This window comes from Castanea sativa, chromosome 10 (assembly GCF_040712315.1).
Source record: "Castanea sativa cultivar Marrone di Chiusa Pesio chromosome 10, ASM4071231v1".
NCBI lineage: Eukaryota > Viridiplantae > Streptophyta > Magnoliopsida > Fagales > Fagaceae > Castanea > Castanea sativa.
Genome location: NC_134022.1, coordinates 11,728,097 through 11,799,596, shown reverse-complemented (window position 1 = coordinate 11,799,596; position 71,500 = coordinate 11,728,097). Strand labels below are relative to the sequence as shown.

Here is a 71,500-nt window from a genome sequence, read left to right as displayed (position 1 = left end):
CACGGTAAGACTCTGGTTGAGCACGTCTGTTCTTGCTACTGGTATTGTACATTTGCACTCTCCAATCTTCATTTTCAGGACATCCACACTGAGCCGCAAGCCAATTGTTGTACTCAAACTGCAAAATTAGATCCAATGTATTTCTGAATATAATGTAATATACAAAACTAAACGTAATTAGGTTTGATTGCCTTCACTGGCCAAATACATTTATCATTGTCCAACTCAGCTGGTCTTCTACTATTAATCAAGAAAAATTATCCTAAACACATTGTCTTGTAAAGGTCAGTATTCAGACCCCCTTATCTTCTTTCATTGTGTTGGTGTGGCATCATTTAACAACATTTTGTATTGAAATGGTCATTAGCCACCGTACTTTACGCGTGCAGAAACCCATGGACAGCCCTAGCATGAATTGACTTGCCACATAATCATTTTGCATCCATTATATGACCGGAAGGGATTTTTTAAAACAATTTTTGAAAGTATAGGGACTAAAGTAAAACATTTTAAAGTATAATGATGATTTTGAAATAGATGCCAAAGGTTGATGACCAAATTTGCAATCTAACTGTAAATAAACAATAATTCTAGAGACATAACTTTCTCACAATTTTTTTTCATAATTGCTAAGGTGGCAAGTTATTAGTAGATAATAAAGTGATGTCAATATATGGTGGGCCATGTGAAAATCAATAACAACTTGCCACCTCAAAAAAGGTTGTGCTTGTATCATGACTTATAAATCAATAAATAAATCAAAATCCAACATATGGACCTGAGGAGGCCAAATTTACCTGACTGCTACCCATGTTATGAGTATATCTCTTAGGTACACCAGAAGCTTCAAGTGATGAGTAGAAAGCTTCAACATCTTCCATCATCTTCTCTTGTGTTGGAAGTGCAAATTGGTTAGACAAAACACCAGCTATCCACTTGCTTTGGAGTTCAAACATAGGGAAAGGAACAACCTGGCACAAACAACATATAAAGATCTACTTCCGCCATTTGATAAGATTAAATTAAAGATGCAACCAAAATAAGGGCATACTATTATAAGTAGGGATAAACCTTCCATGGTAACCCAACAAATGAAAGGCATGGGGCCAGTGCTGGTGGGAAAACATGCTTGTACAGTGGCCCCACACGGTTGTCATCCACATTCACAATGCCATTGGTTTCAAGAAAAGGAAAATGATACTTGTACCTTAAGAAAAATAAACAACTTATTGTTACTTTTATTTTCTGTATTGTGTTTGGTTCATTCACGAATTTTGTATTCAATAAGAAAATTTGTTTAAAAAAAATTTGGTCCTAAATCCAAGCTAAAGCCAAATTAATGGAGTATGCAGCATACCCTGTGCAGTGTAGAATGATGTCAGCATGGACAAATCTCCCATCTTGGAAAATCACAGTTCCATCTTTACGCACACTTTCTATCTGCATCAATCTCATTTAGATTAGAGCTTTATATTAAACTTTTCATAGAATCAAGTCAATTACTTGATGGACTTCTCATGATAGCCACCAAATTCTCACCAGGGGTAAGGACTATTACCATGGGATGAAGCCACATATTATCATACCCAGACTGCTCTCCAGATGTTTCATCTGCAACACTTCTAGCCGCTACATGGACTTCTTTGGCAACTCCTGCTATGTCCCGAGAAATGTCAACAGCACTTGCTGAACTCCCTATCAAGACTACGACCTGCATGATGCAAAACATAGGTAAGGTATGCGTGGGAGGTACAAGGACTTTATATAAATTGATGAGAAGTGAGTTGTTTTTGGTAATTACTTTATGATTTTGGTAATGAAAACTTTTTTTTTGGGGGGGGTGGGGGGGTGGGAGACTTCGCTGATTCCATTCAAATGTGTTGTTCAAGGCTTACTCAAGGAATGTTATGCCACCAAGATTGATTGATCTTAATCAATAAACCTTCTAAAAACCCGAACCATATAGTACTTACCAAAGAGAAATTTGTTTTTAGATCTCCCATATATTTTATATCATCCTTCTTCATTGTAATTTGTAATATATTAATGATCAGATGTATATTTAGTTAAATCACTCATATTTGTCTACAGAATCCCTAATTCAAATGTATAACAATTCAGTACAATATTCCTTTTCTTAAAAATAAAACCCTTTTTCTGTCCCACCATTCATGAAATATTATGCCATCACATTAGTAAAGTTTTTACGAGGTTTCAACACATTTGTAGGTTTCTCCAAATATCAAGTTAGTACAGTTTTCTCTGTTAAGTGAATTCACAGAATTTCTATAGCTAAATGTCTTATGTACTCGTGTGGTTATTGTCAGTCCAAACTCCGGTTTGTTGCAATATAGAACATCCCATTATACTTGGAATTTGGAGAGCTAAACAGGGGAGGCTTTTTTCTTCTATAAAGATGAATAGATACAAGCTCTGCAATTTATACAATGACATAAGATATGCCTCCAATGGAGACTAGCGAGGATGAAGGTGAATCAGATAATAAAATGTATCAATGCAGATGCAGTCCAACAAAGAATTATGGTCCCCCTAGAACAACCATAATAGCATTGTCATCAGGAATGTGAATCCTCATCCTAATCTAACTCTTGACATAAGTAACAATCTTGTTCCAATAATGTCTGCAAACTTAAAATAAGTCAAAACAATTCAGTGATTGCTGGACAAAACTTAATTTTATATGGCACAGTGCAAAAGAGAATAACCAGGCAATTGCTGATTAAAACATGATGAAGATGACGTTGATTAGTAATGTTCACATTTATGTCAAGTGAGCAATTGCTTTGCACGCATTTACTCATATAATGATCTCCCGGATAAAGACCTAAGCTGTAACGTGAAAAGCTCGTCACTATTAAAGGTCCTATAGGCTATAGGCTGTAGCTACTTGCTTAACTGTTGGCGATGGTAAATTGTAAAAGCTCGTCTTTTTTTTTTTTTTTTTTTTTGGGGGGGTTGGATAAGTGAATTGTGGACCCAAAATGGAGGGAGAATCAAGAATGAGAGATTAGCATGGTCCCCACTCTCTCCATCGATTGTGTAAATCTAAGTAATAATATGGAATATGCAGCATTGCAAGTAAAATTTTATTTCAATTCCAAACCTGTCACGTACTTGATCTCGAAAAGGCTCAGGAACACGATAGTTGTGGCTATGCATTTGCTTCCCCGGCCACTCATTTATTCCTGCCACAAACACACACAATAAATATTAAAACAACGACCTTGTCAATATATACTGAGTACTGACTAAACTCAATTTTTGATGTTACAAATTAAGTACCGGGAATTTGGGCCACACGAGGCTCGGTGTAGTGGCCGTTACATATTACAACGGCATCGAATATCTCCGTTTCATCTTTGCCTGACCTCTGTTTTGATTTTATTTTCCATTTCTCCTCCTCCTCCTCCAATCTCACGCGCACTACCTCCGTTTCAAACCTCACCAACTCATCAATCCCGAACTCGAGCGTGAAGTCCTGCAGATACAACAGAACCTCTCGGTGACCCGGGTACCGTCTCGGGTCTCTGTCCGGGTCGTCTTTGGTCACGAACGGGTAGCACCGGAAGCCCATGCACTCTCGGGGGAGGTTGGTGCGGAGGGACTTGTAGAGGCTGGAGTGGATCGTGGTCCGAGCCGGGTCGAATCCAACCGGGTCGGATTCGATTTTCGGGGTGTAGACCCAGGTGCCGCCAACCTGGTCGCCTCGTTCGAAGACAACTACGCTGTGGCCCTCGCGGCGGAGCTCTAGGGCAGTTACTAGGCCTGCGGCGCCGGCTCCGATCACGGCCACGTGGCGAGATGTGAGTGGTTGGGGCGCAGGTGGCTGTGGTATGGGCAGGTGGCATTGCATTTGAATTGTTGTTGTTGGCATGTTTTGTTTAGCCGTTTTATTTATGATAGTAAGAATAAGAAAGAAAGAAAGAAGAGAGGTACTGAGGTAGGGAGAGCTCGCTAACTGGGCAATGCTGTTGTTTTTAAATGAACGAGAATGACGGTTTTGGAGTCGTTAATTTGTTTGGGGAATACACGGTCGTCATGTGTATTATGTTACAGGCATGTAACTTGAGCAGGAAAAGAAAATTCACAATTCGCAACTGCTTTACCGACCATCCATGTTCATTCTTTTATTTTTTATTTTTTATTTTTTTTATTTTATTTTGCTATATATATATATAATTTTAATCCTACACTTGTTGGTTGTAAATTTGGACCGCATTATTTTTAATTTGTAGTCAATTTAGTAAATGTCTTGATATTGATTAGCAGAGTATAAGCAATTTACAATAATAGATCAGGAAAATATTTTTTTTTAAAAATTTAGATTTGGAATATTGTTTGATGGTCATAGATGATGTCTAAACGGGTGTCCTTGTTTGTCTGGTTGCCAAGAAACCCCATAAAAAGTTGGGGATTTTTTTATAAAATTTTTTATTTATAAATTCTCACCCATTCAATCTTTTTTTTTTTTACTTCGGGAGATGGCTTTTTTTTTTATATTATATTATATTTTTATTAAAATTGTTAATGTGACCATTTTAATAGTGTAAGGTCGTAATTTGTACCTAAATCCAACAAGAGGAAAGGTATAGGCCCAAAGAGCCCAATACAATAAATTTATAGAGAATTGGTCAGAAATTTTGTTTCTAATGAACTTAAACAATAATAACAATGGCCCAATATTGCAGAATAAAAGGGATGAATCAGTTTGTATGATGAAAGTTGTTCTCGAACTGAAGCCGAGGAACAAATTCTTATATTTCTTCTCTCTCACAGATGGATTACAGATATTCAGTCTACAGTGTTTTCTCTTTTCTTCCCTAATCCCCTTTGCTCTAGGACCTTCTTTCTTCCTATACTCCCTCCTCTCTCCCATTTTTACTCTCTATGTGTAGGTCTAGATTGCTAACATTGATACTTGCCCCATCAACACCTTTTAGAAGTCTTTAGGTAATAGTTGTAAGATTGAAAATCACTGTTTAAATATTACTTTCTCGTTAATGCGGCTAGAGACTTAGATACAGAGCATTCAATGCGGTGGTAGCAACTTTCTCTAAAATATTTTCCAACTGTTCCTGCTTCCTGTGCCCCTATGAAACATATCTTCATCCACAAGATCTCCTATAAAATCATTTTAGTCAATATGACATGTCATCTGACCCTTACTTCGCTTAGCCAAGGAGATACTCCTTCTTGGATTACTTCCATTGGCTTCTTCTGCCACAATTTGCTCGTGGGTCTCTAAGTCTGACATCCTTATCACTACCAATCCGTCCTCAGGCAGGTAAACATTCTCGGACAAAGCCCATGACCCAAAAACACATATTAGGCCTTTCATCCCTACAAATAGAAATAAATATTTTTTATTATTTTATTTTCCATGTGCAATATATACATACTGTTTGCCACATAAGTATTTTTCGTTAGTGATAGTGAACTAAATCTGACTATCTCCAATTCGTATATAATGTCGTCTAAAGGCAAAAATATTAACTCAACGTGAGAAGGTCGTCCACACTTAGGAGGTCGTCCGTGGGTATAAAGGTCGTCCATTAGGGAAGCACCTGATAGACGATCCCTCAACACTTAGAGATTTTTAGAATAAGTTTATATCTAGAAACTTATAACCTAGTCCGCATTCTACTATTCCAAATAATAAGCGAAATCTTTACTCATTGCTCTAACCTCCCACTATGTTCTTAACTTCCAATAACAGTTATAGAGGATAAGGTTGAGCCTTCTAACTTCTATAGCAGTTATAGAAAATAAGATTGAACTTCTTAACTTCTATAGCAGTTGTGGAAGTTAAATCTGAACTTTCTAACTTCCACGAATATTGGGGAAGTTACTAAATAAGTAACCACTTTAAAACTCACTATATAAGGACTCATCAATATCAAATGAAAGTAAGTTTTTCACTACTCCTAAAAAGTTGGAATTCTTGAGTTCTAGAAAAATAACTAATTTAAGCATCGAAGGGTTCTTGGCCAGTTCATTCTGGTCTCCTTTGATCTTGTTTTATTTTCTTTTCTGGCCTTCCAAGCAATCACTAGCCCATTGAAGCCCGGAGCATTTAGCCTACTGACATCATCAGCTAGTAAATTAACAGTAGAAACTAAATTGATTATAAGTTAAAAATAATAGAGTTCAAATAGACTATTACCAAAATGAATTGAAGGGATTAAATTCACTATATCCCTAAAATCTAAGGAGCAAAATAATATTTTCCTTTTTATGCTTATAATTTTTAATTTTTTTCACTTTAATAATTTTTATTATAAAAAACAACAACAACAACTTTTTGTATCATCCACTAATCTTTTTTAATTTTTATTTTATACAATGGAAATCTCTCAATGAGCCTAAAGAAGAGCCTAAAAGGAAATAAAGTTGATAAGTTAGGGTCCCAAGTCCTACAAACGGAGGCCCAATGAGCTAAATTATGGGCTAAACAATTGTTAGCACAAGGAAAAAAGAAAGAAAGAATAGTTAATAAAATTTCAAAGAAGAGATAATCCCAGCCTAGACAAAGTTCTGGATCATAAATTATGCTCAAGGCCCAAATTCATTGGGTCTTGAGTTTTATTCATTAACCCATGTCTTTGAGTACAAAATTCGGTGACAAGTACCATTAAAATTTTCAAAAATATCCAATTTAATTTTAATTCATACCCAAAAAGACTACGTACATCCCAAAATTATAGTTCAAGCTAATATTTCATTCCAATCTTTGGTTCCTTTCACAAAATTATAGTTCAAGCTAATATTTCATTTCAATATCACTGACTAAATCAAATAAATGTTTAATATATATATATATATATTTTTTCCATATGGAAGAAATTCTAGTTTTTTTCCCCTCTAAAATAGTCTTATAAATAACAATGTATAGCGAGTTGAGGGAGGTTTCTCTAAACTAACTTAAAAATAAACTTTGTTCTTTAATTAAAAACATCCAAAAAAATTTAATTAAAAACTCCAATTTAATTTTAATACATACCCAAAAAGACTATGTACATCCCAAAATTATAGTTCAAGCTAATATTTCATTTCAATATCACCGACTAAATCAAGTAAATGTTTAATATATATATTTTCCATATGGAAGAAATTCTAGTTTTTTCCCCTCTAAAATAGTGTTATAAATAACAATGTAAGCGAGTTGGGGGAGATTTCCCTAAACTAACTTAAAAGTAAACTTTGTTCTTTAATTAAAAACATTCAAAAAAATTTAATTAAAAACTCCAATCCCCTTCTTATTTTAAAAAATAGTTATAAAAAAAAAAGTAACAACACCATCCCTTTCCCTTCCCCTCCCCCTCTACCCAATCATAATTTAGAGATAAAGAATCACATCCATCGTATGAATATGTAAACTAAGATGCACTACAGATTTTTTTTTTCTTTTGAAGATTCTTTTTGTGAAGCCAGATAAATATCTGGAACAACATTTAAAACAAGGCACCAGCGATCTAGTGGTAGAATAGTAGCCTACCAGTTTGCCAAGGTACAAACCCAGGGTTCGAAAGGACACCTGGTCTGATCATCCACATTCCACAGGCATATACGGACATGGGTAACTCATGCAGCAACACATGAATTGTACTAGTGAGTGGCCTATAAACAAATGCATGGTTTTAAAATACTTAGAAGTTTGAGCATTTATGAGCAATCTCAATATTGGTTTATTCAGTTTCAATTCAGGGAATATAGAAGAATACACAGTATACACCCCTCACAAATACCTGATCACAATCTTTCTCATATTATTCTTTCATTTACAGTATATCTCAATCTTGGTTTATTCAGTTTCAATTCAGGGATGGTAGAAAACACCCTTAATTCACAAATACCTTGTCACGATCTTTCTCATTTTATTCTTCATTTACAGTTATTCAGAAGAATGAATAATTAGAGGAATGCAAGAGGGCACAAGGGTTATTGTTCCAGCAAGTCATATATACAAGGGAAGTCTCGAAACTTGATTACTGAGAAGCACACCTGTCACTAATAAGCTTGAAAAATCAAGTGATGATCGTATCATTCATCACGGTAAGAGTCACATCGAACACGTCTGTTCTCACGATTGGCATATATAGAACATTTGCACTCTCCAATCTTCACTTGTAGGACATCCACGCTGAGCCGCAAGCCAATCGTTGTAATGGAACTGCAAAATGAAATCCTAAGTATTTTCTGAACAAAATAAAATTAATATTAAGGTATAAGAACTAGAGGAATGAAGTTTGATTGCCATCACTAGCCGAATAAATTTCTCCTTGTCCAATTCAGCTAGTCTTCTAATATTAATCAAGGAGAAATTTCCTAAATGCATATTATTTAATTGGTGCAAGTCAGTGTAAAGACACCTTTATGGTCTTTTTTTAAATTTTTTTTAGATAAAAATATTATGCTACTCACAGCTTGAACATTTTCCATTCTAGATTCCAAAAATTTTGTACGTGTTAAGGTGCCAAACCCTTATGACCTTTCATTATGCAAGTGTGGCATCGTGTAACACTTACATTGACAATAGGTCATTTTACACCATACTTGGACACAATTTTTTTAAAAAAAATTGTAAATTTAGGAGTGAACACCTGTATATGTTTGCTTAGAGCAACACCAAGTAAGAGAAAACAAAACCTCCAAGAGTCAATACCGAGGGTTGGCCGGAGTCCAACACTAGACGGTTGAAAAAATTTAAAGAGATTTTGTTCATCAATCAAACTGTAGTTTATGTCCTAGTACAATATTGAGTATATAAAGAACTAGTGCTAAACCCTAGTTCTATTAACATAAGAAAACCTTTGGTTCTAATTCTAATTGACTAAGGAATCCTAATTTCAAATGACTTAAGAAATCCCAATTAGAGAATTACACTAAATACCTTGACTCTAGCTAGGAAATTAAGTAAAAAGAAGTAATAAATCTAATTAACATCTAATATCTAAAATAAAACACAATTGATTAATAAAAAATCAATCAACTCCAAAATTAATAAAACTAAATTAAAATAAAGACTTCTTTGCGATTCATCAGGTAGGCCCTTGACTAGGCCAAATTTACCTGAGTCCTCTCCATGTTAAGAGTGTATTGCTTAGACACATCTTCCATCATCTTCCCTTGTGATGGAAGCTTAATTTGGCTAGACAAAAGACCAGCTATCCACTTACTTTGGAGGTTGGAGTTCTGTTTCGACCTCCAACCTCTCAGTTCTTGGGGTCTTTAATGTTCCTGACCTTTCTTACAATTTATTTTCTGTGGGACAATTAGCTGAGTTAGGTTCTCGCATTATCTTTGATTATTCTGGGTGTATTGTGCAGATCTGAGGATGGGACAGGAGCTTGAGACTGGTTCCAGAGTTGGGCGTATGTTTCCCATGGACAACCTTTGTCTTCCACTTGTTGCTCCTGTTTTTGTTGTTGCAACTGCTACAATTTCTTCTATTCCTTCTCTTGCACTTTGGCATGCTTAACCTAGTCACGCATCTTCCTCTCGGGTACAACAATTGACTTCTAGAGGTTTTTTAGGTTCAGTGTCTATAGAAAATTTTGATTGTGTTTTATGTCAGTTAGGAAAACAACCAGCTTTGCCTTCCAATACTAGTGAATCAATATCTACTGATATCTTTGACATTATTCATTCAGATGTTTGGGGGTCTTCCACTGTCTCTAGTATTGGTGGATCTCGATATTTTGTTATTTTTGTTGATGATTACTCTCGCTATAGCTGGATTTTTAATATGAAACATTGTTCTGAATTATTGCAAGTATATTGTGATTTTGAAAAAATGGTTGAAACTCAGTATTCCAAACGCATCAAAATTTTTCAATTTGATAATGCTTTTGAATACACTCAATATGATTTCCAAGCTACTTTGCATTCCTATGGCACTGTTCATCAACTAACTTGTCCAGGTACCTCTCAGCAAAATGGTAGAGCCGAACGGAAATTTCGTCTTATTCTTGACATTGTTCATACTCTCCTTCTCTCTGCCAAAGTTCCTGCTCCTTTTTAGGGCGAAGCTGCACTTCATGCTGTTCATGCTATTAATCGCATTCTCAGTCTTGTCATCCAAAATCAAACTCTATATGAACGCCTTTTTAGGTCATCTCCAGATTATCATCACCTTCGCTCATTCAGTTCTGCCTGTTTCGTTCTTCTACAGCCACATGAGCATATCAAACTTAACTTGAGCCTCGGTCAAGGCTTTGTTGTTCTCTTGGCTATGGCGAAACTCAAAAGGGGTATTGGTGTTATGACCCTGTTTCTCATCGTCTTCGTATCTCCCGCAATGTTGTTTTTTGGGAACATCGCCTCTTTGTCGAGCTCTCTCACGTTCGTGCCTTTCTATCTTCCTCTTCTGTCTTAAATCTTTTTCTAGATGAGATACATATTCCTTCTATTGCTGCTCTTGATCCTCCTGCAGTTGCTCCTAATTCTCCTATAGACTTCTCTATCCAACCACCAGATATCATTGATCCCTTTCCTACTTCACCCTTTAATGAACAGGTGGAAGATGAACAGGTCGAAGATGAGCTACCTAACCCTAACCCTGAGCTTGGGTCCCCTGCTCCTGCTCCGCCTGAAGATCTTGCACACAAGATTATGTCACAACCCAAACCTGTACTTCAGAATTTGGATCACGACCAGCATGCTAATATCAAGTTTAAACCTAATATTAACAAGAACCAACTTAAGTTTTACAAAAGCTTCCCTCTTTCTTTTCATTCTTGTTTCTTTACTTAAGTGATATAGCCTTTCACTTGACATTTAGAGCATCTACACTATACTCAACCAATAACACAATTCACTAGTTATTCAAATTCTGAATTTCACATAATACATCTCTTAATACTTTAAGGTACACAACTTCCATTAGATCCTAAAATACACAATACTGCAAAACTAAATATCAAATCACTAATTTGGGATCTATTCTTTTAAAACTAAAACCAGCTCCTTCCAAAACTCAACTAAGGCTCCCTCTGCTCTAAAATAAAACCTGTTGACTGAAAGAGTGGAAGGGGTGAGCTAAACAGCTCAGTAAGGGTAAGATACATACAAATTTAATAAGAATGCATGTAAATTAAATCATTTCATTTTATAAATAATCAGATAGGATAACATCTTTTCATGCATAATATTTTATACTATTTATAATAATAACTTATACACTCTTCGTAGGAAAATAATTGTTCTCCCTTTTCTTATCAGAATAATATTACCAAAACCTTTCAAACTGAATTTCTTTCATTTCTTACAAAGTCACCAAATGTAATATTGATTGTTTAAAATCATATACATACATATATACATATACATATATATATATATATATATATATATATATATATATATATATATATATATATATATATTCTCATTATAAAATAATCATTTTAACTTAAATCAGATAATTGGTAACTTTGTCTTAAACTAGAAACATCTTGACGAATATGAAAACTTTTGTTTTCTCGTACAATATTATAACTTTCATAATCATAAAACTTAACGTTTCATAAAGAACAGATATCTGATAACTTTTTAACATAAACTTGTACTTTCATCAAAAACTTTATTTTTATAGAACACTAAAACCTTTTTATTAGATTCTTTATCTTTAAAACACAATAGAACTTCAAAAATGTTATCTTTAAAGAATAGCTTTTCTTTTTATCATAAACTTCCTTTCATGAGAGTTTTTAACTTTTCATAACATATTTAAACAATTCATTATCTCATAATCAATAAAATAATATAGTTGTTCATAACATATTGGTTAGTCCATATTTGATAAGTCTCTACTTATGAGCGCAGATGCACCACCCATCCTTAATACATACTTTAATCGAGCGCGGACAAACCGCCATCCTCAGTACATACTTTGATTGAGCGCGGACGAACCCCCATCCTCAACACATACTTTGATTGAGTTTAGATTACCAAAGGACATAACCTGAAAACATTTCGTACTTATACATCATATTAAAATTCATAGTTTGCATAACATTTCACAATAATAGCATTTCCATTATTTTCTTTAAACAACATGTTCGTGGAAACTAGTAATAACATTAATATGCTTAAATCATATACATAAGGTTTCGAAAGCTCACGAACATATCTTTGTCTGAAACATGATTATATGTCATATCTCTAATAAAAAACCTTTTTAATGCATAATACATTTAAAATAACCTCATGACTTCCTGAATGCTCATATAACTTATCCTTTACCTGAAAGCAGAGGAACTGAAAGCCTACAGTCGAAGGAGCTTAGACTTGGGTACTGGTAACACCTAAACCAAATATCAAAGCTTATTACTATCAATTAACTTACACATTCATCTCAAAGCTTATCTCTTAAAATCAAGGAAATCCTAATCCCACCTCAACGAGGTTCCCACAAACATACAATGCATGCATCAACAAATGATGTACCAACTAAAGAAAAACCATCATTCTCATTTTTATATCATATCTCTAGAAGACCCAACTTCATTTCAAAATGTGCTTTGAGATTAGGACAATAATGCATGCATAAACATGAAATCCTTTAAGCATCGTCATGTAACTATATACACTCACATGGCAACACATTGAACAAGACAGCTTCATAAAACTTCAGAGCAAACAATAGGATTATAGGAACAATATAGAAATACTAGTAGTGGTGTATTGACTGTATTTCATTTATGACATTAAGGTCATATTTTAAGATAGCAAATGGGAATCAATTTCACATTAGATTTTTATAATTTTTTTATTTTAATAATCAACTGCAAAAGGGGATATTAACTTTTTTGACCCTCAGATTCAGACATTTGGTACATAGACTTGGTCTTGAAAAGGCTCAAGAACATGATAACTGTGGCAATGCATTTGTTTCCCACGCCACTCATTTATTCCTGAAAGTGAAAAAAAAAAAAAAAAACGACCTTCCCGATATTATATACCTACCATATACAGTAATTATATATAAGTTTAGGAAAAAAATAATTTTTATAATTCTTTTTCATAAATTAATAATAAAAAATTTTAGATAGTAAAGTTTAGTATCTTAGCCTTGAGGAAAAAAAAAAATCATATCAGATGGTATAATATCAGATAGTACAGTATAAATTTACGATCTACAATTATTATTTTTCTAATTATTATTATTATTATATATTTTTTTACACAAGATAGAATTTCTAGTCCAGTTTAATCTAAGTGTATATGTATATAAAACTCCATTCTGAAAATTTGAATTCTAATACGTATATTTGTAGAGTGATGATCGAACCAATGATTAAACTCCTTTTTATGTTATAATATAATGACAAACATGTTTTACCAACTAAAATTGTGACTTAAAAGAAGGGGCCAAAGAATTACCGGGAATACAGGTGACTCGAGGGTGGGTATAGTGGCCGATGCATACAACAACAGCGTTGAATATCTCCTCCTCTTCAACAACCGTTTCATTTTCGTCTTTGCCTCTTAGTCTCTGTTTTCATTTTGTTTTCCATTTCCAATTGAAGCCTTCTTCCTCTGCTACTAATCTCACTTGTACTACCTTTGTTTCAAACCTAATCAACTCACCGATCTCAAACTTGCGTGTGAAGTCTTAAAGATACATGAGAACCTATCGGTAACTTGGGTACCATCTAACATCTCTGTCCAGGTCGTCTTTGGCAAGGAACGGGTAGTCCATGAAGCCCATGGACTCATAGGGGAGGTTAATGCGGAGGGAGTGGTAGAGGCTGGAGTGGACCATGGTCCGAGTCAGTTCGGGGTCGGAGTTGACCTTCAAAGTGTTGACCTAGGTACCACCAACCTTGCTCGAAGACAACCACGATGTGGCTCTCGTGGCGGAGCTCACGAGCAGTGACGAGACTGGAGGCTCAGGCGCCAATCACTGCCACATGACGTGATATGATTGGGTTGGGCGTGGCTCAGTGGCGGCGCCACGTGCAGCTTAAGGTGTTCCCAAGAACACCCTGACCTTGAAAAAAAAAATTATATATAATAATTAATTTTTTTTTTATTTGTTTAACCTTAAAAACAATTAAGAACACCTTCAATCAAAATTAGGAACACCCTCAAATTTTTTTAAAATATATATATATATATATATATATATATATATATATATATATATATTTGTTCTACTTTCAAGCAAAAAAAAAAAAAACCCAAAAAAATTTTTTGAACTAAAATCTGAAAAAAAAAAAAAAGAAAAAAAAATTGTAACAGAGCAAGCGGTAAGCCCACGGATTCTAAAAAAAAAAAAAAAAGACGGCAAGCCCAACATTAAGCCCACGACAAGCCCAACAAATTACAGAGGTAGCAAACCCTCAAATTCTTTATAAAAAAAAAAGCCAAACCCCAATACAGAGCAAATCACTAAATTAAAAACTTCAAATCACTAAATCAGAAATCACTAAAGCAAACCTAAAGATAGTGCAACTGTTGGGGTTTATGCCCTAAAATCCAATTTATTGGCATGTTATAAATAATTAAATTATTTAATTATATGAGACTATTTATAAATGAACTAATGAGACATTATCTTAGTCCATAAGATGCATTGTATGTGATTTAGTCACAGAAGATATAAATTACAAGTTCTTTGTAAACTCAGAAGTTTAGTTCGTAGTCGGTGATGAAATTGGGCATTTCATCTGCGAAGACTATAACATACCAACTAAGATGATTTGTCTTGATCATGGAAATGGAGATTTCTAGTTAGTATGTTGATATGTTTTAAGAGTTAAGACATATTGAACTGGACCGCTGTGAGATTTATTATTCTCTTAACGACTGTTAAATGAATAATAAATCTCACGACTTCTATTTACATCAACTCTTAATCCTGAGAGAATAATGGACTTGATCATGAGATGTAGGTTGTTTTGATATATCAAGATTGAGATCTATTAGTCACGGTCAAAACCTCACTATGTTGGGCAGCCACATTTAGTGTTGATGGAATATGTATTCTCAAGATGGAATTCATAGTCTCTTAACGGAGATACAAAATATTCTATTGCGATAAGTTTAATAGGTTTGGTTATTCAGAGAGTTGGGCCCAACCACTTTAATAAGGAGTTACTAAAGTATATATTTATGGAATTGGATTTCATAAATATATCATGAATAGCATAAATGATTAAATCGGGTACTCAAGAATTAAGATGTAGTAATCTTCAAAGTGGCGGTCTATTTCCATGACTTTGTATTATTATGAATATTTTATGAAGGAGTTGCATGTATAATAAAATCTTGGGATATAATTTATAGATAAGACCTAGAGTGTAACTATATTTATATAGTGGTATTAAATATAATTAATGGTAACTTTGAACTTGTCAAGAGTTGACAGAAAAGCCCAAGACCCATTGAAGCTAGTGTCTTATTGGTCCCGCTCCAAGCCACACACAAGAGCCCAATTGGAATGGTCCAAAAGGCTTAGCCCAATTAGATAATCAGTTATATATATAAGGAGAGAAACATACAGAATTTCATTAAGTTTTTCAAGGGGGTTTTCATGAAATCTTTTCATAAGTGTTTTCATACAAAGAATGAAATGGTTTGTATGTGAGTGTTGGACACTCTCTTATTCTTTCTTTGATGAAAATTGATTGAGAGACCACACATCTTGGGCATTAAGTGGAATTGGAGTGAAAATTAAAAGTATTCCCAAGTGCTACTGATCTTCGGTTTTGAATTTCACCGCTCCAAGGTACAGTTCTTGTTCTCTAATTCTGAAACTTACATAGTACATGTTATCAATTGCGAATGAAGTAGATCTGTTAATTTTTCCACTGCGCATGTTTTGTATAAGATACAAACAAGTATTTTCATGCATTTTTCCAACAAATGGTATCAGAGCGGTCTTCAATTCAAATTGTATAACATGTTTTGTGAGTTTTTGGAATTAGAAATAATAGTTTCATGTTGTGAGAAATTTAATTTTCTGCATGGTTGTTGAAACTATAATTTGATGAAAACTGATATTGATGTTATGATGTTGTTTAATTCTTGAGTTTAAGTATGTTAAACTAATTTTTAAGGCTATAGCATCAATGATATTCAGTTTAGATATCAATCTGTGTCCATTATGTTCATATGATGGTTGTTTTGTTCATGAAAACGTTGAAAAACTGTCTTAGAAAAATTCTGGGAAATTCAAAAATCGTGATGCTCGATTGATCGAGAATTTGTCAAGCATCGATCGAGCTGACAGAATTTTTCTCGATCGATCGAGGATCTGTCGAGCATCGATCGATCTTTGTGGAATTTTTCTCGATCGATTGAGAGTCTGTCGAGCATCAATCGAGCTTCGTAGAATTTTTCTTGATCGATCGAGAATCTGTCGAGGATCGATTGAGCATCCAGAACTTTTCTCGATCGATCGAGCATCTGTCGAGGATCGATCGAGAACTGGGTATTCATAATTTTGTCTAAGTGTTTTTCACGTATATAAAGAACAAAGATGTGCGTGATGAGATTACACATAGTTCTAACTAAAAGACCTAATGAAATCAAAGATATTAGTTAAATTGAACTCTTAGTCCTAAGTAGTTTGGGACTTGTCTTTTAACAAACATTCTAATGAGATTAGAATTGTTGTATGTTTAAAAGTCCTTAATTTATTTTAATTAGAGGTTTTTAATGAGATTAAAATTCTAATTAAAAGTTATATAGTATCTAATGAGATTAGAATACTTTATCTAGGAAATTAAGGATAGAGTTCTATATAACTAATTTTTGATTTATTAGTGTTTAAGGAATCCTAAATAGTTTAGGACTTCCATTTTAGTTAGTGATTCTAATAAGATTAGAGTTTTCATCAAGTGCAAGGTTATTAGTTGTGATGGGATCACAATTATTTAAGAAAAACCCAAATAACGAGTGGGAGTACTTAAATAACCCTTTTGTTAAGTTTATTGTAATGTGAATAGATACCTTGTCTTGACTTCGAGTTTTGCATTCCATGCGGAGAGTATTTATTTCATGAATTACAAGGTTAAACTTCTTTGTGATTGCGTGAATGTTCGTTACGCTATAGTGACGTAACTTAGTAACATCACATTGAATTTAAATAATTAAACACATTTGATGTGTAGGGTTAATATTGTGATGAGATCACAATGATTTCAAAACAATCCACTTGTTTTAAAATTTCTAGTGGGAGAGAGATTCAAGGGTTGATTCTCACGGCCTCCATTGCTGCTTTATAGTAGTGTGATTAGGCACCTCGCCGTAGCGTATATGCCTTGCTCCCTTTGGAGGGTGTTTAATTCATGGTACTATAGGTTAAACTTATTAATGATAGATAAAGTGTGTTTTCACATTAAGAATGACCATGCTTCCGTGGAGTTACTTGGTGACTCACATTGATTCTAGACAATGGTGTACACTAGACTAAGTGTAATGTTAACCTCCCTTCGGAGTTATGTCATTATTACTTAGAGGTTAAAGGAAAACGGAAAATTATTTTTGTTTGGTAAGAGTTACCATGATAGCATTAATAATGAGAATAATTCTCGCCTAATCATAGTGATTGGTATGACCTCGCTTCCGAAGAATATTAATTGCGGGATTAGGTTGTCGTTGCACCTAGTATAGTATGGTTTTCGGGTTCCATATTATATGGTTATGGATGCAAAATATAATGTCCTTGGTATTAAGTTCGTAGTCTCAAAATAAAGTTGTCATAATTTTGTCCTCTAGCTACTATTTTTATTGAATCACATTAATTAAGAAATAATTTTGGACATGGTGCTTAAAGGAGCTGAATTACATATATATGTTTTGATTCAGCATTGTCATAATTTCCTATACATGATGCATTGATGGAAGATAGCTTATGATATGATCATAGTTTCCATTGAAATGCTAATATGTTACATTGGCTTCTATCTCAATTGTACTACAGCATGAGATGCAAGAGTTAGTACTAGATTTAGACTTTATATTAAGTCTAAATGAGATGTTTTGGTATGAAATATCGTGCTATTAGACGATATTCAAAATAAATCATATTGAGTGCCAAGAAAAGCTTAAAGAGTTCCAATTCTATATCATTTTATGAAAATATTTTATTTTTAAAATGAATTGGAATTCTTGGATGTAGAGATTAAATGTTAATCTCATATGGATATGATCCACAAGCCCTTGTTAGAATCATTTGATTAATTTAGATTGTTTTGAAAATGTTTTTCTTATATACTATCTGAATTGTTGAATGAGTTCTATGCAAAGGAAGACATCCTAAAAGCTAAGGCTAGGATCAATATGATTTAATTTAAATTCTTAGTCTAGACTGAAAGGTAAGGGTGGTACGAAGAGGAATTAAAATACCAAACAGTTGGGCAAGCTATTTGCCCTAGTACTTGCCAAGAGGGAATTAGACTCAAAAGCATTACTAAAAGGAAAGAGTTTCCGGTTTTGGTAAAGCTAAGCTTTGTCCATGATTATTTTCTAGATGAAAATTTACATGTTTAATTTTAAAGAGAAAGTTTTCGTCCTTTAGCAATGTATGTTACACTTATGTCTAGTTCTTATTAATCTAAATTATATTCAAGATTGGTGAAAGATAGGCTTTTAGAACCATTATTTTGTTATATTCCCAATCTATGAATTCTATTTAGAGGATAATACAATCTAGGGTTCCTTTATTGTAAAGGAATATAGTTTCAATAACTTTTTTTAAGTGAGTGCATACATGAAGGAGGAATAAGACTCTTTTAGAAATAGTAAAGTACATAATTAGTATTTCCATTTGCTTATTTCTTTTGGGGATATACACTATGTATTATTATACATTTTCTAAAGTTGATTTCAAAAGTTTGTTCCTAGGACATTTGTCAAATTGTGAATTGGGTGAAAACCTAGTATATGATACTTCCACTTTTGGAAACGTCAAGCACTTGTGCAAGAAAGGAAGTCTAACAAGTTGAAATCAAAAGATAGAAAAATGTGTGATTTTGATCAAGTATTAAAAGGCCTTATGTGTGTAAATGCTATATAGAATAATAAATTTCTTAATGTATGTTGATGACATTCTAATCATTTAAAATGATGTAGAGCTATTGTCATCAATGGAGTTTTTAGTTGTCTAGTCCAGTTTGATATAAAGTACTTGGGAAAGACTAGTTATCCTAAGAATTTAACTTTGTTAAAATTCAGAAATTATGATGTTTGGTCTATCTCAAACTGCTTAAATAGATTAGATTCTAGCCAAGTATAGCATGTAATACTTCAAGAAATGATTCTTTCCTTTTAAGTTTGAAGTTCCTTTATATAAGATTATGGTCTTAAGACATATAAAAGGAAGAGCATATTAAGACAGTTCCTTATACTAATAGATAGGAAGTCTTTATGCTATGCTACATGCTAGGCTAAATATCTATTTTGCGGTGGGCATAGTAAGCAAATATCAATTGAATCAAAGATCACTTAATTTAGTGGGAGTAAAGCATGTACTCGAATATCTTAGGAATATGAGGGATTATATGCTTGTCCACAGAAGTGAGATTTTGATAGATATTGGATGTACAAATACTGACTTGTAGTTTGATTGTGATTCATGAAGTAGGACTTCAAGATATGTGTTCATCCTAGGTGGTGAAGATACACATTATGACGTTGAACTTCAAGATATCTGTTCATCCTAGATGGTGAAGATACACATTATGACGTTGGACTTCAAGATATGTGTTCACTATTGGTGGTGAAGATACACATTAAGTGTAAATAGTATCATCTTATTAGAGAGATATGAGTACATGAGAAATAGTAGTAGAAAAGACAATTTATGTAATAAATCTGACTGAAACTTGTTTCCAAACCTTGCCTTAAAGTGATTATGAATTACTCTAAAGGGAGATAGCAGTCGGATATATCATAAATTGTCTTTGAGGGTAAGTGGGAGATTGTTGGGGTTTATGCCCTAAAATCCAATTTATTGGCATGTTATAAATAATTAAATTATTTAATTATATGAGACTATTTATAAATGAACTAATGGGACATTATCTTAGTCCATAAGATGCATTGTATGTGATTTAGTCACAGAAGATGTAAATCACAAGTTCTTTGTAAACTCAGAAGTTTAGTTCGTAGTCGATGATGAAATTGAGCATTTCATCTGCGAAGACTATAACATATCAACTAAGATGATTTGTCTTGATCATGAAAATGGAGATTTCTAGTTGGTATGTTGATATGTTTTAAGAGTTAAGACATATTGAACTGGACCGCTGTGAGATTTATTATTCTCCTAACAACTGTTAAATGAATAATAAATCTCACGACTTCTATTTACATCAACTCTTAATCCTGAGAGAATAATGGACTTGATCATGAGATGTAGGTTGCTTTGATATAGGAGTGAGATCTATTAGTCACGGTCAAAACCTTAGTATGTTGGGCAGCCACATTTAGTGTTGATGGAACATGTATTCTCAAGATGAAATTTATAGTCTCTTAACGGAGATACAAAATATTCACTTGAGATAAGTTTAATAGGTTTGGTTATTCAAAGAGTTGGGCCCAACCACTTGAGTAAGGAGTTACTAAAGTATATATTTATGGAATTGGATTTCATAAATATATAATGAATAACATAAAGGATTAAACCGGGTACTTAAGGATTAAGATGTAGTAATCTTCAAAGTGGCAGTCTATTTCCATGACTTTGTATTACTACGAATATTTTATGAAGGGGTTATATGTATAATAAAGTCTTGGGATATAATTTATAGATAAGGCCTAGAGTGCAAATATATTTATATAGTGGTATTAAATATAGTTAATGGTAACTTTGAACTTGTCAAGAGTTGACAGAAAAGCCCAAGGCTCATTGGAGCTAGTGTCTTATTGGTCCCTTTTGGTCCCACTCCAAGCCACACATAAGAGCCCAATTGGAATGATCTAAAAGACTAGCCCAATTAGATAATCAGTTATATATATAAGGAGAGAAATATACAGAATTTCATTAAGTTTTTCAATGGGGTTTTCATGAGATTTTTTCATAAGTGGTTTCATACAAAGAATGAAATGGTTTGTATGTGAGTGTTGGACACTCTCTTATTCTCTCTTTGATGAAAATTGATTGAGAGACCACACATCTTGGGCATTAAGTGGAATTAGAGTGAAGATTAAAAGTATTCCCAAGTGCTACTGATCTTCGGTTTTGAATTTCACCGCTCCAAGGTACGCTTTCTTGTTCTTTAATTCTGAAACTTACATAGTATATGTTATCAATTGCGAATGAAGTAGATCCGTTAATTTTTTCGCTGCGCATGTTTTGTATGAGATACAAACAAGTATTTTCATGCATTTTTCCAACAGCAACGCCTCAGGCTCAAGCCAACAAACGGAGATCGGTCACGTCACTCGCTCGTCATCGGAGATCAGTCCAGTCTAGAGCACATCGCCGCATCGGAGATCGGTCACATCGCTCGCTCGCCCCTCATCAGAGATTGCTTGTTAGTTGTCACTGCCTCAGCCTCAGCCTCAGTCTTCAGGCCTCCCTGCTTCGGTGCTCCCTTAAGATATTTCATTTTATCAACTTGAACTTCTCTCTAACTCTCTCTCAATCTTTGACTCTCTCTCTCTCTTTATCTAAAATCACTAAAATAAAAAGCCTACCTTTATTATTAAAGGAATGAGACTCTATCTCTCTCTCTCTTTATTCTTTAAGACTAACTTTATCTGATTCTTTTGAACTGTGATTGGCTGAAGTTTTAACTTTATTAATATTTTGCTTGTTTTTTGACTTTTAGAATTTGGCTTTATCTTATCCGTTAGTGTTGGTGTGTGTTGGTGTTGGTATTGGTGTTGGTGAGATATTAATTGTCTTTTAGTGTAATGTGTATTGTGATTGTGAAATTTTCTGATTGGCAAATGGTTCTTGTGATTGGGGGCATCAGGCATGAGGCTTGTCTGTTGAGTGTGGTGGGGGGTGGATGGGCACATGGGGCTGGGTAAACAATAATTAAAGCAATGTAATGTGCACATGGGATGTGTACTAGTGCAACTAATAAACAATAATTAATTAACCAATAATTAATTGGAGAAAGCAACTAATAAACAATAATTAATAATTTAATTAACCAATACATTATAAAAGACAAACAAATTAAATTATGTTAGGCTAAACAATAATTAATAATTTTTGATAGGCTAAGAATGTATTGACCCATTGTGATGAATTAATTGATTCATTAATAAAATTAACATGCAATATACGTGGCAACACAAACAAATTACCAATTAAAAATAAAATGCAGCAGAAAATAAAGTTGATTAAGTGATTTGTTTATGAATAGGGAAAACCTCCATGACAAAAACTCCACTGGGTGATTTTAAGGTCACTACTCCTAAGAATTCATTATTATCACAACAAGCGGTTACAAGTAAAGGAATCCTAGTACTTTATACCAACCTACAGTTGAACCCTTACCCCAATACCCATTGGACTTATTATGTAGTGACAATTTCTCCTTTTAATACACGGCTCCCAGTATGTGACTAACCAATAAATGCGCGGATCTCAGTACGCGACTTAATCACTAACTTGAGAAGGATGTTAGCTGCAAAGTTCTTCAGTTCATCATATGATGAAAATCATGAAACTCCTTGTTCACAAAACCCTACGGTGTACAAACATAGTAGCTTCTTCAAGAGAAAGAAGAACTAGGGCAAATTAGGTTTCCCGTCACAATTTGCATGTACAACACTTTGCTTCACACTCGTGCAACTGTGCTCACTGTGACGGCCCTTAAAATAATCCTTATATATGTTTAGGGTAGTGAGAAAAGAAAGCCTAAACACATACTCACAAATTGGAATGAAATTAGAACTGAAAATCTGATTTTCATAAATCTCGATAAATACCTTATCTATCAAGCAACAGTCAAGTTTCGAGCTTAAACAGCTTTTTAAATCTCGATAGATATTAACTGTTGAGTTTTAAAAACCAGCACTTCATCACTTGATTCTTGGACAGACTTGCATGGATTTAACACTTGAACTTGAAACCTTTTTCCTTGAAGCATTAAATACATCCTAAATCTACCCAATTACAAGTAAAGTGCGTTTTGTCAAATGATTAGCCAATACATGATGACATATGATTCTAACATGAATCACATATATCGTAACAATTTTATAATTAATGAAACAACAATATAACAAATTATAGTTTATAAAAGACAAACAAATTAATGAAACAACTAAACAATAATAATTAATAATTTTATTAATATTTCAAATGAACTTATAGTTTATTATTTATTCTTTTGCTAGAATTATAGACAAATATTTGATAAGAAAACCACGTACCCAAGATTCATCTCTTGTGCAAGATTCATCTTCATCTTCATCTTCTAAGCGAATTCGTGTTGACTTTTACTTAAAAAATCTTCCTTTAGATCCTGGGCTACGAGAAAAGATATCATCTTATCGTCCTAATAATTATATGATGAAATAAGAAGATATTATTTACAAAAAGACCTTTGTCAACCTGTTTTCCACCATGATGATTACCCTCTATCATATTTTTCTGGAAAGCCCTGTCGATTTATATCTGAATGGTATGAAAATAGAAAGTGGTTGGAATATAGTATAGACAAGGATGCAGTATTTTGTTTCTATTGCTACTTATTTGAGCAAGATGTTGGTAAGTAAGGTGGAGGTGAGATTTTTGTAACGAAGGGATTCAAACTTTGGAATCAGAAATAGAAGTTAAATTCACATGTTGGAGGAGTTAATAGTGCTCATAACTAAGTTGTCAAGAAGATTGAAGATCTGCTGAAGGAAAAGCAATACATTCAAAGTGTTTTGGTTAAGCAATCAAATCAAGATAAAATTGAATATCGGGTTCAATTAAATGCAATAGTTGATTGCATGAGATTCCTTTTATACCGGGGATTAGCTTTTCGTGGTTACCATGAATCTCAAGGTTCAAGTGATAAATGAAATTTCCTTGAGCTTCTACAATTTTTGGGGAATCACAATGAATCTATCAATGAAGTGTTGCAAAAAGTTTCGAAAAATTGCAAGCTTACCCACCATGATATTCAAAAAGACATTGTGAATGCAATTGCACGTGAAACATCCAAAGCCATCATCAAGGATCTTGAAAATGGGTTATTTTCAATATTAGTTGATGAGTCACATGATATCTTAGTGAAAGAACAAATGGTCCTCGTTCTTCGTTATGTGAACAAAAAAGGAATTATTATAGAGTGGTTCCTTGGCATTATACATGTAGCAAGTACCATCGCTTTGTCACTCAAGGTATTATACTTGAATCTCAAGGTTCAAGTGATAAATGAAATTTCCTTGAGCTTCTACAATTTTTGGGGGATCACAATGAATCTATCAATGAAGTATTTCAAAAACCTCCGAAAAATTGCAAGCTTATCCACCATGATATTCAAAAAGACATTGTGAATGCAATTGCACGTGAAACATCCAAGGCCATCATCAAGGATCTTGACAATGAGTTCTTTTCAATATTAGTTGATGAGTCACGTGATATCTTAGTGAAAGAACAAATGGCCCCTCGTTCTTCGTTATGTGAACAAAAAATGAATTATTATAAAACGGTTCCTTGGTATTATACATGTAGCAAGTACCATCGCTTTGTCACTCAAATATACTATTAAATGCTATTGAATGTTTACTTTGTGAATATAATTTGAGTTTATCAAAACTACGTGGGCAAGGTTATGACGGGGCTAGTAATATACAAGGTGGTATCAATGCTCTCAAAACTTTAATTTTGAAAGAGAATAAGTCAGCATTTTATGTCCATTGTTTTGCTCATCAACTTCAATTGACACTTGTTGTCATTGCTAAAAATCACATTAATATTGCTGAATTTTTTTATGTGGTTAGTAATTTAGTAACTGTTGTTGAAGGCTCTTATAAGAAACGAAATGTTCTTCGAGATGCACAATTTGCCAAAATTAAAGAAGATTTAGAGAATGATGTACGTAGAAGTAGGCAAGGTTAGAATCAAAAGACAAATCTTAAACGTCCTAGTAATACACGTTAGGATCATATTATGGGACTATTCTCAACTTGATTTTGATGTTCTCTGTTGTTGTTGATGTACTTGAGATTATTGAAGAAGATAGCCTCTCCGACCAAAAAGTTGAAACTCGATCTATTATAAGGTCAATTCTATCTTTTGAATTTGTTTTTACTCTACACTTGATGAAAAACATTTTAGGGATCACAAATGAGTTGTCAATAGCATTGCAAAAAAAAAAAAAAAATCAAGATATAGTAAATGCTATGGATCTTGTTAAAGTGTCTAAGCAACGATCGCAAGTAATGAGAGATGATGAATGAATATCTTTATTGACTAAAGTGTCTTCATTTTGTACCGCACATGATATTCCTATCTTGAACATGGATGAAATATTTGTAGTTAGTGGAAGGCCGTGACACAACACCCAACAAAATACAAATTTACATCATTATCGTGTTGAGCTATTCTAAACAGTCATAGATATGCAGCTTCAAGAGCTTAACAACCGTTTTTCAGAGGCGAATATCGATTTGCTACTTTGTATGGCTTGCTTGAATCCAAGTAATTCATTTATGGCTTTTGATAAGGAAAAGTTGATACGTCTAACAAAGTTCTATCCATCTAATTTTCTTAGAACAGATATCTTGGCACTTGACTCTCAACTTTAGAATTACATTTTTGATATGCGCAATAATGACTATATTTTTAGAGCTTCAAGGAGTTAGTTAACTTGCTGAAAAGTTAGTGAACACAGGGAAGAAATATATAAAAAGAAGTTTTTCAGCAGATGAAATATATAAAGAATGAACTGCGCAATTGAATGAGAGATTAGTGGATGAATGATTGCTTGATTGTGTATATTGAAAGAGATGTAGCTTGTAGCATTGATAATGAGACTATTATGCAACGATTTCAAAATATGAAAACTCGTAGTAGACAATTGTAAATTTTATGTATTTGCGTATTTTTTTTTATTGTCGTTATTGTCAATATATGAATTTCTTTTTTATTAAATTGTGTAATTTATAATTCTTAAAGAACACTTTAAAAAAATTCTCAAATCCGCCACTTGTGTGGCTGACATTGGTCCTTGGTGAGAGAAGAAGAAGAAATGTAAGTGAAGTCAACGAAAACTACAATTCTACTGAAAAGGTAGACAACTGAACTGTTAAAGACTCAAGGAAAGGAAAAGATCAAGAGTTGGGCGCGTGGCACGAAAAGTTCGGGAAAGCAAAACGTCATGGACTTTATTTGTTTTTATTTCTTTTATCGGAAACATGGACCTTATTTAAAACGAAGTATTCTTTTTATTTTTAATATAAAAATTTTGAAGGATTTTACTGGAGTAAATTTTGATACAAGATAGAATTCTACTATAATATAATTTAATTGTATGTGTGTGAAGCTCTCTCATAGGGACTTGAACTTCGACCATTGTCCCCTACACCCACAAACACTTATACTTGTGGAGTGACTATTAAACTAAGGGTGTGTGGTGGGCGTAACTTTAGTAAACTATTTCTTAAAAGACTTCTATGGGAAAATGAAAAAATGATTAATATTTTTTAATTTTTTTTAAATGAATGATTAATGTGTACCTTAAGTACATGCATTAATTAGACCCGATTTTAAAATGTGGTTTGTTTTTTTTTTGGGGTAAAACAGAGATGCAACAATCTAAAAGAACAAGACAGGTACTAGCCAACACCAAATGAGTCAAGTCGCTCCATTTAAAACAAGTTACTTATGTTGTTTAAACACTAAAAATATTGGAGTTTGTCATTAAAAAAAAAAAATTAAACATTAGAATGGTAGACTTGTAGTTCCCTTTTTTATGTTATTGAAATTTCATCATTTTCATAAAAAATAAAAACTCTAGATTATTAGTTATCATTTTTTTTGTTGTCCATTTCAATTCTTGTTTGTTTCGTCATTTTATAGTTGAAATTTCATTGTCTAGAATTTTATTTTTGAGAAAAATATGCAAATCCATTTATAGCATTTACATAAGTTTATGCAAAAATTATTCTCTATTTTAGAATAAGAACCTTTTTTTTCTTTCTTTCTATTATAGCTCACTATTTTTCAAAATATCCACATAGGATTATCTATCACAGAGGATTATCCTATGTCCATTTTTTTCAAAATATCCACATAGAATTATCCTATGTCCATTTTTATGTTGTTGAAATTTCATCATTATCATTAAAATAACATTTATTTCTTAATTTTTTTAATCATTTCTTTCTTTTCACACATAATAACCACTACTCACTCTCATTTTTTCACCCTCGAGAAATACAAAAGAAAAACAAATCGTATTGTATAAGCTAAAGTGACATACATTTGCACAAGCATTGAAACAAAATCATATTTTGCATAAACAGTTCATAATCTGATATGTGGATGATTTTTGGACTTCAATGACTATTTTGGGTTTTATGCTATTTTAGATGAGCGGGTGCAAATCCTCTTCTTTTGGATGCTTTCATGATTGGACTTTTGTTTTCTAAAATTGGCGGTGACATATTTGTAAATAACAATACCTATGTTTCGAAAATCATCCCTCTCAGATTTTTTATTTTTTGTTAGTCTCTTTCTTCCTTGACAGTCTTTTTTTCTCTTCAGTTCATCAAGCCATCACCGTAGCCTGGAGCATTCAACTTACTGATTCTTGTGCTTCATCATAATGTATGTTTAAAGAAATCTCAATATTCAATTTCGATTCAAAGGAACAAATTCACATTATTCTTAACTTATATTACTACTCAAAGAATGACTAAACAAAGGGGAATAAAAGACTGCGATAGAAGGCTGACTGGGTTATAGCAAGTGCGATATAGTGCAAAAGGGTGAGTTTTGAATCTTCATTACTGAGAGAAGTATCTGTCACTAAATTGATTTGAGGTGGACTTGATGAAATCCTTTTGAGCTTACAAAACCAAATGTTGATCTTCCCATTCATCGCGGTAAGACTGAGGTTGGGTGAGTCTGCGCTTGAAAGTGTCATAACACATTTGCTTTCTCCATTCTTCAAATGCAGGACATCCACATTGATCTGCAAGCCATGTATTGTACCCTACCTAGAACATAACATCCCATATAAGATTTCTCCTCTAACTTAGCTGCTCTTTTACTAATAATCAAGAAAGATTTTACTAGGTGCAAGTCAGTATTGAGACACCCTTATGGTCTGTAGATTGCTAGTTTGGGATAATTTATCAATGTTTATACTGAAAATGAGTCATACGCCACCATACTTAATGCGGGCATGAAAAAAAAATTAAATAAGTAAAACTGAAAATCTGCAACGTTATAGATTTTTGACTTGACCAAAATTACCTGGTTATTAGCCACACAATGAGTATATCGCTTCGGAGTGCCAGAAGCTTCAAGTGATGACAAGAAGGTTTCAACATCTTCAATCATCTCCTCTTGTGATAGAAGCGTGAATCGATTAGATAAAACACCAGCTATCCACTTGCTTTGTAATTCAAATGTGGGGAAAGGAATAGTCTAGCACAAACCAAACACAAAAATTTACTTTTACCATGAAATAAGATTAGATTAAAGATCCAACCACGAACAAGGGCACACTAAATTAAGTAGGGATAAACCTTATAAGTTAACCCAACAAAGGAAAGCCAAGGGGCCAAGGTTGGTGGAAAAACATGCTTGTACAATGGCCCCACACGGTTGTCATCCACAGTCACGACACCATTGGTTTCAAGAAAAGGAAAATGATACTTGTACCTTAAAAAAGATAAACAACTTTTAATTACCATACATTTAATGTTTCATTTTTGGTCCATTCAGGAATTTTACACTCAATATGAGACTTTGTGTAAAGGCAGTTTGGGTCGTAAATCAAAGCTAAGGAAAAATTTATGGGAGTATGCAGCATACCCTGTACAATGTAGAATGATGTCAGCAATGACAAAACTCCCATCTTGAAAATATACATAACAATCTTCGTTGACACTATCTATCTGCAATGGTTGAATTATGGTTAGTACATAGTATCTCCAATTAGTCTGTCCTGGAATCACAGAAACATACCTCTCATCCATTTTTGTTAGTCTTCTATTACATTTCTAAATGTCCCAAACAAAATCCTTTTTTAGAAAATATACATATACTTTCTGAACATACTCTTTACTTATACTTATTTTTATATGAAAGAAGATTGTGAAATAATGTTCCCCTAATAAGTAGGAATTTCCAAATAAGTAAATAAAAATTTAAAAAGTTGGAGGAAGTACTTGTTGACCTCTTCTAATAGCCACTCAGTTTCACCGTGGGTAAGGACTGAGGACTTACCATAGGATGAAGCCACATATTATCATAGGCAAGTTGCTTTCCAAATACACCATCTAGGACCGTTCTAGCTGCAATGTGGACTTCTTTGGCCACTGTGGCTACTTCCTGAGAAATATCAAATGCACTTTCTGAACTCCCTATCACAACTACAACCTGTCGAAAGCAAGAATGGATAAGGCAGGCTAATCACTTGTGCGGGGAAAGAATTGAAACCGAAAATATAATGAGCTGTAAGTGGTAGCTAGGTCCGAATTACTGAACATTGTTTAGCTCCTAAATGCAGATTAGTTATAAAAGTAATATTTAGTTAACTAGGAAAAGAAGGCATACCATAATCAGGGGCAATGTTAAATTTTCAGACTGTGTCTACCTTAACCAGTTTCAGCACATTTCCTAATAAGCTAATATCAGATGAATAGAATTTGTTTTGTTAAGTTAACTAATGGAATTTTCTGATACTTAAATGTCTAGTCTAGAAGGAGAGAATTATTTAATTTGGTAAGATTCTATAAAAGAATTTGGATGGCTGCAATACTAAACTTCCCATAATGCTTTGGAGAGTTAAATATGGAGCAACAAAACTTTTTGAATGGAGTTTTTTCAGGCAAAATGATACAATAGATACAAGGTCCTATGATGGCAGAAGATATTCCCCTCATGGGGAGTTGAAGGGGATATAGGTGTTTTGTTTTGATAAGATAAAAGGTCTCATGTTGAATTCAGTCTAAAAAAGTTTTATAGTGCCTCCTGAACAAGCAAAACAGTATTATAAATGTACAGCCTCATCCTTATCTAGTTCTTGACGAGTTAACAATTTTGTTCACCAAGTTAATTTATTCAAAAACCTAAGATAAGACTACTTGTATCTGTGCAGAAACAATTGATTATATACATCCTATCAAAAAAAAAAAAAAATTGATTACACACACACACATATATATTTTAAGTGAGTTTTCATATTACTACTAATGGGACTGACGAAGTCAAACACAGACGAGATCGCCTCCACAGACGAACCTGACTGAGTATCCGCATCACTGACGAGGATGTTAAGACCATTCAATGCTGCCAATAATGTCTCGGACGGTTACGAAACCAGCTGGACAAACCGTTGGAAACGTATTGAATCTCATTACTCAGTTGAAAACGTTATCAAGAAAGACATTAACACCACAGTACCATCCACAACGGCTAGAATCCAGAGGGATATATAAAGCCCTCACAACGCCAATACGAGGTATATACATAGTCATAAGATATGTTGAGTTATTTTGTTTTTATTGTTATAAACCTTCTTCTGCACTAACTTTGGCATCGGAGACATTGTGGCAGGTACCACACCGGTGACCATTTGAATGAGCTCTTGCTTCCGTCGTGATGTAGGAGTGTGACCGGCCTTATCTGGACAAACTCATAACGACTGACGAACTTTTGCTTTATCAGTTTGGCGCCGTCTGTGGGAACGACATTCTCATACTACGGTTCGAAAACGTAGTTCCTACCAACTTTGATATCCAGATGGAATCCAACCAGGATTCAGCGGCCTTGGTTCAGCAAGTTCAAGCTCTTGCGGCTACCGTCGAAGAACTCACCAGACAGAATCAGGAGATGAGACAAAGGCTTCAGCAGGAGGAGAACCGATCAAGAGCTGTCCAAGAGGATGAAGGGGACAGCCACGGGAGAAGTGACTGACGAAGGACCATTACTCCAGAGGAACAACATTCTGATCTCCTCTAGGAAATGAGAAAGGAGATGGACGAATTGAGAAATGCCATCAAGGAGAAGACGGATCGGAGCCTAGATAGAATGGTCAAGGCAACGGATTCTCCTTTTACCATGGCAGTCCTAGAACGACCAGTGCCAGCAAAGTTTCGGTTGCCTCAACTTGAGCCTTTTGATGGGCTTAAGGATCCCCAAGATCACCTTAATACCTTCAAGACGACACTAGGCCTTCAACAGCCCCCTGATGAAATAATGTGTCGTTTCTTCCTTATTATGCTGAAGGGAGCTGTAAGAGAGTGGTTCACGAGACTGCCCACCTCATCCATTGACAGCTTCGAACAGTTAAGTAGCGCCTTTCTGTGCTATTTTGTCGGAGGGCAACGTCCTAAGAGACCAGCGGATCACCTGCTCACTATTAAGCAAGGGGAGAGGGAGACCTTGCGGTCATACGTGAAACGCTTTACTTGAGAAACCCTAGAAGTGGACGACGCAGACGACAAGGTACAACTGACGACATTTAAAGCAGGGCTTAGGTCCAGAGAGTTCGTTGTCTCGCTAGCAAAGAATCCGCCTCGGACGATGGCAGAGATGCTCCTGAAGACCTAAAAGTACATGAATGCTAAGGACGCACTGGCAGCCATAGTGGACGAAGAAAGGCCGAGAAAGGAGGGAAGGAAGGAAGACGAACGTACGGAGCAAAAGAGGGAGCGCCCAGGCCATTAAGGAAGTGACAGAGACAAACGGAAAGAAGAAAAAGCGACACGGATGGTAAAATTCACCCCTCTAATTATGCCTGTTGACAAAATCTTGACGCAGATTAAGGACGAGCACATCCTCCAGTGGCCGAGACCTTTGCATTCGTCTCCTAATGTGCACGACAAGAACAAATACTGCCAGTTCCACAAGGATCATGGCTACTACACGGAGGATTGCCAAGACTTGAAAGGACAAATAGAAGACCTGATACAGAAGGGGAAATTGTAGAAATATGTGAAAAAGGGAGAATCTAGCAGGTTCAGGGACAGCAATAGAAGCCAGCGTGAATCCTCGTCCAAAAATGAGAATCGTCCATCCCAACCACTGCAGGAGGTGATCAGGGAGATAAGCACGATCGCAGGGGGGCCCGTTCACGGGAGGATCATTCAAATCCCTTAAGAAAGCCTGCCAGAGGTAGGTGAACAGCTTCCATATGATGCCCCTGTTCAAGCAGAGATGGACAAACCGGGACATATCTTTCAACGAGGAGGATGCAAGGGGAGTGAAGCAGCCACATAATGACCCCTTGGTCATATCGCTCACAATCGAAGGGTTCAATACCAAAAGGATCTTTGTAGACAACGGAAGCTCCGCCGACATCATGTATTTACCGGCCTTCCAGCAGCTAAAGCTAGATCTTGGGAGACTACGCCCGTTTGACTCCCCCCTTGTCAGCTTCAGTGGGGACAGGGTATACCCTAAAGGCATAGCAACGTTGAAAGTCACAGTAGGGACTTACCCGAGGCAGTTGACCCATCAATTGGACTTCCTGGTAGTAGACTGCCCTTCCTCCTATAATGTGATTATTGGAAGACCTACGTTTAATTGATGGAAGGCGGCTATGTCCACCTACTGCCTAAAGGTGAAATTCCCAACTGAAGATGGTGTCAGTGAGGTGAAAGGAGATCAGGTCTTAGCCAGGGAATGCTACCAGGCTGTCCTAGCTGTGAAGGAAAACCATACATGGACAATTGAGGAGGAAAAAGAGGACAAAGTAGAAACTCTGGAAGCAGTAGAACTGGTTGAAGGAGAAACAACTAAGATGATGAGGATAGGAACCGCCTTAAGCCCCGAGATAAGGACAAAACTCATTTAGTTCCTTAGGGAAAACATGGATGTCTTCGCATGGAGTCACGAGGATATGCCCGGTATATCCCCTAAAGTCATCCAACACAGGTTGAACGTGAACCCAGGAAAAAGGCCCTTTCAACAGAGACGACGAGTCTTTTCCCTTGAACGAAACCAAGCGATCATCGACGAAGTTAACAAGCTATTGCAAGCTGGTTTCATTCGGGAGGTTTACTACCTTGAATGGCTGGCCAACGTCGTGCTGGTGAGGAAATCGAATGGAAAATGGAGAATGTGTGTGGATTTCACGGACCTGAACAAGGCCTGCCTGAAGGACAGCTTCCCTCTACCGAGGATAGACTAGCTGGTAGATTCTACAATTGGACATAAGTTACTGACGTTCATGGATGCATTTTCAGGATACAACCATATAAAGATGGCTGAGGAAGACCAAGAAAAGACTGCTTTCGTCACAAGTCAAGGGCTCTATTGCTATCAGGTGATGCCATTCGGGCTGAAGAATGTAGGAGCAACATACCAAAGGCTAGTAAACAAAATGTTCAGTAAGCAAATCGGCAGAAACATGGAAGTGTACGTGGATGATATGCTCGTCAAGAGTAAGGAAGAACTGACGCACCTGGAAGACTTGAAGGAAGCATTTGCTACCTTCAGAGAATACCGGATGAAGCTGAATCCTAGCAAGTGTGTCTTCGGCGTAACCTAAGGGCAGTTCTTGGGATTCGTCGTGTCCCAAAAGGGTATAGAGGCCAACCTGGAGAAGGTACGAGCCATCCTAGACATGACGTCACCCAAGACCGTCAAGGAGGTCCAAAAACTAATGGGAAGAATCGCAGCCCTCAACAGATTCGTCTCTAGAGCTATGGACAAATGCCTGCCCTTTTTCAAGACATTGAAGAAAGCTTTTGCATGGATTGAAGAATGTGAAGCAGCATTTAAAGAACTTAAATGCTACCTAAGCAATCCACCCCTCCTAAGTCCGTCCAAGGAAGGAGAGAATCTATATTTGTACCTGGCAGCGTCAGCCTCAGCCGTAAGTGCAGCCCTGATTCGAGAAGAGGACAAGAAACAGTTACCAGTCTATTACGTCAACCAAGCCCTCCAAGGAGCTGAAGCGCGGTACCCCAGGATTGAAAAGATCGCGTTCGCCTTAATAGTAGCATCACGCAAACTGCGTCCGTATTTTGAGGCGAACCCCATTGTGGTAATGACGGACCAGCCCATCAGGAAGTCCATGAACAAGCCCGAGGTAGCTGGGAGAATGGTGCAGTGGGCAGTCGAGCTCAGCCAGTTTGACATCGAATACCACCCCAGAACAGCCATAAGGCGCAAGCTCTGGTGGACTTCATTACTGAATTCACCCTCCCCGAAGATGACAGCCTCGACGATGAGACCAAACTATGGACGATCCAGACCGATGGTTCGTCAGCTAAAAAGAGGAGGGGAGCAGGGGTCATCATAAACACCCCTGATGGAGAAAAACTCAGATATGGAGTTCAACTGAAATTCCCGGCAACCAACAACGAGGCCGAGTACGAAGGGATACTGAAGGGATTGAGACTCGGGAAAGCAATTGGGGCTAAGAACCTGCTCATCCATAACGACTCGAAGTTGGCAATAGGTCAGATCAGGGAAGAGTATGAGGCAAAAGAGGAGAGAATGCAGAAGTACCTCAAGCTGACGAAACATCTAGCCCGGGAGTTCGATAAGTTGGAGTTTGTTCGGATCCCAAGAGACCAGAATATGGCAGCAGATGAGATCGCGAAGATGGCCTCGTCAGAAGAAAAACCGACGAACATGGAATTACTCATGGAGATTCAGAAACGCCCCAGCATTGAAGAAGTCCCAACACTTGCCATCCAGAGTGTAAATAGTTGGATGGCACCGGTCGTGTCGTTTCTCCAAGATGGGCACCTCCCTCACGACGCCCTCGAGGCCAAGAGGATCAAAACAAGAGTAGATAGATTTACGATTCAGAATGACACCTTATACAAAAGGGGCTTCTCCATGCCCTAGTTGAAGTGTGTCGACGAAGAAGAAGCCAAGTACATCCTTCGAGAAGTCCACAAAGGAATTTGTGGAGACTATGCTGGGCCCAGATCTCTGGTAAGCAAAGTCTTTTAAATAGGATATTTCTGGCCAACCATGCAGGTGGACGCAGTAGAGCTCGTCAAGAGGTGTGATAAGTGCTAGAGGTTCGGGAATGTCCAGAGGTTCGGGAAGGGTGCCTGGCTGGAAGAATTGCCCAATGTCTTGTGGGCCTACAGAACAACGGCAAGAACCCCAACGGGAGAGACGCCTTTCAGGCTCACTTATGGCACTGAGGCGGTAATCTCAGTCAAGGTGGGAGTGGCTAGCGTCAGGCGAGAAGTATTCCGCGAGAAAGACAACGACGACCAGCTGCGAATCAATTTGGACTGCCTGGATGAAATAAGAGACAAGGCCTCTAGCAAGACGGTGAAGTACTAGCAGAAGATGGCCGAGTACTACAACAAGAGGGTGAAGCTCAAACGACCTGACATAGGCGACCTCGTCCTACGCAAGGTCACCACGGCGACCAAAAATTCCGCCCAAGGAAAGCTCGGTCCTACGTGGGAAGGACCTTACAGAGTCGTCCACTACTCCCGACAAGGCAGCTATCACTTGGAAACCCTAGATGGGCAGAGGCTCCTGCGACCCTGGAACATTGAGCACTTGAAGAAATACCATCAACAGATGTAACACAAAAATTTACTCATTCCTGAAAATTAATGAAATAAAGATTCAACTAATGTCTTCATACAAGTCTTATCAGCAGTAAATCCCGGAAACCCAATATGGCTAAGCAATAAGATTCCGCCTAGGCGGATGTATATTGCCGACGAAGCCAAGAGATTGTCTCGAAAATCCCTAAGAAAAAGCCTAAGTAATAAAATTCCGCGTAGACGGATGTGCATTACTGATGAAGGGGAAAAAAAAAAAGCCTAAGTAATAAGATTCCGCGTAGATGGATGTGCATTACTGACGAAGGCGAAAAAGAAAAAAAGCCTAAGTAATAAGATTTCGCGAAGACGGATGTGTATTACTGACGAAAGCGAAAAGATAATAAAAAACGGCTAAAGTAATAAGATTCTGCCTAGACGGATGTGCATTACTGGCTGAGCCAAAAGATAAGATCCAGCCTTGACGGATACAAGTTACTGACGGGTCAAAGAGGTTGACGGGTCTCGAAGCACACACAAGTACAACATATGCAAGTAAGTACGATGTTATAAAAGCCCAAAAACCACGGGCAATTACCTTTGTTTTTACATTTAAAAGCCCATAAACACCAGGCCAAAAATAGTCTTCTCAAAAAACAAATTAAAACTGTTCTAGAATTTGGGCCCAAAACACATCGGGCACCCAAAAAAAAAAAAAAAAAGGGGAAATTTTTCCCAAGTGACACGATCAAACGTCCGGAGCAGCATCGTCATTAGCAGGGGTGCCAAGGGCATGGGTTACAACGACTGGGGTATTAACGGCTGGAGTGTCTCCAGGAGCGTCAGCGGTCATCACTTGAGCAGCCTCGTCAGCAGCAATCTCCTTGTCCACTTCCTCCATGTCCAGCGTCTCAAAATCCACTCCGGAAGGGTGTTTGATACAATATCTCCTCAAAAGCTCAAACCCCTTGAAATACTAGCTGAAGACACGGAGTTGTACTCCTCGGTCTGCTGGAAACCCTCAACGGCCCTAGAAGCAACGACTTTGATTTTCTCCTTCGCAGCTGCAAGCTGCTCGTCCTTCTCCAAAACCAACTGCTGCTCAACCTTAAGCTTGCTGCTTAATCTCTTGACCTCCCCCTTGGCGTGGTTGACGTCCTCCATCGAAGCTATCACATCCCTCTTTAACTTCGAGTTCTCTGCCTCCAGGACCTTTATCCGAGAGAGCGCGGAATCGACCTTAGCCCCTTGAGCAAGATACTCTGAGGAAAGATGGATGCTCTCCCCCAACACCTAAAAAAAAAAACAACAAGAAGAAGGAAACAAGCAAAGAAATTTAACCTCAGAACACCAACATAGATAGTGAAAAAGAAAACTTCGCTCAAGCACGTTACCTGGACGAGCTTATGGAGGTGACGACCCACCAGCTCATTTGGAGGCAAACCTGAGAACACCTGTAGATCCTCCACAGTCACGACTCCACAAGCCTTGTCCACCGCCAGCCTCTCGTCATCCCAGATAGTAGACGAGCAACCATCGTCTCTCCCCCTATCAGACGTGCGTGGCCTTTTTGAGGCAGGAGTTGGGATCTCTTCAACCGAGGTGGCAGGAGAAGCCGTCCTCGTCGTCTCAGCGCCAGAAACAATTGGAGTTGCGGAAGCAGTTGGAGTGACAGAGGAAACCCTCCCCTTGACACGGACCACCTTCTTTCCAATACTAGACAGTGGTTCGTCCTTCTTAGACCTCATCTTCTAGTACATACACTTGTTAAATTTCGTCATCATTTCTGCAAGAAGGAAACACTTATAAAAGGACAAAAGAATCAAATGCAGATAGAAAGACCGAGACTGATGAACTCAAAGCCTACTCTTTTTTCCTTCGATGTCAATACTCCGTAGAACGTAGGGGAATGGGTCAGGGCCAAGATGGTAAAAGGCAAGCGTCCGCGGGTCCACTAAGTCGTCCCAATTTTTGATCATCTGGGTGTACTCAATTGCCTTTTCAACACGGTCCTTGTGCCTGCTTTTGAGCTTGGGCCTCCTCTTAACTGCAAAGAAGGCAAAGGGGTTAATGACGATAACAACGGATCCAACAAAGGTAAAGATGACAGGGAAGGATACTAACGCACCTAAAGTCGGGGTCCCCCACCGACGAAGCAATCTTGGGACATCACCCCAATCCCGGCTAGAGGGAGTCTCAAAATCGTCCCCAGACACAAAGAAATATCTGGACTTCCAGTACCTGAAGGATGAAGGTAAACCCTTGACAATCCTGGCTCTCCTCTCACAGGGTACCAACTCATAGTATTCATACTCTTTAGACTCTTTCAAACGATACAGATAGACGAGTTCACTCATCTTGATCATATCTCCGTTAGTGGCCAACCATATTTCCATACAATTGACCACTATCCTCCACGAATTGGGCATGAATTGCCCGGGGGCAATACCAAAATGATCCAAAAGCTCCATTATAAATGGATGAACAGGGAGTCTAAGTCCACAAGTGAAAGCGGCCTCATAGAAGCACACTTCACCGGGAAAAAATTGGCACGCATAGAAGCACACTTCATAGAAGCCCAGTCTCGAGATCACTGGACCTAACCTCAGACATTGAGCCTTGCTCCCTCACCAAATCCTCAAACCAATCGACTGACTGACGAAGCAAGGGAAACAACTCACCCAAAACAACACCCAAGCTATTACCCTCGAAAATGAAGTTCTCAAGGTTTGGGAAAACACCCAAAGACCCCCCTAAGCGCGCAAAAAGAAAGGAAATTGAGGGACAAGCTATCCTAACCTCAGAATTACTGACCACGAACACCCAAAGAAAAACGCAAAAAAATAAGAAAATACTAAAATTCCCGAAAACCGAAAGCAGAAACCAAAAGAAAAGAAGAATCAGATATTTACAATCGCCGAAAAGGGAGAATAAGAAGGAAAATAGAAAGAAAAGTGTACCTCAGAAAAGAAAAGGCGAGGAGCCCAACACCAACCACGCACCAGCTTAAAAACTGAGAGGAGAAAGCACTCAGAGACACAACTGAAATTATAGAGAAAATGAAATGTACAGTGAGGACATGAGGCCCCTCCAACTGTAACATGCCACGTGGCCACGACCAGCATAACGCCGCCATTACGCATTCAATGCGGCGCGAAATCCCAAAAGTCGCCTGCAAAAAAAAAAAAAAAAAAAAAAAAACCCTTTCATCTTCTACGATCGTCAGGACACATCATGACGACCATAGAACCCGGGGGCAGCTAATGGAACTGACGAAGTCAAACACAAACGAGATCGCCTCCACAGACGAACCTGACCGAGTATCCGCATCACTGACGAGGATGTTAAGACCATTCAATGCTGCCAATAATGTCCCGGACGATTACGAAACCAGCTGGACAAGCCGTTGGAAACGTATTGAATCCCATTACTCAGTTGAAGATGTTATCAAGAAAGACATTAACACCACAGTACCATCCACAACGGCTAGAATCCAGAGGGATATATAAAGCCCTCACAATGCCAATATGAGGTATATACATAGTCACAAGATATACTGAGTTATTTTATTTTTATTGTTATAAACCTTCTTTCGCACTAACTTTGGCATTAGAGACGTTGTGGTAAGCACCACACCGATGACCATTTGAATGAGCTCTTGCTTCCGTCGTGACGCAGGAGTGTGACCGGCCCTATCTGGACGAACTCATAACGACTGACGAACTTTTGCTTTATCAACTACTATAATCATCGTATTCTAAAATTATATAATAAAAAAAGGTCCAGTTGATATATGCCTTAGGATATACATTAATTATCCATTTTAAGAAAATTTTTATGGAGAATTGAAAAAACTATCAAAACAGTTGATCATTTTTTTCATTTTTTCATAAAAAGTTATCTAAAATGGTTTACTAATACATGCCCGGCACAAATTAATAAAACCCTTATAAAAATATAGAAAAAATTATATTTTGTTGAACTTCCCTAGAGATTGAACTAATTAAACCCAAGACATATTTAAATGTCTTTTCCAAATCCACCACTTAGGTAATAGAAACCTAAAACTTTAGAGGCGGAGCTGCACTTAGCAATGGGCCCCTCCAAATTTTTTTAAAAACTTCATAATGTATGTATATTTTACAATTTTTTAAATATTAGAACTTAAAATTAATATTTGGCCCCTCCAAAAAATAAAAGCTGGCCCCTACAAAAAAGAATTGAACAACTAATTGTTGGGTTCCAAAAAATAGTTGTTAAGAGTGGGTTCCAGTTAGTTCAGCTGGTAAAGTCTCTGATGGTTGTATAAGAGATCTGGGGTTCAATCTCCGCCTACACCAAAAACTGATTGGTGTTTTGGTCTAATAATAAAGAGCTATTATCAAAAGTGGACGTTATAGGTTGAAACTCTCTAAAAAAAATAGTTAAGAACAACAAACTATCTACCTTGTAACATAAATAGTTGTTGTTTTCAAATTTTTAGTTTTTTCCTCTCTTAATTGTTAAGTTTTGTTTGTTGAGTTCAAATAGTAAGTTTTTAATAAAATAAATTTCTCTTAGAGTTATTTTATTTGAGATTAAGTCTCTTTGTTGTTTTTGTTAAGTTTCAAATTGTTTGTCAATACTTAATTAGTTAGTCACAAAGCATCAAATTAAAAAAAAAAAATTACACTGAAGATATGTAATATTAGGGAGTGACAATACTTTAAAAACAATTTTCTCTTGGACACACCCACATAATTTTTATATTTAATTTTCAATTTGGGACTAAGTCTTTTATTGTTGTTGTTGTTGTTAAGTTTCCAATTATTTTTCAATGCTTGATCTAGACTAAACATGTTGAATGAAAAAAAAAAAAAGGATAATTTAATGTTAGGGGTAAAAATATAGTTGTGTAAATGTATGTATGAATATGTATTCGGCCTCCCCAAACTAAAAATTCTGGATACGCTCCTGGAGTAGACAACAGGATGATAGGAACAAAATATAAACATTACTAGTGCTGTATTCACTGTATTTCATTCAGAACATAAGCATCGTAGGGAAAAATTTCTCATGGGCGGTACCATCTCTATTTTAAAATAGCAAATTAGAATCCGTTCCACGTTAGATTTTTATAATTCTTTTGATTTTAAAAATCAACTGGGAAAGCTGATATTAACTTTTTTGGTACATACTTGGTCTTGAAAAGGCTCAGGAACACGATAACTGTGGCAATGCATTTGTTTCCCACGCCACTCATTTATTCCTGAAGGTGAAAAAAAAAAAAAAAAAAACTTACTCATATTATATACCATATAGTCCTTTTATAATTAGTTTAAGACAATAATAATTTATATAAATTTTTTTATAAATTAATAATAAAATATTTTATACAATAAAATTTAGGTAATAAAATCCAAAAAAATAAAAAATCATGTCAGAGGGTAAAATATCAGACAGTATAAGTTTACAATCTTCTGTTATTATTTCTCTAATTTCATTTTATTAACATGATTAAACTCATTTTTATGTTATAATATTACGACGAACGTGTTTTACTTTACCAACTGAAATTGTGAGTTAAAAGTAGTGGCCGAAGAATTACCGGGAATACAGGCGACTTGAGGGTGGGTATAGTGGCCGATGCAGACAACAACAGCGTCGAATATCTCCTCCTCTTCAAGGACCATTTCATTTTCGTCTTGGCCTCTCAGTCTCAGTCTCGGTCTCTGTTTTGATTTTATTTTCCATTTGCATTTGAAGCCTTCTTCCTCTGCTACTAATCTCACGTGTACTACCTCTGTTTCAAACCTAATCAACTCACCGATCTCGAACTCGCGTGTGAAGTCTTGGAGATACATGAGAACCTCTCGGTGACCCGGGTACCGTCTCGGGTCTCTGTCAGGGTCTTCTTTGGCAAGGAACGGGTAGTCCATGAAGCCCATGGACTCTCGTGGGAGGTTGGTGCGGAGGGAGTGGTAGAGGCTGGAGTGGACCGTGGTCCGAGTCAGTCCGTGGTCGGAGTCGACCTTCGAAGTGTAGACCCAGCTGCCACCAACTTGATCGCCTCGCTCGAAGACAACCACCGTGTGGCCCTCGCGGCGGAGCTCGCGAGCAGTGACAAGACCGGCGGCTCCGGCGCCAATCACTGCCACGTGACGTAATATGATTGGCTCGGGCGTGGTTGACATTGGTACGTGGTGGATTTGTCGTCGTGAGAGAAGAAGAAGGGATGTAAATGAAGTCAACGAAAGCTACAATTGAACTGTTGAAAGACTCAACGAAAGAAAAGGAACAAGAGTGGGGCGTGCGGAACGAAAAGTTCGGGAAGCAAAACATCATGGACTTTAATTAATTAATTTTTTTATTTAAGGGAATCATGGACTTTTTTTTTTTTTTTTTATAAGAAGGTGACACTTTTATTAAGAATACCGAGGTGTGTATATGGGTCGGTTGAGGGATTTTTTGACCCAATAAAAAAAAAATCAACCCAATCTAATTGATCACATAAATCTAACTCAATTCATATAGGTCGGGTTGGGTGGGGTTGAATCCATGGGTTTGACAATTTATTATTATTATTATTAAATTAAGTAGAAAAAAAATATAAATATAAATATATTAAAAAAACTTAAATATTAGCATCAATGTAACTCCTTAAAGGTAAACAACACTAATGACTAAACAACAATAGTAATTTACTATGATTTGTGTGAACTAATTGATTTTTATATAAGACAGGAAGAGTTGGTTATTTTAAAAAATTTATTAATTATATAATATATTATATATATATTAAATATATTGGTGGGTCGGGTTGGGTTTGGCGAGTTTGAAATTTTGTGACCCAAAACCAACCCGACCCGTTATCAAATTTTTTTTTGTAATCCAACCCAACCCACCAAGGCCTAAAAACCAACCCAACCTGGCGAGTTGGGTTGGGTTGGATCGATTTTGGCAAATTGACGGGTTGGCTGCACACCTCTAAAGAAGATGAGAAATTCATTACATCTTGAATTAATGAAGACTCAATTATAGTCTATAGACGGGTTTTACTCTATTTGAGTTACATAATTATCAATATTCTCGGTGAGCAAGCTTATTTTTCTGTCTTATCTATACTACTATTTAAGGGGCTTTTCTGTTTGGACCAGATTTTTTTGTTCTAAAATACCCCTACATCCTATGTTTAAGTAGAGACAAAACTAAAGGATAATTCGGTAAAAATACAACCCTAACTTCCACTAAAACATTGCCTAAAAAATAGGGACACCCTTCTGTTTGATTTTCAAATTTATTTATCCACTTATAAATTAGATTCTCAAAATAAAAATTATATATATAAAATAAAAAAAACATAGAATTTTTTTGCTACCACCACTAAAAAAAAAAAAAAGTTTCATAGCACGTGCGAAACACGTGTAATGAGGCTAGTTTCTTTTACACGTAAGGCTTTTGCCATTCAAAACACCTTTAACTACTGTTAAATCCCCATAATAACGTTAGCAATAGCTATAGGTGGAGTTGTATTGCCAAAAATTGCATCTAAAACTATTTTGAAATCGCTCTTAAACATTGCATCACGTATACACTCCTCCCAGACAAAAAGTAGTAGGTAAAACATAGATGCAATAAACTAAACAGAATAAAGAACAATACAGGTACTAGGCACTGCCAAATGAATCAAGTAGCTCCGTTTAAAACAAGTTACCTATCTTGTCTAAACTCTAAAAATATTGGAGTTTGTCATTTAAAAATGTCAAATATTAGCTATGATATATGATAGGATCATCGAACCTTCCTGCCCAAATGAACCCGTTAGACACCTTCGTCTATTTTGCCACATCATGGACAAAGGAACGTAAGCCATTAAATGGAGTATTCAGTACCTGAAACAGTTACAAAACCAGCAGTTAGACCGTTGGAAGCCCATCAAAACCTACATTACTGAGCCCAGAGGCGTTACAAAACGGCACTAAAGCCACAATAAAAGCCACAACGGCTAGAAGCAATGGAACCATATATAAACATTCCTCAAAACCAAATAAGGTACACATCCTCAAATACACATACGCCGTAGCTCTACAATTTCTAGTTTTCATACTTTCTTTTAGCTTCAACACGCTAACTTTATCATCGGAGATTTTGTGGCCAGCACCACATCGGTGACCACCCAAAGAGGATCCCTTCCGCGATATTGCAGGTATAGAGACAAAGTTGCTGACCTGTTTGGTTGAACTTACTCGACTGATGATCACAACATCATCAATATATATTCCGTGTTGAATATGCATGAATAGATGCAGAAGAGGGAAGCATAAATTAGGAATAAAAGAACATGAGGATTACGTGGTTTAGCCTTAAGGCTTACATCCACGGAGGAAATTTTTAAAGGCTAGATGAAATTAGAGCAATCGGAGCAAAGGTTTCTTCATAATCAATCTCATACTTTTATGTAAGACATTTTGCAACAAGACGAGCTTTATAGCGCTCAATGGACCCATCAGAGTGAGTCTTGATCTTGTAGATCCACTTACAACCAACCACAGACTTCCTAGAGGGATAATGCATCAAGTTCCTCTTTCATTGCAATCTATCATAAAGGGTCAGTAGAGGCCTCAAGATAGGTGTGAGGCCCGTGTAGTGTAACAATGATAGTCAAGTAAATGTGCAAGAATAAACTTTACTCAAGTTGAGTGACGAGGTAGGATGTCTTGTGCAAGATCTTCAAGCAGAGCAGGAGCAGGGGATGAGGACGGGGACCTAGGCCCAAAGTTGGGTAGCTCGTCTTCGACCTGTTCATCTTCCACCTATTCATTAGAGGTTGATCTAGGAGAGGCATAAAAAATATCTGGTGGTTGGATAGAGAAGTCTATAGGAGGATCAAAAGCAACTATAGAAGGAATATGTGGCTCATTTAGAAAAGTATCTAAGACAAAGGAGGTAGATAGGGAGGCACAGAAGTGAGAGAGCATGACAAAGAAGCAATATTCCTAAAAGACAACATTATGGGAGATACAAAAACAATGAGAAACAGGATTATAACACCGATACCCCTTTTCAGTTTCATCATAGCTAAGAAAACAACAAAGCCTAGATTGAGGCTTAAGTTTGTTATGCTTATGCGACTGAAGAAAAATGAAACATGCAAAACCGAAGGAGCGAAGGTGGTGATAGTGTGGAGGTGACCCAAAAAGGTACTCATATGGAGTTTGATTTTGTATAACAAGACTGAGAATGTGATTAATAACATGAACAGCATGAAGAGCGGCTTCATCCCAAAAAAGAGCAGGAGTTTTGGTAGAGAGAAGGAAAGCATGAACGGTGTCAAGAATATGACAGAATTTTCTTTCGGCTCTACCGTTTTGCTGAGAAGTACCTGGATAAGTTAGTTGATGAATAGTGCCATAAGAATGCAAAATAGTGTGGAAAGCATGTTGAGTGTATTTAAGAGCATTATCAGATCGAAAAATTTTGATGCGTTTGGAAAATTGAGTTTCAACAATTTTTGCAAAGTTACAATATACTTGTAAAAATTCATAATGATGGTTCATATGAAAAGTCCAACTATAGCGAAAATAATCATTAATAAAGACAACAAAATATTGAAATCCACCAATACTAGAGACAAATGAAGGCCCCTAGACATCAGAATGAATTAAGTTAAAGATATCAGAAGATATTGATTCACTAGTATTGAAAGACAAAGCTAGTTGTTTCCTAACTGACATGAAACACAATCAAAATTTTCTTTGGACACGGAACCTAACAAACCTCTAGAAACCAAGTGGTGTACCCGAGAGAAAGATGCGTGACTAAGTCGGGCATGCTAAAGTGCAAGGGAAGGAATAGAAGATAGCAACTGTAGTAGCAACAAGAACAAGAGTAACAGGTGGAAGACGAAAGTTGTCCACGAGAAACATACGCCCAACTTTAGGACTGGTCCTAAGCTCTTGTCCCATCCTTGGATCCTGCACAGTACACCCACAATAATTAAAGGTAATGCGATAACCTAACTCATCTAATTGTCCCACAGAAAATAAATTGTAAAAGGAATTAAGAACATTAAAGACCCCAGGAATCGAAAGGTTGGAGGTCGAGATAAAACCTATTTTATTATTAAACATTGTGGAACCATTTGCTATATAAATATTAAGAGGGTGTGGTGCAAAGTTGAAAAAATAAAGTCGAGTAAGGTGTCATGTCATTGCAACAAGTAGAATCCCTAAGCCAAGAGGAACAAGACATACTAGATAAAATTGAGAGAGAAGAAGAAATAGATGTATTACCAACCATACGAATGGTATTAACGATGATGTTTTGCAAGTCGATTGTGGCAATGGTAATAATGGATCTAGAAGACTTGAACTTCGTGCAGATGGGAGCCATCGGTTGAATACTCTTAGTACTAGAAACAGTAGCAGCAGAAAAAAAAAAAAAAAAACTAATTTGTTACGATAATTGCAAGTCTCAATACTATGGGCTATGGCCAACATGTTTGAAAAAAATACAAAATCTTTTGTTTGATTGTTGGTGATGATTATTGCAATAAGAAGAAGACATATCTTTATTCTTCATTTAGAAGCAAAATATGCAGAAATAGATTGCAAAAATGGAATCTACGCAAAAAACTAGGATAGGAGCACCTGGATTGCAAAAAGTCAAACTTGTGAAAATCAATGGTCAACACTGGTCAATAGAAGTCAACGGTCAACTAGCGGCTTAGTCAACGCTGACACTGGTGTGCTAACGTAAGCAATGTTGTTGGCGTGATGACGTAAGCAATGACATGGAGGATGACATTAGCTAGGGCTTAAGTGGAGATTGATGTGGTAGTGATGACATTAGAGATGATGTCGGTAGGAAATCCAGTGGCATGTGAGATGCATTTAGTGCGTGGAGTGAACTCGCCGAAACTTTAACCAGCGCATGGAGGCATGTGGTTGGTTCGATGGTGATGTTTTTGGCGGCGTTAAGTAGATCGGTTGACGATCTACACGATGATATGGCTTATGTCTTAGTTGAAGGTTAGAAGTGACAGATCTGATGAAGGCAGTGGTCTTGGCGGTGAAGAGTGAGCTTCTGGCGGCAGAGATTCAACTCTGAGGACCTCTGACGGTAGTGAAGTAGTCAGGAGAGGGCACTGAAAAGGCTTACTAATCGAGGAAGTTGAGGCAGCGAAAAATAATAACAAAGACAAGACTGCAAGATATAAGAAAGTTAGAATAGTGGCTTTGATACCATGTTAGAAATACTAAATGAGTATTATTATATTTCACAGTAATAAAGTACACATGAGTGTGCAGTACTAGTATGTGTGCTATACAAGTAAGGCCTAGGGCCTACAGCCTATTATACGTTAAAAATTGGACTTGTAGATTGTAGTGTCTGTTTTGTATGTGATTGAAATTTCATCCTTTTCATAAAAAATAAAAACTCTAGAATATTAGTTATCATTGTTTTTCTTTTCCCTTTCAAGTCTAGTTTGTTTCCATCATTTTATAGTTAAGATTTTATTTTCTAGATTTAATAGTGTATATATGTCATGTCATTTAAAATATTTTTTACTTGATTATGAATTTTTACATAATAAAACTTAAAAATGCAGTCTCAAAAACAATATGCAAATTTATTTATAGCATTCACATAAGTTTATGCAAAAATTAGTCTATTTTAGAATAAGAACATTTTATTATTATTATTATTATTATTATTATTATTATAGCTTACTATTTTTCAAAATATCCACATATGATTATCTATTACATACTCTATTTTATTAAAATAACAATTTTTTCTTAATTTTTTACCATAGGATGAAGCACCATATTATCATAGGCAAGCTGCTTTCCAAATACATCATCTACGACTGTGCTAGCTGCAATGTGGACTTCTTTGGCCACTGTGACTACTTCCTAAGAAATATCAAATGCACTTTCTGAACTCCCTATCACAACTACAACCTGTCGAAAGCAAGAATGGATAAGGCAGGCTAATCACTTGTGCGGGGAAAGAATTGAAACTGAGAATATAATAAGCTGTAAGTGGTAGGTCTTAATTACTGAACATTTTTTACGTACATGACCTCAGTCCCCACTTATTGCCAAAAAAAACATGATTGGCTTGAAGAATGTAAAAATCCCACAAGAAATGTACCTAGGGTTGGAGAGAAATTCTTAAATTGAGGGATGAAGCAAGAAAGTTTATTAGGTTTAAGGTGGGGGGGGGGGGGGATGGGAAAACTATATTTCTTTGGCATGACCTTTGGCATCCTGCTGGTATTTTGGTTCAAAGATATGGCTTACGTGTCATTTATGATGCTGCAAGTAATTATGCAGCTAAAGTAGATTTTGTGTTGAAAGATAAGACATAGAATTGGAGGCCTACTAGATCCGATGCACTTGTAAGAGTCAACTATTCCCTATTGAGCTTAAAGATGAGAATAAGGCCCCTTGGCAAGTTACTAAATCTGGAACTTTTATTGTGCTGCAACATATGCTGAGATTAGAGATAAATATAGCGAAGTTCAGTGAGGGAAGTTGCTTTGGTTCCATTTAACTATCCCAAAGCATTCATTTATTATTTGGTTAGTTGGAATCAACATGCTGTCTACTTGAGATAGAATGGCCAAGTGGGGTAATTGGGTGATAGCTTATGCATTTATTTTTTTGTAGATATTGCCTTGAAACTAGAGATCATCTCTTCTTTGAATGTTCTTTCATTAGACAAATTTGGGATGACATGATGAAGTTGTGTCTAGTTTCAAATGCTCAGTTTGTGTGGGAGGACTTGATATCTTGAGAGGGCTAGAGAGTTCATAGGGAAGGGTCTGAGAGTAATAGCTTGCAAACTTGCTTGGTGTTCAATGGTCTACCACATTTGGTTGCAAAGGAATGTCATAGCTCATAAAGATAGAATTTGGACTGAAGAGCAACTAAAGAGAAGCATCATTAAGGATGTCAAAGCTAGGTTGGGATTTAAAACCAACTTAAAGAAGTTGGTTTTGAATGCTACCATCTGTTGTAATTGGGGGATTGAACCAAGTAGCATTTTAATTTGATCTTGGAAATCTTGTGTTGTTGTGTTTTGCCAGAGTGCTATTGTGCTATCCATGGGCTATTGCTTGGTTGTTGTAGTAGGAAGGTTCCCTATGGTAGTTTATTTCTCTTTTCTGGTTTTTAGGCTTTTCCAGTACTCTATTTTGTTTCAGTAATTATAAGCTGAATCACCAAAAAAAAAAAAAAAAAACATGACTGGTCTAGTAAGATTTAAATTTCATGCAGATTAGTTATAAAAGGAATATATTTGATAAGGGTACGTATTCCTTATAAAGTAACAAAAAAATATATAAAATCATTTGCAAAAAAATGTTACATCACTAAAATTTAATATGAATGTAGATACCTACGCAAAATCTTAGTGACAACAAATCCACAAGTCCAAATTTTGTAAGATCTAGTCAAGAATCTTCCAATGATAAATTCATTAGTGATTCAAACAAATGATGCAACAAAAGGAAAAAGAGATGAAATCTCAAAATTGAACAAATAAGGATGGACCAAACTTCAAATGTTAAAGATGAAGAAATAGATGATGATAATAATAATATAACCCTCAACAAGATTTACAAGCATTGACATGCTGCAAAAACAAAGCATTGAAGAAACAAAAAAAAAAAAAAAAAAGATTTCACAATGAAGCTCTTTATTACATCACATAATAAAGATCATTAATATAGAATGAATTAACATGCTTTTATCATCTTTTATTATACAATATTACTCCAAAGTTTTTATTTTTTTATTTTTGACTTGAACAATATATTTATAATGGATTTATGTATGCAGTTTATAATTATTGCTTCTTATAATGAACTCATTACTAACAAATTTTATAACAAATATGCTATAATATATACACAACATTCTCCAAAAATAATTTACATAAGGTATTACAACATTACCCGTGCAGGCAACTTACTAGTTATTCTTAACGTACATTACTGCTTAGAACAATGACTAAACAAGAGGAATAGAAGCCAACAAAAGAAAGGTGACTAGGGTTTTGGCATGTGAGATACAATGAAAAATGGTGAGTCTTGAAACTTGATTAAGGAAAGACACATCTATGATCTATCACTAGCTAACTTGTTCTGAGGTGTGCTTAATGAAATCCTCATAAGCTTGCAAAACCAAGTGCTGAGCTTCCCATTCATCGCGGTAAGATTCAAGATGAGCTAGTTTGCTCTTGATAGTGACCAAAAACATTTGCATTCTCCAATCTTCAAATGCAGGACATCCACACTGACTCGCAAGCCAATTATTGTACTCCACCTGAACAACAACATCCAAAATATTTTCTCAACATGACCAAATTAATATTAAGTAAGAAATCAGAACTAGAAGAATGAAGTCTAATTGCCTTCACTAGCCAAAAAATAGCTTACCTCTACCTTAGCTGGTCTTTTACTATTAACCAAGTCAGTTTTACCAGTTGCATACTTTCTATTGCTAGGCACTATTGAGGCACCCTTATGGTGTTTTATTATGCCAGTTTGGAATAATTTAGCAACATTTATATGGAAAATAGTTCATTAGCCACCATACCTAATGTTGGCATGAAAATTAAATAAGGAAAAATGAAAATCTGTCATGTTGTAGGCTCCTGAATTGACCAAAATTACCAAATTATCACCCAAACAATGAGTGTATCGCTTTGGAGTGCCAAAAGTTTCAAGTGATGAGTAGAAGGCTTCAACATCTTCCATCATCTCCTCTTGTGATGGAAGCTTGAATCGATTAGACAAAACACCACCTATCCACTTGCTTTGTAATTCAAACATGGGAAAAGGAATGGCCTGGCAACAACCAAATACAAGTACATAACGTCCACCGTTATACAAGATTAAATAAAAGCTCCAACCATAAACAAGGTCACACTATATATTTTTAGGTAGGGATAAACCTTCCAAAGTAATCCAACAAAGGAGAGCCGTGGAGCCAAGGCTGGTGGAAATATATGATTGTATAGTGGCCCAACACGATTGTCATCCACAGTCACAATGCCATTGGTTTCAAGGAAAGGAAAATGATACTCATACCTTGAAAAAAATAAATAAATGACTTTTAATTACCATTCACTATTTCATTTTTGGTTCAATTTTGGACCTAAATCAACGCCAAAGCCAGATTATTGGAGTATATATGCAGCATACCCTGTGCAGTGTAGAATGATGTTAGCAATGACAATGCTCCCATCTAGAAAATTTACAGAACCATCTTCACATACATCTTTTATCTGCATCATTTGAATTAAGGTTAGTATTTTCAATTAGCCTTTCTTGTAATCAGTGATTCAGTATTACCTTATTATAAGTCCCTTATAGTCTTCTAATCCAACTTGGGATGTCTTAAAACATGGTCTTTTTAAAAGTAAACAGAAACTTTCCTAACATACTCTTTATTTATATATGGTATTTGTTTTTTATATATGCTAGACATTTCATCAAACAAATTGAAGATTTTCTAAATAGAACACGCACAAAAAAAAAAAAGAAAGATGAATTACTTGATTGACATATCCCGATAGCCACTCAATCGCATTGTGGGTGACTTACCATAGGATGAAGCCACATATTATCATAGGCAGGCTGTTTTCCAAATGTTCCATTTATGACCGTTCGAGCTGCAATGTGGACTTCTTTGGCAACTCCAGCTAATTCCCAAGAAATATCGAATGCACTAACTGAATTCCCAATCAAAACTACAACCTGTTGAAAGCAGGAAATGGATAAGGTAGGCTAAGCTAATCACTTGTGCGGGGAAAGAATTGAAACCGAAAAATCATAAAATGATCAGTTAGTTGTAGCCTTGTAGGTCGTAATTACATAACATTGTTTACATATATGCTTGTTCTCAATCCCAACTCATTGCAAAAATACATGATTGGTCTGGTAAGATTCGTTATTCAAAGCATATTAGACTTTATTTACCCTAAGTTGTTTCTACACATTGTTAAATTTCTCCTAATATCAGAAGAATATAAGAGAATATGTTTTGTTAAGTGGACTACTAGAATTCAAAGTCTCAAACAATATTAGGCACTTCATGTGGCATGATGCAAAAGAGTCTCTCCCGACCAAGCAAAACTTGTTCAAACAGAATGTCCTTAAGGAAACTCAGTTTAGTCATTATGAGGAACGCTTAATAGATTGTTTACATGGCTTATGGTTATGTGACCAGGCTCAATTAGTGTGGCGGTTAGAAACTAGCTTCCTCAATTTATTTTAGAAGAAGTTTAGATCATTTGTTGATTTGGTTAGCATAGACTGTACAGTGTTCGAACAAGCTCCTCCTCTCACAGTGGCATTATTTTTCTATGATCACCTGGAGCCTTTGACAAAGACAAAATAGGATTAGAGAAAAACAACCAACATGGGCTTTATAGAAGTGGCATCGAAAGCAAAGGAACTCCTCATTGAATTCCTTGATGTGCAGTGGAGATTAATTAGAGATGTCCAGCCAAAGTGTCAAGTCAAGTGGAACTCTCCAAGTGAAGGAATGTAAAAGGCAAATTTTGATTGAGTGATTTTCTCTAATTTCTCCCTAGCTGGTATTGGTGTAATGATTCGAGATTCTTGGGAGAATATAATAGTAGCCCTTAGCCAAAAATTCATGTAACCTCGCCCAGTAGAATTGGTGGAAGCCTTAATAGCTAACTGGATAGTAAGTTTTGCTCAAGAACTTCTCATTTTCTAGGCGGAGTTTGAAGAAGATAGTTAAAGAGCTATCACAGCAATCAACCACCAGATGCCTTCAAAAACTATGTTCGGTCATGTAATTGAAGAGATTTGGTCTTTGTTACGTGCTTTTCATAAGTGTAGTTTTGGACGTGTAAAAAGGGAGGACAACTAGCTTGCTAATTCCTTTTCTAAAAGAATCGTTCTATTCGCAAATCTTGATGCATGGGTAGAAGATCTACCATCTGAGCTGAATGTCGTATTCCTAGCTGATTTAGTTTATTTATAAAATGTTTTTAACAATTCAATTAATAAAAAAAGTGAACTAATAAAAAGATTTCTCAAAGTAGAAGAAGTGAACTAATGGAATTCAAATGATAATCAATTTACAACTGCGGTATAATTTTTTTTTTTTTTTAAATCATCTGCTAAGCTTAACTTAGTATTCACATTCAAAAGAGGCACATACATTTTTGGGAAGAAAATGTGGCACATACTTGATCTCGAAAAGGTTCTGGATCACGATAATTGTGGCTATGCATTTGCTTCCCGGGCCAGTCATTTATTCCTGCCACAAAATACTAATAAAATAAAATAAAAAAGGACATTTATTTATTTTACTATTCCATTTTATAACTCAACAAACATCTCAATTTTTTTCCCAATATATAACTCATTAAAATAATATAAACTACAAATAATATAAAATATTCCATTTCTCTCTCTCTCTTTTCCCTTTCATCTCTACCTTTTTGTCTGGCTTTCCTCATTAAAATAATTTTTTTTGTTACATCCTTATGAAAATGAGAACCAATTGTTCACAGTTGGAATAAATAAATAAGTAAAGACCCACCTTGGATGTGAGTGAGTTTTAGCTTATTGATTGCTAAAATAGGAACCGGGAGGTTTTTACTCTAAAGTCTAAGCACACTCAAAATTAGAAAAAAGTAAAAAGAAAAAGAAAGGAGCAGATAGGAAAAATACCAGGAATATAGGCGACACGAGGCTGGGTGAAATGGCCATTGCATACAACAACAGCGTCAAATATCTCATCCAATTCCAATTCCAATTCCAAACCCATTGACCTCTGTTTTGATTTTATTTTCCATTTCTCCTCCCCCTCCGCCAATCTCACGCGCACTACCTCCGTTTCAAACCTCACCAACTCATCAATCCTGAACTCTCGCGTGAAGTCTTGCAGATACATCAGAACCTCTCGGTGGCCCGGGAACCGTCTCGGGTCTCTGTCCGGGTCGTCTTTGGGGACGAACGGGTAGTCCCTGAAGCCCATGGCCTCTCGGGGGATGTTGGTGCGGAGGGAGTCGTAGAGGCTGGAGTGGACCCTGGTCCGAGTCGGTTCGACTCCAATCGGGTCGGATTCGACATTCTGGGTGTAGACCCAGGTGCCGCCAACCTGGTCGCCTCGCTCGAAGACCACCACGCTGTGGCCCTCGCGGCGGAGCTCTCGCGCAGTTACTAGGCCTGCTGCGCCGGCGCCGATGACTGCTACGTGCCGTGATACGATTGGCTGGGGTGCGTGTCCTGGGCTTCGAAGCATGGAGGGAAAACCAGCGAGCGATGCACACGAGATTTTGATCTGTGATGAGATTATTGCCATCTTCATTCTGGGGAAATCATTTGTCTTCGACTTTTATCTATTTGATTTGAAAAACAAGTATTATCTTATCAAAGGTTTTTTTTTCATAATTACATATTAAAAAACAAAAATACAAAAAGTCCAAAGTCATTATTTCATTAAAAATAAAAAAAACAATTTATAGTCATTATTGTTTTTCTTTGAGCATCCACGCCCATTATTTATTATCTATCCACATTTGGGACATAAACTCCACTTTTTTTTTGTTTTTTGTTTTTTGTTGAAGTTTTATGGAGTTTTAGCTAGACCTACATTAGATTCTCAATAATTGGGGATTTTTTTGAGACCCACCGCAAGACCTTTGGTTGATGAAAAAGTACAAACATGGTTGGCAATCATTTGTGAACATAGCTGGCATGAATTAAACTAGACATGACAAAACGGGTCAAAATTTTTTGACTCGATCTGATTGACCTGCAACTCGATTAACTCGTTTAAAAATGACTCGTTTTGACAAATGACCCGATTGACCCGACTTGACCTGAACCCGACCCAACCTTCCTGTTTTGCCACATCTACCAACATTGAGTAGAATGAGATTGAGGTGTAATTCTTATAAAATATTTACTTATTATTTTTCTTTACTTAATATGTTATGTAATCCATTATAGTTTGTCATTATTTACTTGCCACCTTCAGTTTCTCTTCTTACTTTAAATAGATCGAAGATTATACCAAGGTTAGCTTCTAGAAAGCTAGAACAAGTGTTGCACCAAATTTAGATATCAAGTATTTAGTGGTAATTGGTAAGTGATAACAGTATCACCAGTGAGAATCTAATCACAGTTAAGGAACTCATAAATAATTGACAGATTGCATCTATTTCAAAAAAAAAAAAATTGTTTGAAAAATACGGGCCAACTCAACCTGACTCGCGACCCGACTCGACCTGCTTAAAAATGACCTGTTTTGACCAGCAACCCAATTGACCTGACCCGTCCCACCCGTTTTGCCATGTCTAAGTTAAACATTGTCATTGGCCATTACATTGGTAGGTTGTTTTTCTTGATAAGGGTTTATGTTTTATAGACAATTATATGCAAAAATAATATGGAGAATAATTAAATAAGAAGAAGGATAAGAAACGAACATTACTATTGTGATTATGAACATGCACTAATTTTATAATCTTTTTTATTGCTAAGTTACAAATGCACCATGAGTCTTGAACACCTGACTTTACCCTTTTTTTTTCTTTAAAGGGTTATTTGTTTCAATATGGATTTTTTTTTTTATAGAAAAAAGTAAGCAAAATTTTATTAAAAAGATGAAGGTAAATCAGATTGGAAGACAAACTCCAAATCACAAGGTAGTTCTTCTATCCATACAATAGTAGTTAAACCATGAGCCAACTTATTCCCTTCTTGACGAACATGCTGAAATTGACAGTGTCGTTAGGAACAACCAAGCCCTTTAGACTCCTCAATAATGTGCCCAAACAACGTATTACATTGACCAGAACACCTTAGAGCTTGAACCACTCAGAGACAGTCACCTTCAAAAATGACATCAAACAAACTAAGCTCCCTAGCCAGCATCACAGCTCGCCTTGCAGCCAAAGCTTCAGCCAACTCAACCGAATGAAAGGACTCAATCCTCTGACTTAAGGCAGCAATAATGCTACCTGAATGATCCCTAAACACCACACCTATCCCAACAGAGCTCGTTCTGTCAAAAATGGCAGCGTCAAAATTAGCTTTATAGCTAGCTTCAGGTGGAGGGGACCAGTGGACAAGAGAACGAAGGGCAGGCAGCTGCTGCTCCCTTTTATTAGCATCCCAAAATTCCAGAACAAGCGCCTTGGCTCTGTCCCCAATCTCGTGCAGCTGCCAGGTTTGCTGTTGCACCCTTAGTTTGTTCCACCTTTGCCACAAGCACCACGCTACCGTAGCAAACAGGGCACACCTAAAACCAGACCCTTTGCTAAACAAAACCTCCAAGAGCTCAAAGAATGACCTGTAATCCTTTTGAACCAAGAACAAAACCCCGGGTTAGATAGCCAAACTGAATGGGCTTGATCACAAAGCCAAAGGCAATGCATGAGGGATTCCTAGTAATCACCGCAACCATCACAAAGGTCATTGATAGGAATATGCCGAGTTTTCAAATTCAACTTGGTAGGGAGAGAATCTTTCACAGCACGCCACAAAAAAATGTCAAATTTTATTTGGAACTCTAAGCTTCCAACTTTTCTTCCACGCCACCTGCGCATTATTTGGTGACAAAGAACTCGGCAGAGAGAGGTTTTCAGCTTCAACTAGCATATGATAGGCACTCTTCACACTATACTCACTCCGGAGTTAAAGGCCATATCAAAATGTCTTCAACCCAACCCTCACTCACATGAATCCTTCCAATCATCTCGGCTTCCCAAGGGAGAAAATAGCTAGCCAATTTTCCAGGATCCCAAATCCTAAAGTTAGGGAAGAACAGATCACAGACTCGAGAAACAGATGAACCAATTTTCGAAGATACAATCCAACTATTTGCAGTATCAGGCAGCCAATGATGATGTCAAACATCAATTCTTTCATCATTCCCAACCCTCCAAATTGCACCTTTATGGATGACTTCACGAGCCTGCAAGATACTCCGCAACGCATAAGAGCACTTTGGATGAACAGGAACCTCAAAAATGCAACCATTAGGAAAATACTTGGCACTAAACACTATAAAGTAAAGTGTCTTTGTGATGAATAAAACGCCACACCTATTTAGCCAACATAGCATTATTAAACTTTTGGAAATTTCTAAAACCCATACCCCAATAGATTTAGAAGAACAGAGAGAACTCCAACTAACCCAATGAATTGTCTTTGAATCACCATTACTCCACCAAAACTTTTGGATCATTGCCTCAATATCTTTACAAAGACCAACCGGTAGCTTAAAAACACTCATAGAATAAATAGGGATAGATTGAACCATTGTCTTAATCATAACAGAGGTTTTTTATTTTTATTTTTTTTTAGTACCATAGTTATATTGATTTCTTTACCCTTACCCTTTGTTCTTTAAACTTGGAGCTCAATTACAACTTCTTCATAAATGCTTCTGCCATTGTCTAGATAAGAGACTTTGGGTTTGAACGGTTTGATATTCTTGTGGCTTATTCATCATGAAATTTTTGCTACTTACTTTTCCTTAGTTTTAATAGTTTACTTGTCTTTCAGATTTTTGCTCTGCAACCAGTTGTTCACTAGGCATTCCTTAAGCATGTTCCCAATAAGGTAGTGAGGGCATTGAAACAATTTCTTCTTTTCGCTTTAATTGTGAAGAAGGTTTACTTATGAAATGATTAGACGAGACGAAGTAATTTTAATTTCTCATATACTTTACTCAAAGTGTGTATTGGTTTTTCTCCCTTGATTTCTGAATTCCAATTCCCAGATGATAGAAAAGCGTTTCAAGACAAAATATTTTAGAGCATAATAACAATTATAGTTGAAATTATATTATTTGATTTAATTAAGTAGATTTTTTTTTTTTTTTTTTTTTTCCATTTTTTACCTTGGTAAGGGGGATTTAAATTTAGGCAAGTGGTTTTTTATTGAGTAAAGCAAAGTTTGACAGAATAATTCGGAAGGAAGTAATTACAAAACTCCGAAATTCCCTGAAGCCACGTGCTCTTAGAAGGGCACCGGGGTATGTACTGCTTTGGCAGAACTGCAGAAGCCTTTAGATCTTCAACTCTCTGCTGACCAGAACATTAGCCATGTTGGTAAGGATCTTTCAAAGAAAATGAATGCTTACAATCTCAAATATTGAATGTTAAGATTTGTGTGCGGTGGTAACGTCTCAGATCCAGAGTTGAAGCTTTCTCTGAGTACTGGCGAGGACAATTGGAGAAAGAGGAGTGCTATGAGAATTTGGCTAAGTAAAAATTCTCATTCCTCCACCCCCGATATTATTGATTTAGAAGTGTCTAGCTAGTTATCAGGGGATATCAAATGAGGACGTAAAAAATGCACCTTCCTTAAGCTTTGCTGCTTTGACAAATAACTTTGGAGGCAAGCATGAGTCAGATTCTGTACTTTCTTATCTGGTCATCTCAAGCTCTGTGAAGAAAGATTTACCATATGAGATTGCGGACAGTCGCCCTCTCCTAGATGATAGCGAGTGCTGGCGAGAGAAGAACTCTTTCAAGAAAGGTACTGTTGATTTAGCTATATGATTGTGGTTTTAGTGGGATAGATGTGAAGTCGTACTCCTGAACATGTAGCCTTGTGCAATTTTGTTCATATGTTGAGTCATTAGAATTCAGCCTTTATGTGTTTGTCCTTTCAGATGATATTTTAGGTGACTCAAATTATACATGTCTAGCTCATGGACAAATAAACTTTATACTTTCAGGTTCTGATCAAAGTCAAGTTACAGTCTGGGAAGCACCGACGCGGCAACAGAGGAGCCGCATTGGCGTCCGACGCGGCCCGCGTGTTGGTGCCGTGTCGCTTTTTTTTTTTTTCGTTTCCGATACGCGCCGATCACGCTGACTCGGCATCAGGCCAATTCGCGTCGAATCGGGTCATATCGGTCGAAACCGCCGAAATTCAAGTTAAAAAAAAAAAAAAAAAAAAGGTGCAAAACGCACCGCTTGCGTTGGTGCCTCAGTTCCCAGTGAATTTAGGGAAAAGAAGATTGGATTCACTCTTAGAACTGAATATGCAAATGGGTATCGAAGATTTTGGTTTAGTTTTGCAAAGAGAGAAGCAAAAAGTGAGGAAGAGATTTGGAACAGAGGCGAGAGAAACAGGGGAGGGTGTTGTGTGGTGTGAGAGGCAGTACCGTTGTGTGTTTTGTCTTCTCCTCTGATGTGTAATCAATTCAAAACAGTACCATTGTCAGCTTTAAAAAAAAGAAACAAACACATACCACACACACACACGTATATTTCTAACACCATATTACTCCCATATGCTCTATTACTCATTGTGATTTGATTTTCAAAATTTTTTTTTTTATATAAACTGCCTATAATGTTGTGAGTTGTGACTTGAGTTTAATTTTTTATTTAATTATTATATATTTGTCAAATTATTTTATTAATTATTATCTATTATAACTCTTAAATTTGGCATATGTTTATATAATGTGAAAAAAGTATGCTTAGCAATACATAGAAAATATAAATAAAAATATTTTTAATAATTTTTTAATCGCTACACTCGCATTCTACTTTCTCAAAATTGCCAAGTCTTACATCAGCACCCGAATCCGAAAATGAACTCATAGGTTATAGTTCAAGATGGATGTGGCAACATGTCCCTTGCTTCATGCAAGTCCCACCGCAATGTGGAGAATTATTTCAGCAGTATAAAGACTACGCAATCTAGAATTGAAAAGGGAATTTCAAATCTTTAATTTCTACCTACGATCAATTTTCTAGAACTAATGTAGTCTGCCAATTTCAAATCTTTAATTTCAAATCTTTAACATGCACCCGCATTCTACTTTTTCAAAATTGCCAAGTCTTACATCCGCACCCGAATCCGAAAATGAACTCATAGGTTACAGTTCAAGATGGATGTGGCAACATGTCCCCTGCTTCATGCAAGTCCCACTGCAATGTGGAGAATTATTTCAGCAGTATAAAGACTACGCAAGCTAGAATTGAAAAGGGAATTTCAAATCTTTAATTTCTACCTATGATCAATTTTCTAGAACTGATGTAGTCTGCCAAGTTGCAGGAACCTTACCAGGCAATCAGGACCAAGAATTTTCTGACAGCAATAAATCAAAACATGGATGCCTCAATTGGTGGTGGAGTTAGGATTTTAGTCTAAAGGGGTATAATTAAAAAAAGATATTAAAAGTGAAATTAATCTAAAAAATATTATTCAACAATAATAACAAAAGAAATAAAAATTTGTATTCATATTATTAAAATAAATAAACAAAAATAACCAATTCATAGCTACTAAAAACTTTACAAATTGATGGAGTAAAAATGTGATTAGTGTTACTTAAAAAATATAATGAATAAATGTTTGAAATTATTTTTTGTAATTGGTGACATGCTAATTTGTAAGATATAAGTAGTAAAATTTGGAATATCTCTACCATTATTCAAAAATAAAATGCTTTGAAAAGTATCATAAATAATAAAAATAATAATATAAAATAGTGAAATAGGTGCAAGTTTCTCGAATGACAAGACAAAAGCATGGTTTGGTGTTCGAGAACTTTTTTCCTCTGTCAGAGTCACTTTCAACTTGGTTGAAATCCTTTTTTTTTTTTTCTTTTTTTCTTTTTTTCCTCCATGACAGTTTGTAATTGCTTTAGACTACTAATGTTAGAAAATTATGGGAGGAGTCAGGGGGGGGCAGGTGCCCCCTAGCCCCCCCCCTCTGGCTCCGCCAATGGCCTCAATAAGAAAAGAGAATGGTAAACTACATATTTAGTCCCTAACCTTTACACCATATTTCAATTTGGTCCTTAATATTTTAATTGTGTCAATTTGGTCCCTAACCTTTTAATGTTATGTCAATTTAGTCCTTGCCATTATATATTAGATGAAAATTGCTTACATGACAAACGGCCAAAATAAAATTTTAGTTTATTGTCATATCAACGGAAACTAATTTTTTAATTTGGCCATTAGACACGTCATCAATTTTCATCCAAAAGATAACTATAAGGACTAAATTGACACAGTACTAAAAGGTTAGGGACTAAATTGACACAATTGAAAGGTTGGGGATCAAATTGAAATATGGTGTATAGGATAGGGACTAAATACGTAGTTTACTCGAAAAGAGAATTATCTGAACCAGTTGTGTATTCTTTTTCTTCATCTTTAAATAAAATAGTATTCTTTTCCTCACTTAAAAAAGAACACATATACATACACATGCCAAATACACCATTATATTTTTCCATGTTTTAAAATATATTATTTGAAACATGATACTAAACACATTTCTTAAATACGAGTTTTAATAACACTTTTTAAATTATAGTTTTAACATCATTTTAAACAATATTACTTGAACACCACTACCAAAGAGCCCCTAATCCAAGAAAAATAGAAGCCTATGCACAATAGAAGGGTGACTAGGATTTTGGCATGTGAGATACAATGGAAAATGGTGAGTCGCGAAACTTGATAAAGGAAAGACACATCCGTCACTAACTTGATTTGAGGCGGGCTTAAATGAAATCCTCATAAGCTTGCAAAACCAAGTGCTGAGTTTCCCATTCATCGCGGTAAGATTCAAGATGAGCTAGTCTGCCCTTGACAGTGGCATAATACATTTCCATTCTCCAATCTTCATATGCAGGACATCCACATTGACCCGCAAGCCAATTATTGTACTTTACCTACAAAACAACATCCATAATAGTTTCTCAACATGAACAAATTTATACTAAGAAGTAAGAAATCGCAGCTAGAAAAATCTAATTGCCTTTACTAGCCAAAAAAGAGATCTTTTCTAACTTAGTTGGCCTTTACTATCTGGTTCAAATCAGTATTGAGGTACCTTTATGGTGTTTTACTGTGCCAATTTGGAATAATTAGCAACATCTATATTGAAAATAGGTCATTAGCCACCATACCTAATGTGGACACGAAAATTAAATAAGTGAAAATGAAAATCTTTCATGATGTAGGCTCTTGAATTGACCAAAATTACCTGCTTATCATCCAAAGCATGAGTGGCTCGCTTCGGAGTGCCAGAAGCTTCAAGTGATGAATAGAAGGCTTTAACATCTTCCATCATCTCCTCTTGTGATGGAAGTGTGATACGATTAGACAAAACACCAGCTATCCACTTGCTTTGTAATTCAAACATGGGGAAAGTAATGACCTAGTACCAACCAAATACAAAAATATTTCTAAAATTATATTAAAATTAGATTAAAGATCCAACCATAAATTAGGTTACACTATATATTATTAAGTAGGGAGAAACCTGAAAAGGTATTCCAACAAAGGAAAGCCATGGAGCCAAGGCTGGTGGAAATATATGCTTGTATAGTGGCCCCACACGGTTGTCATCCACAATCACAAAGCCATTGGTTTCAAGAAAAGGAAAGTGATACTTATACCTTAAGAAAGTTAAACTAGTTTTAGTTACCATTCGCTGTTTCATTTTTAATTTAGTTTTGGACCTAAATCAAAGCTAAAGCCAAATTATCGGAGTATATATGCAGCATACCCTGTGCAGTGTATAATGATGTTGGCAATGACAAAGCTCCCATCTTGAAAATGTACAGAACCATCTTCACATACATTTTTTATCTGCATCATTTGAGTTAAGGTTAGTACTTTCAATTAGCCTTTCCTATAATCACTGTTTCCTTACTCTTAGAGTCTTAGGGCATGTTTGGTTTGAACAAAAAAAGTGGTGTTTTCTGTATTCATTTTCAATTTTTTGTGAGATCCACCGCAAGAATTTGGTTTGGTTTGCAAATTTGTACTCCATTTGCATTTTTGAAATCCAAAAAATTTGAGTTTGAATACAGAGAATGAAAACAACATTTTGGCGATTTCATTTTCAGTGAAAATGAATACATGGGATTTTTGTAAAAAAAAGCCAACTTTATGGGCCCCACTAGCAATTAATTATCTATTAAAAACTCTCTCTCTCTCAAAAAATTATTAGGTACTCCCGAAATACCATAAATACGTACTCCCTCCTCTCACATAAATAGTTGGTCCCACCATAAATTTAATTAGTGGGACCCACCATTCATGTGAGAGGTCAGAGGAGGGAGTGCGTATTTATGGTACTCCGGGAGTACACAATAATTTCCCCTCTCTCTCTTTCTAGCAAATCGGCGAGTGGAAGATTGGTGTCCCAAAGCTATGTGCCTCATGGCAAAGCCACTAACAACACCCTCACCACCACTCGCTCAAATCAACTCGATACGTCTCTCTCTCTCTCTCTCTCTCTTGGGCAAAAATTTGAAATCTAAGTTTTCCAATGGTAATCTGGGTTGGCTTTTAGTTTTCTGTTTTCTCTCTCTCTCTCTCTCTCAATTAGTGGCAGTTGTGGTTAATCGATGATTGTTACCCACAGTCAATGCTCACTATTAGTGGTGGTGGTCGATCGACGATGGTGTGGTGTTTGCTTTGGGGTTTGTTTGTGCCTTGTGGGTTGCTTTGTTTTAGTGGTTGTTTGCTTTAAGGCATATCTGGGTTTGAGGTGTTAAGGGGGTGAGTTTGCTTAAATTTGTTTAGGGGGGGTGAGTTTGTTGAAATCTGATGGGGGATTCAAGGTTGTGTGGTGTTTGTTTTCAGGCACTCTAATTTAGGCTAGTTTGTAGGAGGGAAGTGGTTTTCTAGCAGGAGGAGCTTCATTTGCGTTTGTATCCGTTGGGATTGTCCAAAAAAAAAAAAAGTTAGGGAAGACAAGCTGAAAAATGATGCCAAACAAAAAAATTAGTTGAAAACAAAAAATAGTATAAGATTTGAGTAGAGAAAATGAGTATAGAAAATGAATACACACCAATCACAAACCAAACAAGGCCTTAGTCCCTTATAATCTTCTAATTTATTTTGGGATGTCATAAAATATAATCTTTTTTAAAAGTGAACTGAAACTTTTCTAACATACACTTTATTATGTATTTTGTTTATATATGCTAGACATTTCATCAAACGAATTGAAGATTTTCTAAATAGAACCAGAAAAAGAAAAAGAAGGATTACTTGATTGACATATCCTGATAGGCAATCTCAAAATTGGTAACTTACCATAGGATGAAGCCACAAATTATCATAGGCAGGTTGTTTTCCAAATGTTTCATATTTGACCGTTCTAGCTGCAATGTGGACTTCTTTGGCAACTCCAGCTAATTCCCGAGAAATATCGAATGCACTTGATGAATTCCCAATCAAAACTACAACCTATTGGAAGCAGGAAAGGCTAAGCTAAGCTAAGCTAATCACTTGTGCGGGAAAAGAATTGAAATCGAAAAATAATATAATGAGCAGTAAGTTGTAGATCCTAATTACATAATATTGTTCACATATATTATATATACATGTTCTCAAATCCCAACTCATTGCAAAATATACATGATTGGTCTAATAAGATTTAGATTTTAGTTTCTTATTACCATGTAGATTGGTTTTTCGGTTGAGGTTCTAGAAATGATAGTAGCTAGTCGTGCTGTTAGTTTTGTCCATGAAATCGGTTTACGTCAATTCCACTGTGAAGAAGATTCAAAGATTGGTATCAAGGCCCTACACAATGGTGACATGCCGTGATCATCCTTTAGTCACCTAATTCAAGATACTATTTTTTTAGCTAGCTCTTTAAGGCAAGGCAATGCTGTAGCACATGTCTTAGCTGAGAGAGCGAGAATGTATTTTCCTCTTTTAGTTTGGATGAAGTCTACTCCATCAGATATTGATTCTGTTATAACTGTTGATTTTCCAGTTTCTTAATAACATGCCAAATATAATCTTTTTCCTTAAAAAAATTATTTGCAAATTTGTTATTCAAAGCATATTAGCCTTATTAGACTTTATTTACACTTATTCAACACATTTTTACATTTCTCCTATATAAGAATAAGAGAATATGTTTCGTTAAGTGAACTAATGGAAATGGAAATCAATTTCTTTAAGATTTATTAAGCTTTGGATTTAAAAATCAACTGTAGTCTTCAAAAAAAAAAAAAAAGTCAACCGCTAAGCTTAAGCTACAATTCACATTTTTTTATATTGGATTTAGATGTTTTGTAGATATTTGGAAAATCAAAAAGTAGCACATACTTGATCTTGAAAAGGTTTTGGATCACGATAATTGTGACTATGCATTTGCTGCCCAGGCCACTTATTTATTCCTGCCACAAAAATAAAATAATAATAATAATAATTCGGAGACCAGACATGCGCATCATATGTGATTAAATTTTAATTATTAAGTTTTTAAGGCAAAATCCATAATGATATCAAAGTGTAGAAACGATGATATATTTATTAATTTTAGAATACGGAGTTAATAAGGAAAAAAAATACCGGGAACATGGGAGACAAGAGGCTGGGTGTAATGACCATTACATACAACAACAGCATCAAATATCTCATCCGTTTCTTTGTGTCTTTGTTTTGATTTAATTTTCCATTTCTCCTCTTCCTCCACGAATCCCACGCGCACCACCTCCGTTTCAAACCTCACCAACTCATCAATCCCGAACTCGCGCGCGAAGTCTTGCAGATACATCATAACCTCTCGGTGACCCGGGAACAGCCTCGGGTCTCTGTCCGGGTCGTCTTTGGCAACGAACGGGTAGTCCGAGAAGCCCATGGAGTCTCGGGGGAGGTTGGTGCGAAGGGAGCGGTAGAGGCTGGAGTGGACCGTGGTCCGAGTCGGGTCGAGTCCAATCGGGTCGGATTCGACATTCGGGGTGTAGACCCAGAGTCCGCCAACCTGGTCGCCTCGCTCGAAGACCACCACGCTGTGGCCCTCGCGGCGGAGCTCTCGAGCAGTTACGATGCCTGCGGCGCCGGCGCCGATGACTGCTACGTGGCGTGATACGATTGGCTGGGGTGCGTGTCCTGGGCTTTGAGGCATGAAGGGAAAACTAGGGAGAGATGCACAGGAGATTTTGATCTGTGATGAGATTAGTGTTACATTACAGGACAGGCACGTAGCTTTTACTAGGATAGAATTGCCTCCATATTCATTCTTTTGTATTTGATAAATAATTGCGTCCATATTCATTCATTTTATTTTTAACCCATGGGGAAATCATGTATAAACTATTAGTCATTATTTCCTTTAAAAAAAAAAAAAAACCAAACAAACTATTTATAGTCATTATTTTCTATCTCTGGGCATTCACAATTATTTATCTATCCAGCTTTTTTATTCCTGCACATTTTTATTTAGCAACAAATTACTTTTAGCAATTTGTTTCAATAAAATTGTACTTAACTCACTCAACAATATTATTGATATTTTTAAAATCTAATATGTGTGTGTTAGCCCTAGCTCAAATAACACCCCAAAAAACAAATACACACAAGACCAAAAAAAAAAAAAAAAACCCTAAGCCAACTCTAACTATCCTTGAAGCAGCAGAACACTCACACAAATCTCACAACACGCAGCAAGAGACAAATAATAAAAGGGGAGGGGGGAAGAAAACCTAACTTACTAAATACTAAATCCTAGGAGTGGGAGGGGTTGGGCAACGCGCGGCAGCAAACCAAACTAGAGCAGAAGTAGAGTAGCAGATCAAACTAGCACCACACTTCCACCACCAGTCCACCACATCACCACCCAAATTTGGTATTTATATCTAATCTATCTTTTTTTGGATGATACTTGATGAAACACAGGTTCGTCAATTGTAGTGAGGTCGTCCAGATGGAACTAGATGTTTACTTGTGTCGTCGATGGAAGAAGCTATTCTTTGAAAAGGTTACCGGTGTGGTGCCTGCCACAATATCTCCGATGCCAAAGTCAGTATAAGAGAGTTTTTAATAATAAAAAATAAGATTGATTAGGTATCTCTTGTAAAAATGTGTCTGTACCTCCTGTTAGCAATGTAAAGACTTTATATATGTTGCTTTGGATTCTAGCTGTTGAAGTTGATATTGTGATGTTAATGCCTTTTTTGGTAACGCTTCTTGCTGAGTAATGGGGTTTTAATATGCCTTCAACGGTTTGTCTAGCTGTTTCTGTAACCGTCCGGGGTATTATTGGTGACATTGAATGATTTTGATATCCTCGTCAGTGACGTGGATACTTGCTTAGGCTCGTCTCAAAGAGTGGTCTTGTCTGTCCTACTAAACTCGTTGGTAGTTGATTTCGTCAATCCCATCAAATGCTTTAGTCTCGTCGGTAGTTGATTTCATCAGTCCCATCAATACTATTTTATCCTTCTCGTATATGAATCTCTAGAGACTAGTGCTTGGTTGATTTGATGATATGAGTTGTGAAAATAGAAAAAGATGCAGAGATGAGATTGAGAGAGCTCCACACTCTCTGAAAATATATAGCACAGAGAAATTGAGAAAGAGAGCTTCTGACTCCACCTTTCTCTTTCTCTTTTTAATATAGCTACATGCATGATTGTCAAAATCCCGATCTTACGATTTTACGATCCCAACTATCCAAAATGATCCCGATCTTTTAAGGATTTTTGCAATCATTCAGGATCGGTAAATTCTGACGATTTCAAACAATCCTACTTTCTTATAATTTTCTTTAACTTAAGAAGGCTCAGTTGGACCCAAATTAAAAAATAACATCCCAATAGACCAAGTTTTGCTATTCTAATATAGAGAGATAGAGTATTAATTGGACTCAAAAAAAATCCCAATAGAGTATCACATTTTAAGGTTTTTGGCCTCTTTAAATGATGCTTACAAATGAATGTAGTAATGTATGGCAATTACATTAAATGGATGCAAATTTTTGGTTTTTTATGAATGAATGTATAATTTATATGATTATTTGACACATTAATGTGTATTTTTTGTTTTTTTATCAAATAATGTAAAATCTTACAATCCACAATCCACAATCCGATCCTACGATCTATGATCCCACCTACCTCTTACGATTCTATGTAGGATTCCAATTTTGACAACCTTGACTATAAGTAATAATTTTTTAATAGATAATAGTTGTGAGTATTGAGTCTTGTTAGAGCACTCGCACTAGTTAATGTAAAATAGAAAAAAATGTAAATTTTACACATTTTTGCTCAAAAACTACTCACACCAATCTGTCTAAAACACTGTTTATATGCAAAATTGCTACAACACTATTTATATGCAAAATTGCTACGGTAATCGTGCATCACGGTTACTGTAGCTTTCTATATGATTATTTTATTTTACTTTCTCTCTCCTCTCCCTTGCCTTGTTAGACTCTCTCTCACCCACTCTTCAAGGCCAAGAAGAAGAAGAAGAAGTCAACCATCAACATCCATCCACCGTCACAACTAACCAACCTCCACCACCACAACAACAACCAACCCATTACAACATCACTTTAATCCAAACACAAATAACCCAAAATTAATGAAAATCATCACAAACCCAACTTAAAATCAACTCAAAATAAAACACAATAGAAAACCCATTTGACAAAATACAAATCAACCTAGAACCCAAGCTTGCCGCTGCCATGAGAGAGAGAGTGTGAGCATTTTGAGCAATGGAGGCTTGGTAGAGAGATTTATTTATTTATTTTTTTTTTAGAATTGAAGAGAGCACCAATTTGATAGAGAAATAGAGGGGGAGAAAGGGAAATTTTTTTTTTTTTTTTTAGAAATGAAAAAGAAGAAGAAGAAAGAAAGAATAGCAAAAGAAAAAGAAGAAGAAAGAAGAAAGTGGAAAGAATAAGGAGAAAAAGAAAGAGAGAGAGTGTTCAGATAAGTGGTGTGTGGTGTGTAGTAGGGCTGTGTATGGGTAAGGGAAATAATAATAAAAATGTGAGAAACTATTATTTAAAAAAAAAAGGGTGTATTCTAGATAATATGGTGTGGGTGTTTTTGCAAAATTAATTGTGTAAAATAAAAAATGTAGGTTTTTATGGTAAAATAGAAGGAAACCTTTACACCTATTGATGCTAATACTCTCTTGTACTGTTTGATATATAATAGTTTCTTCCATGGCCCATGTGATGTAGTTTCTTTTAAAAAATTACAGATATTTTATTTTTTGGTAAATAATTAAAGAGATTATTTGAAATTTTGAAATTTATTGGTTAGTTGTTAAGTGCTTCTGTGCATAGTGCTTGTGTGTATTTGTCTTTGTTGATGGTTTATTAATGCTTAATGTTTGGAATTTCAATTTTTTTTTTTTTAATTTACTTTTGCCTCTCTAACTCCAAGTTCTGGCTCCGTCCCTAGATGAAGACGTAAGCATGGGTTAAACATTGTCATTGGCCATTATATTTGGTTATTGCTGAGTTGTGGCTTGATAAGGGTTTATAGACAATGATATGCAGAAATGAAATAAGAATAAAGATAAGAAACAAAATATTCATGTCATGCATGTGGCTTAATCATCATGAATTTTTGGCTGCTTACTTTTCCTTAGTGTTAATGCATGGTTTACTTGTCTTTCGGTTTTTTGCTTTGAGCATGGTTGTTCACCAGGCATTCCTTAAGCATGTTCCCAATAAGGTAGTGAGGGCATTGAAACAATTTTTTCTTTTCACTTTAATTGTGAAGGAGGTCTACTTATGAAATGATTGGGTGAGACAAAGTAATTTTAATTTCTCCTATACTTTGCTCAAAGTGTGTATTGTTGTTTTTTACTTGGATTTTGAATTCCAGATTACAGAAAAGGATTTCTGGACAAAGTATTTTAGAGAGGAATATCTCCATAGTACATAAAATGTTGTTGCAACTGTAGCAGACGCTGCTAAAGATGAAGAGCTAGCCATTTTTCTGAAGGGTGATGATATTTTTGCAAGTACAACTCAGTAGAAGGTACTCTTTCTGAGAGTTGGGGTTTCCTTTTCTTTTTTTTTTACATGATTCTCCTGCAATATTTTGTATGATTACTCAAGTACTTTTACTATATTGTTTTCTCTGTTTGTGGATTCAATGGGTTGATCTAACTCTTGACATGGAAATTGACCAATGCCAAGGGGATGATTACATGCATCTCCCAGTATGTGGGATTAGACCACTCTTGTAGTTTCTTTAGGTTTATTCATTAAATTAATCTTTTTGTCTCTTCCTCTCTTCTTCTTTTTCCATTTTTTACCTTGGTAAGGGGGATTCAAATTTAGGCAAATGGTTTTTTTATTGAGTTAAGCAAAGTTGACAGAGAAATTTGCAATAAAGTAATTACAAAACTCTGAAGTTAATTACTAGTTGCGTGGGCCTTTTTTGTAAATGTTGGAGATGGGCCGCCTGCTGCTACACTTGGCCCAAAGATTTTTGGATCAGGAAGTTGGGAACGGTTCAAGAGCAACCTTCCTTGGTTCGGCTTATGCGCAAACAATGCCCCTGTTAACCAGACTTTGTTCACATGCCTATGGCAGGCAGAACTGTTATATTAACTACGACAGACAGATACAATAAAGACAATAATAGCAATTCATTTAAGATTCAAATAAAATAAATAGTAGGCTTTGATAAAGAGTGCCCGTTTTGCAAAACAACAACAAAAGGGTAAGTATTGAATGAGCAATAGTAAGCTTATTAAAAGAAATAAATGCCAGCCTGCCACATTAAATTACGCTACCAAGTCTAAGCCAAGAAGGGGAATCACCTCTTCAATGCGACTAATCTCTTTGAAGGGGAAATTAGCTGCTTTGAAGGAACAGGCCTAAATGACTTGAGTTAAGTGAGGTCCTTCTTCGATACCAGAGAGCATGAGTTGGAGAGGGAGAGGGAGATCAACCCATTCAGTGCATGCCTACTACTTTGTTCTCTCTGTTTTCTAGTTCCCTCCCTGTCTATTCTCTCTTAATTATTTCTTTCTTTTTATTTGGTTTTCTTTTACTCTTGCTATCTTTTTAATTCTAGCGATTATCCCCCCAAAGATTGCTCCCCTCGCCGTGCACAGCAAAGACCCTTTATATAGTACCAGTCTTGCTTAAATTTTACCATTTTAGCCCTTAACTGTTTTTGTCTAGTGTGGGTGTCCTTGCCAACCATCACTGACTGGTCAATCAGCCAGCCAGAGCCACTTACTTGCATTGGCCTCGCCACTTCACCTCACCAGACAAAGAAGACTTTTTTGTTTACTTGCTTGCCGTGGCACTCTCACCTGCCACAGTGTAAGTACTCCTTCTCTCCGTTCCTCATGACATGTATCTAGTGGTTCCAACTCAATTTTGCCTCTTTTGGGTAGTATGTCATCCCAGCAGGACATTGCTGCCAAAGAGTTTGAGCAGGAAACACGAAAATGAGTTTTTCCCCTCCCCACCACCAGACCATACCCTCTTACCTCTGACCTATGACCTTACCACTTCCTGTATTGACTGAGTACAGGCTGGTGGTGCCTGGGCCTTACGTGTGCCTTAACTCCATGCCCTAACTCCATGCCCATCCCAAATTCTACCCGCTGCTCATGTGTTTGCCACAGTCTGAAGGTCAATCTGCCGAGTTTGCCATTCTTCTTTGACTTCTTATGGCGTGGGCTGCTTTCCTTGACTTCTCATTTTTGGCTTGCTTCTTTTAGGAGTCGGGCCTTGCCCGATTGTGAGCTGTTCCATGCTTTTATTTTTAGCCATTGTTATTTGTTTCCTACCACACCACTCTGTTATGCCTGCTGTGAGGTTTGCTTGACCTAGGATCGCTGGGCCCCTTTCGGCTTCATTGTTCATTCCTTCTCTGATGGCCCAATAAACTCATTGGGCTATTTACTACTTGCGGGCTCCCTTGTCCCTCCTACTTTCCTTTGGACATCCTCGGCCCGTTTACTTTATTGGGCATCCTTGGCCCTTTCTAATTCTATGTTTCCCATGGGCTTTTACTAACTCCTTGAGCTTTCCTGGCCTAAGTGCTTCTTACTTTATTCTTGGGGCTCATGGATTTTCCATTGCCCCTTACTTTCTTTA

General features: G+C 36.3%; 5 protein-coding genes and 1 pseudogene across 9 annotated transcripts in view; all 6 read right to left on the bottom strand.

The window, feature by feature from the left end:
- LOC142613921 (flavin-containing monooxygenase FMO GS-OX-like 4) overlaps positions 1-4,002 on the bottom strand; it is a 4,314-nt gene extending 312 nt beyond the window's left edge. The window contains exons 1-7 of one of the 2 annotated variants that reach the window (XR_012840326.1): positions 3,304-3,989; positions 3,136-3,206; positions 1,559-1,711; positions 1,358-1,440; positions 1,052-1,207; positions 798-971; positions 1-118 (exon numbers count right to left, since the gene is read on the bottom strand). The exon at positions 1-118 is cut by the window's left edge and continues 312 nt beyond it. Coding sequence is in view for 1 of the 2 variants with exons in the window: in XM_075786438.1 (XP_075642553.1) it covers positions 1-118; positions 798-971; positions 1,072-1,207; positions 1,358-1,440; positions 1,559-1,711; positions 3,136-3,206; positions 3,304-3,895 (1,327 nt within the window). In the remaining variant the exon portion in view is untranslated. Of the gene's footprint in view, positions 119-797; positions 972-1,051; positions 1,208-1,357; positions 1,441-1,558; positions 1,712-3,135; positions 3,207-3,303 lie in introns of both variants that reach the window. The other variant, XM_075786438.1, reaches the window with a different exon arrangement.
- An 8,841-nt stretch (positions 4,003-12,843) lies between these two features.
- Positions 12,844-21,584, bottom strand: LOC142612034 (flavin-containing monooxygenase FMO GS-OX1-like; annotated as a pseudogene).
- A 6,160-nt stretch (positions 21,585-27,744) lies between these two features.
- Positions 27,745-41,953, bottom strand: LOC142613720 (flavin-containing monooxygenase FMO GS-OX-like 3). 3 transcript variants are annotated; one of them, XM_075786190.1, is made up of 7 exons: positions 41,219-41,899; positions 40,809-40,879; positions 29,387-29,539; positions 28,973-29,055; positions 28,684-28,819; positions 28,409-28,582; positions 27,745-28,145 (listed from the first exon to the last, which is right to left on the bottom strand). In XM_075786190.1, the coding sequence occupies exons 1-7, from the start codon at positions 41,802-41,804 to the stop codon at positions 27,846-27,848; spliced, it is 1,503 nt and encodes a 500-aa protein (XP_075642305.1). In that variant the 5' UTR covers positions 41,805-41,899; the 3' UTR covers positions 27,745-27,845. The 3 variants fall into 3 exon arrangements, with proteins under 3 accessions (XP_075642305.1, XP_075642307.1, XP_075642306.1); XM_075786191.1 differs by having other exon boundaries at positions 27,763-28,149; positions 41,219-41,953; XM_075786192.1 differs by lacking the exons at positions 28,684-28,819; positions 28,973-29,055.
- LOC142611706 (uncharacterized) lies at positions 36,283-37,502 on the bottom strand. The gene is made up of 2 exons (XM_075783817.1): positions 37,026-37,502; positions 36,283-36,924 (listed from the first exon to the last, which is right to left on the bottom strand). The coding sequence occupies exons 1-2, from the start codon at positions 37,377-37,379 to the stop codon at positions 36,583-36,585; spliced, it is 696 nt and encodes a 231-aa protein (XP_075639932.1). The 5' UTR covers positions 37,380-37,502; the 3' UTR covers positions 36,283-36,582.
- A 7,531-nt stretch (positions 41,954-49,484) lies between the features above and the next one.
- LOC142611784 (flavin-containing monooxygenase FMO GS-OX-like 4) lies at positions 49,485-54,058 on the bottom strand. The gene is made up of 7 exons (XM_075783924.1): positions 53,336-54,058; positions 52,849-52,919; positions 51,230-51,382; positions 50,828-50,910; positions 50,578-50,713; positions 50,297-50,470; positions 49,485-49,946 (listed from the first exon to the last, which is right to left on the bottom strand). The coding sequence occupies exons 1-7, from the start codon at positions 53,973-53,975 to the stop codon at positions 49,752-49,754; spliced, it is 1,452 nt and encodes a 483-aa protein (XP_075640039.1). The 5' UTR covers positions 53,976-54,058; the 3' UTR covers positions 49,485-49,751.
- Positions 54,059-59,214: 5,156 nt separating this feature from the next.
- Positions 59,215-65,760, bottom strand: LOC142612768 (flavin-containing monooxygenase FMO GS-OX-like 4). Of its 2 annotated transcripts, XM_075784921.1 has the most exons (8): positions 64,981-65,760; positions 64,735-64,805; positions 63,709-63,861; positions 62,168-62,250; positions 61,922-62,057; positions 61,643-61,816; positions 61,142-61,328; positions 59,215-59,568 (listed from the first exon to the last, which is right to left on the bottom strand). In XM_075784921.1, exons 1-7 carry the CDS (start codon positions 65,684-65,686, stop codon positions 61,158-61,160), a joined length of 1,494 nt encoding a protein of 497 aa, XP_075641036.1. In that variant the 5' UTR covers positions 65,687-65,760; the 3' UTR covers positions 59,215-59,568; positions 61,142-61,157. The 2 variants fall into 2 exon arrangements, with proteins under 2 accessions (XP_075641036.1, XP_075641035.1); XM_075784920.1 differs by lacking the exon at positions 59,215-59,568 and having other exon boundaries at positions 60,927-61,328.
- Positions 65,761-71,500: the final 5,740 nt, after the last annotated feature.

Coding starts and splice junctions, on each gene's coding strand:
- LOC142611706 (XM_075783817.1), bottom strand. CDS start 37,379: ATGAGGTCTAAGAAGGACGAACCACTGTCTAGTATTGGAAAGAAGGTG. Junction 36,925..37,025: donor ACCTCCATAAGCTCGTCCAG/GTAACGTGCTTG, acceptor TTTTTTTTTTAG/GTGTTGGGGGAGAGCATCCA.
- LOC142612768 (XM_075784921.1), bottom strand. CDS start 65,686: ATGAATATGGACGCAATTATTTATCAAATACAAAAGAATGAATATGGA. Junction 63,862..64,734: donor CAAAACCTTTTCAAGATCAA/GTATGTGCTACT, acceptor TGCTTCCAATAG/GTTGTAGTTTTGATTGGGAA. Junction 62,058..62,167: donor ATCATTATACACTGCACAGG/GTATGCTGCATA, acceptor AACTTTCTTAAG/GTATAAGTATCACTTTCCTT.
- LOC142613720 (XM_075786190.1), bottom strand. CDS start 41,804: ATGTCAACCACGCCCGAGCCAATCATATTACGTCACGTGGCAGTGATT. Junction 29,056..29,386: donor ATATGTGGCTTCATCCTATG/GTAAGTCCTCAG, acceptor CAACCATTGCAG/ATAGATAGTGTCAACGAAGA. Junction 28,820..28,972: donor ATCATTCTACATTGTACAGG/GTATGCTGCATA, acceptor ATCTTTTTTAAG/GTACAAGTATCATTTTCCTT.
- LOC142611784 (XM_075783924.1), bottom strand. CDS start 53,975: ATGAAGATGGCAATAATCTCATCACAGATCAAAATCTCGTGTGCATCG. Junction 52,920..53,335: donor TCGTGTCGCCTATATTCCTG/GTATTTTTCCTA, acceptor ATTTTGTGGCAG/GAATAAATGACTGGCCCGGG. Junction 50,471..50,577: donor TTGTTGGATTACTTTGGAAG/GTTTATCCCTAC, acceptor GGTTGTTGCCAG/GCCATTCCTTTTCCCATGTT.